The sequence below is a fragment of the Seriola aureovittata genome, chromosome 8 (assembly GCF_021018895.1).
Source record: "Seriola aureovittata isolate HTS-2021-v1 ecotype China chromosome 8, ASM2101889v1, whole genome shotgun sequence".
Lineage (NCBI taxonomy): Eukaryota > Metazoa > Chordata > Actinopteri > Carangiformes > Carangidae > Seriola > Seriola aureovittata.
Genome location: NC_079371.1, coordinates 24877873 through 24949961, shown reverse-complemented (window position 1 = coordinate 24949961; position 72089 = coordinate 24877873). Strand labels below are relative to the sequence as shown.

Sequence of the window (72089 nt, the reverse complement as noted above, 5' to 3'; positions counted from 1 at the left end):
GAGACAGACGGTGAATCGACAAATGATCTCTCCTCATCAAAATAAACAATGAAGAAAAACTGAGCTTCTCCCGCCTTAAGTTCAGTCCTGAATGTTTGATTGTTATTAAAATGAAAAGTGCTCTGAGAAACTTTTTATTTGGCCTCGGGAAAGTTTGGGAACCACTGCCCCCAAACACAACATGCAAATGGTTTTTGACTCCCTTGTAGGGTGCGGTATCCAGACAGGTGGTCGTATACTGCCGCACAAGTTTGAAATGAGTTGGAAAGAAAACAACCAAGTGAGCGGGGGGGGGGAGTTGTAAATGTGGCCAAAGTGAGCGTTTCTGTTTTGTGATGGTTTCATTGTGTGATCGTTTTATTTTTCCTCGTGGCTGTGCGATTATTCTCGTCATGTTCCCGCCTTTATAAAGTCTGACTCTGGGGGAATCCAGTTGCTTTTGATTTTTGCCTGAGCTACCTGACGAGACAAATCATTCATCGCAGAAATCAGCCGTTTAATCAAATTGCTTCTAACTGGACTGAAGCTGTGGGATGTAAATGCTGATCTGGAGGAGAGGCAATTTTATCTTTTCTCTGACTGTACAGCAGAGTCCCTCAAATACTGAAAGTCAACATGACGCTGCATTGACACTATATGACCCTGTTTTATCACATACTGTCAAAATGCCATTGACTCAGTCTGTAACATGTTTGTCTTGTTGCCTATACAATATGCAGCTAGAAGAACAAAAGAACGGAGAACATATCGTGCTGTTAGTGTGTTATCATGACACACATAAGCTGCTCTTTAGTGCTCAAGGGCACAAACTGCAGGACCGTGTTCATTTTCAACCAGTTACAGAACACAACACTTTTTGCTTTAAGAGCACAGAAAGAAAGCGAAACAAATCAATGACTTTGTCTCCCAAGGATGTTATGAGCAAAGCTGAGCTACAGAAGAATTAATTAGCGAATGGCAGCACAGTTTTCAATATCAGGGCTTGGCAGGAGGTGCTGTGCGAGGCTGTGACAAGAAACATTTGTCCTCAGTGGAAGGTGAGACTGACCTGCCCCTTGAGTCTCAGACAGTGCCGGTGACACAGGAACACTCTGAATGCAACACTTTTGTGGCTTTTAGTACTTTTAGCTTTTTTAAAAAAATTCTTTTATCTAAAGTGCAGGACAAACCGGCGTAAAATGATCCAATAAAAACCTTCAGTGACAGGACGTGTGGGGCGAGGGGTCATGTTTACAGCAAGGAAGAACTTTCTCAGCCGTAACAATGGCAAGTTTTAAACAGCAAGATGACATATGCACTATTCTTCCAGTGACTCTAGTGGTAATGAATTCCCAGAGCAAATGAAATGACTAATTTAATTGGCCTGGCACATTTTTCTCAAACAAACCAAATGATTTATTTGCATATTTTGGACTAAATTTGTTTTTTTTCCTGCTAGACCTTGGGCACCCGGGGGCTTGCAAATGCAGAGTGAAAATGGACTAGAGTATAAATCAACTTCAATTTGAAAAAAAAAAAAAACTATGACTGTAAGTCTTCTGACATCAAATTGATATAAAACAAGACTAACACTCTGCTGTGAGCTTAATGCTAATTTGGCATGCTAACAAACTCACAGTGGGAATGGTGAAATGTGTTGGATGTTCATTTGGCATCAACCTATCAGGAGTGGGGTTGTTTTCAAACTTCAATAAGCTCAAACCTTAGAGTTACCCCCCATATACACAGCTGAGAATTAAAACTAAACTACATTTTGAACTTGGAGTCATCTCTGGGGAACTCATTCATAACGCAAACTTAAAATGTAGGAACATATTTGAGGCTATTCCTTGAGAATTTTCAGACATAAGTGGTTTCTGCAGAATACTGGTTACATGTCATCACTATCCTCTGATAACTATGTATCTCAAATTTGTGAATGTTGGACCTTTTTAGAAAAATTGAAGGAGTAACTATTTCTTTATGGGTTGAGTACAGTCCGCTACTTCTAAAGCTACATAAACTGCTTGAAAACCACTTGTAATATGTGAAAATGAATTTTCACAAAGCTGAGAACAGTTTGCTGTTCTTCTTTACTCATGAAAAGTTGATTTCTTGGAGATAAGTGTTTCTCAGAGGCCAGAGACTGAGAATTGAGATATATTCATGAACAAGAATTTAATAAAGACAAATCAGTGATTTCCATTTCTAATTCTTTTAATATGCGATGGAAAGCTTGTATTGAAGGTAAACACTTTTAATCCATTACAGTGTTTGAGAGCGTGGGGCAAATTTAATATATGGGAGCATTAGGTTAATGATTCAGTAGTTTGTAGCTACATGATTAATTACAGGTGCACACAAACTCATCAGACAACAAACAAGATGCAGCTCAGACCCACAAACACACACCCAAACAGGCGCATTTATTAACAATGAGCTGCACACGTGTGTGACAAACACTGCATACATATAAACCTCTGTTTGTGTTGCTCAACTCATTATGATGCATAGTAATGACCTATTCCTCACGCTCACACATACAAATTAATCATTTTAAACAGGTTAAAAACAAAATGAAGTCTGATTCCATTTACATTTCATTGTCTATGTGCATTCAAGTATTCATGATGTAAAACACTTCAATAAATCAGGATTTCCACATTTTCCTGAGCCACAGAGGTTAGGATGTGAGGCCAGAGTTTGTGTGTCATTGATTTTGACTTTGCTTTGTCGTCTTGTATGAAAACACAATCAATGAAAATGATATCTGTCCGTACTATCACACCTGAAAATGCATACCACATGACCATTTACGTACATGGTGTAAACAGGAAACAGATCTACTCTGCAGTTTGCTGTTCCTCGTTTTGTAGTATTTTCTGCAACTAAGACAGTTTCCAAAGATCTCCGTTTTTGCCCGTCCAGACTACAATACAACTGGAACCCCTGGAGTTTTCAAACCAAAACAACCTCAGCGGTGTTTCCAAGTTTCCGCCGCAGGTGCTGGAAAACTCTGTAAAATGTAGCAAAAGTGATGCATTTTAAAATGGAAAACGTAGTAGTGTGGACGTAGCCTTACACCGCGCGGTGAATAGAGCTACATGCTGACGTCAACATGTTTGCAATGATCACAGTGACAATGCTAACATGCTGATGCTAAGCAGTGGGCTGTAAAACCAAAACAATAAGGCTGAAAAGTCCTTCATAGCTGCAGAGTTGGGTGATAATTTTGTGTCGGTTTCTCAGTACTGCTCACACATTAGCAACAACTATTAAACATATACTGTATATTGTTTGTGTGTTGTGCATTGTAATTGTGAAGGAAGGAATAACGTGCATTCCCAGTGTTGCTTTTATTATGTTTTCGGATTGTGCCTCTCATCGTATGTCCCATTATCTTAAATGCAATAATATACATAATTAATGGCCACTGTGACTTCACAAAGCTCAAATTTTAGCCATAACTCATGAATTCATACACTTATTATGACACAATCTATCTCAGATGTTTACAAAGATAAAATGAAGTGATGCCATTTTATTTCCAAATGGTCAAAGGTCAACTTCACTGTGACATCATAATGTTCAGCAAAAACACTCCTTGCCATTCTTCCACCAACATATTTCCTCCACCAACCAGCCAAGTTGCAGGAAATAACTGCCAGGTGGTAATTCTACTTGAAACATGATTTTAAGATTGTAAGTGCTTTGGTATATTTTTCAAATTGCTGTAAGAAAGTTTGTGTCTATCGTCTTTCATACAAATATCCTCCTTTTCAGGGTTTTTACACAAGCATTTTGTGATCTGCCTCCCTTATGAGCACGACATCATCCTTTGTCAGTGTCATCTTAAATCGTCACAATTCACAACCGTTCTCTGCACTAAGCGCTAAGGTTGAGGTTTGGTTGGCTTTAGTTAATGAAAGCCACTTCCTCAGGGTCTGGGTTAAATCGAAAACTTTGTTAAATGTAATGGTTGTCAAGGCGAAAAGAAAACAATGTTGACTGTTGACATGAAATGAGAAGTGAAGAGGTGTCTCCTGTGTCAAAATCTGACTTCTTGTTGACCTTAAAAATTGCAGGTTCTAACAAACAACTCTCTCTAAATTCCTCCTCTATTTTCTTCTGCCTGTCTCTCATGCACAGAGTTTTCTGTCTTGGGGCAAAACACAGGCATGGAGCTCTACTGCGGGTAATACGTAGACAGTCTTGGGAGGTGGATGGTGAGCTTCTTTTTAAACGGCCCCTGATTTGTGAAACCACTGGGTAAAATGGTGCAACCAACCATTTATTATTTACCCCCTGAAACTCAAGTTGGACACACAAACAAAGCATCTCTGTGACTGGATAGTTACTCAGCTGGCCATTCATCCTCTGCAGCATTTACTACCGCTGTCTCTCTCATCTTTGTCTGCCTTTCCAGATGGCATCAACACAGTAATAAATAAAGCTTGTGTGACTGGATTGTAACCATAAGTAGCAGCATAAGAGGAAGTAACCTTCACTGCACAAATCCATCCAGCAAAGATGACAGGATAGCAACATATTTGTATCAATGAACGTGTCTAGAAAACAAGCAAGTGTTTATTAAGGAAGCAAATGGGGAAAAAAAGCATGCCTGGTAGTTTGCATTTGGTAAGGGCAGGAGAAATCCAATTTCAGTGCACACTGGAGTTGCATTTTAATGTCAGGTATTAAAGTTATTCAACTATGTCAACGGTCGACAAGCATTTTCTTTTGAGAGTCCGGTGTACGATGAGATTTTCGTTCAAACCAAACATCATGTCTCATTTCACTGATTAACTCGACTCTGGATAGCGAACGGTGGCAGAGCGCTAAGTTAAATCATATCTACACCTGCATGTTTCACCAAATGATCAAATGGGATTCAGGACCACGAGTCCTTTAGAAACCACTGATGCGATCAGCAGGTTCATGTCAGACAGTGTCTCAGGAAAACAGGAGTGAACAATCTGTGCAACATATATGGATGGGGGTACACATTTATACAGAAGGATCCCTGTGTGTTTAAGACCCTGAAAGACAAATACATAGTTACAGACTGAAGCAGAGTGAGTGATGTACAAGCAGCGGTGATTACAGAGTGTGTTGGGGCCCCCCCACGGGGCAATCAACGTTCACCACCGTTGTGTAATAAATAGTCAGACACCAACGAAAAATGTACAAAGTCTAAACATTTATTTACTCCAAATATTTACTATAGTAGAAGCTTCAACATATAAATATAAAAAACATGACAAACCTTGTAATTTTCAAAATATAGATATATACATATAAAGAACAATAAAAATCTTTAGAATAACACCAACATTGACATATTGTTAAAAAACCACATTATGAGGCCAATGCTCATCAACATATAAAGGTTTCCTGCTTTGCAATGTTCTCACTAGATATAGACTGTTAAGACGCTTTAGCTACTTTTTTCATGAACGCAGTTAACGACATATCCAGCAACTTCTTGAACAAACCTGGACTGATGTGTTCAGTGGGCGGGACAGAGCAGCAGCACGTTCGGTCGACCATTCAGCAGCCGACCAATCACTGATCCCCATTGTTTTTGTTCCAAATTATGTATCTTTGCTATCTGAGTTTAATTTTGTATTGTCAAAATAGACAGAGTTAACTATAGTGAATTCATTCCAGTGTTCTATTCATGATTTGTCAGTTGCACAGTCTGTGCAATAGCCTGTTGTTTTTAATTAGAGCATATCAAGGAGCTGTTCAGATAAAAAAAATAGCTAATTATGTTATGTAGGTAGTTACAGTCAATTTAGTTTAATTTAATAGTTAGATTTAAATCTTGTATGTATGTGCAGGCTTTACTGAAAATAGTTGGCAGCACTGCTGAGATGTCAGTTGTGGCAATAACACAAGCTGTAAAGATTTGCCCTCTAAAGTGAGGGTGTTTTATAGGGACAAAAAAAAATAAGGAAGTCAAAATGAATGTTTGCACTGTCAGTTACATTCAATCATTGCAGTGACACAACTCAAGTTTTTCAATGCCTCAGCAATACCTGGTGTCATGCACTTGATATCTGAAGTGAGGTGCTGGATTAGAAGCGGGAGAGAAAAAGTTCGATTTAGGGGGCGAGGGATTCACGTTAAAAGCGAGATACAAGTGTCACGTAAGCACCACTGAAGCGTTCGGCCCTTTCAATCCACACCAACTCTCAGGCTGTTTGTGTGTCAGCAGCAGCAGCAACTCCTGAGGAGCTGAGAGGAGAGCGGCCGTCACCAGGCTGACTGAGAACAGGAATTTGCCAGACTTAAAATAGTTTTCGAGTTTGCTGCATGAGGAATATACAGGAGGGGATACAGCATTACATTTATCTGCCCACCCACTGTAGTGTGCAGGGGGGAATATGTCTGCAGTGAAACCAGCAGGCTCATGGCCACACTGCTCTGTCATTATTGATAGTATTAACTTAACTATAACTTCACAACATATAAAGGGCAGGAGATTTGTGTTTACATCATCTGTTGTGTAAAGATTACACATCACTAAGTGTGCCACAGGAAAAATAGACTTGTGGTGCCTTGGTGCATCACCTGGTAGAGCGTGTACCACATAAGCGTAGTCCTAACCACAGCAGCCATGGGTTCAAGTCCAACCCGCGGACCTTCGCATGCTCTCTCTCTCTGACTTTCCTGTCTCTGTCTTTGTCACTGTGCTATCATAATAAAGGCAAAAAGGCCAAAAAAAACAACAAACCAATCACGGCCCTCAGCCATGCCCCAAGCCTGGACCCACCATCCAACCCTGCAGTATTTGGTTTTTCTGAGTCTTCACCTAAAATCTGCTATATTTTTATTACATCACTCAGAAAACAGTCAGCTAATCAGAGGAGGGGAGGCTCAGTGCTTTGTGTACTAAAAAGCCATAGATTATTGATCATGTACTGATTGTAATAAGAGTGATCATCTTTTGAGTAATTAACTCTCTCTCTCTGTCATCCGTACCCATAATTTTCTTTTAACATTTCTACTTGTTGCTTTGTTAAGCAGAAATATGGCACAGTGCATGGCTGTGTGCACGCCCTTGTCTCACAGCACATTACCAGTGTAGCACTCTCAGTTAATTAGAATTTTCTTTTGACACGCCACAGATTCATATATGTGCTCTGCTGCATCTTTGAGCAGCAATCTCTTATTTTCTTTTAATTCACCTCACACACTCCACTCCAGTCTGTGTACATTGAGAGACGAGAGATAAAAAGTGTTGTGTGCGCACAAATACATTATCACAGTACACACTCTCTCTTGCTCCCTATAGTCCACCCTCTCTCTGATAAAGTATTGTTTTATCTGGGTTTATACCAAACCATGCATTAAGGCCTGGCCTCCAAGCCTGACACGAACGTGTTCTTGGAAACTATACACACACACACACACACACACACACACACACACACACACACACACTCCCAACCCATCTGGCAGGAGGGACTCATGGAGTAGCTTTTGGGACTGATATGTAGAGCTTTTCTCTCCTCCACTCTTTACATTCTGCACCATAACACACGCCAGGTAATCATCATCATACAGATAATAGGTATGAATCCGCTCAGGGATGTTAAAGTACCCTATTCTCATGAAGCATACATCATTGTCATCCTATTAACTATGATTCATGTGAGCAATTAACATGGTATAAGCCCACTGAAGTGATCTAATAACACTAGATAAACTCGATGACTCTGGCATTTTAAACTTGCATTGGGCTTTTTCTGACCACTACAGGGCAAAAAGATTACTAAACAGACCATGTTAATATATTTTCCTAAATATTCATTCAGCTGCAGATTTTCCCTGTTAAACTGCGTTACGCTGTTAATACAAACTCAGCACTCCCTGTAACCATTTCAAATTAGGTGCCCTCTTATCGTTTCTGTGGACAAAAAAAACCTAATTTCTTAACCCGGCTTTTATTGTGAAACACCTCAGGCACGCTACATGCAACAACAGTATTAAAGGTTGACAAAGCAAAGTGGATTAGATTGAATGTATCAGATTTAGATGAGTGATCCAGAACAACAAAGTGTTGAAAAAGGTATGATTTCTTGTTGAATTTATTGAATTAAAGTGGTAGAAATCACGAACCAGGAGTTTATCCCCCCCTTGTTTTTTCCCGGCCCGTATTTGGGGACCGGCCTTTATTAGTTTGTGTCGACCACGCCCCTGTCCATTATTGAGACCCATCTCTTACTTGAGTTAATATGGCAGCCCTGCTTCTCTGCTGTCTATTAAAATGCTCATGACTAAAATGTGAGCAGATTCTCCTCTACTTTTACATCCAGGACACACTGAGCAACTCCTATTGCAGCTGTGTTTCTAGAAACCTCACAATTCCATATATTGATTTTGTCTATACCAACACCTGAGAAAAAAAAAAGTTTGACTCTTCAGTATTGAAAAGAATATCATTCATAAATGTGTACCATCTTCTAAGCTTGTACATTTAGGGTTGTGTGTGTAAACTCTATCCTTCAGGGATAGACAGGCTTTGTTTTAGTCTGAACATTTATGTTTCTGTCTTCAAACTCAGTGTTGTCTGACACTGAGTTGCAAGTTTACTTTCACAAGCTGGTAGACAGAAAAAAAACACATGCATCTCTGTGTGTGCGCACCCTCGCAGACTTTTGACAAGTTTACTACGTGGTCAGAGTTTGTACACAGAGCTTCATAAGACGGAGAAGATGGGACATTCAGCTTCTGACCACTCAACTTTAGTGGAGCCATCAATCATGTAACAGTCAGCAGCTAGGCAGCTGCTAGATAGGATTTCACACTAATGGTTTCACAGAACTAAGTAAAAAAAAAAAAAAAACACATATATACAGTGGGGTCCAAAAGTTTAATTCCTCAATACTGTGATGCTTTTCCCATCTTCCTTTGTCAGCTGACATCTTAAAATTATGCCATTTAAAACAATTTTCATTCATGACAGTATACTGTAATTTATTAATCTGTATAAATCCAACAATGGATGAAAGTAAAGGTGGACAGAATTAAGACCACATTGGCAGCTTAGTAATATAGGCATGATGCTAGTGTTTGTAATGCACCTTTATGAATGATATAATATTCCATACTTTAGCTGCTAGACGTTTTACTGTGTCTGCTGGCAGGTAGCATATTAACTTAGTGACGTCTGCCTACAGAATTTGGTGAAACTCAAACATGTTAGCCATGCTGACATCCAGTCTCATTTCATATGTGTCCATAATGGAATCATATACAGAAAACTGGACTTATTTACAGAATAACTAGTAAAGTCAGGTCTAACACACAATCACCAAACCAGACAGGTCAGCCCGGGTCATCTAGAACTTCCAAAGCCAAAATCAAATTAAGATTAAATCAAATTAAAAACTCAGTCATTTACAGAGCCGCCAGCAAGAGACCACACTACAGGAATAATACCACAGGATACATGGATTTATGAAGCTTGGTGTTGACGCTCAGTGCGTGTGGCGCTCCGAACACTCCATCATATTGCAAAATAATTTGATTACAAAGTCAAAAATATCAGTAATTAAATGGTGAGGGTGGAGTTCGGATGTTCCCAAAGATCTTTAATAACACTGTAATAAAAAAATTGATGGCAGCCATTTAAAATTGCTTAATAAAACAGTAAAGACTTATATCAAACTAACTTCATCTAAAATATGACTTTTGAAAGAGTGTTGAACTCTGAGCCCCGGGGCTAGTGGAGGTAAAGTCCTTGGTGTGGATCAATAATTCAGGCCTGTGCAGATACTGTATATTATTGACATTTTGTGCTGTGGGGTAGTAGAAGTCTTTCTCATCGGTCTTTTAACTGTGCAGCAAGAAGATTCTCCTGTTGTAGCAGAAAATGATTTGATAGCTGCGCCTTAATGTGCCCTACTTTTCAGTAATTGAATTGCGTGTCAGAATCCTGTTTTGTGATGTGCAAACTGTAACCCAGACAGGACGTATTGGGTGTCTGTGTGTTGTGTTGATGGTCCTTGAGAGCCTGGCAGCAACACCGAAGTCAGATTAGTGGCGATTAGCATCAAACACCTGGACATTCTCATCAGCAACAGTTTAAATGAAGTATGTGTTCTACATGTCCATTTATCTTCATGACACAATTACCGGTCTTCTCTGGAGGTGAACCCACATAAACCCAGTAAGGAAATTAGCCATGCATCTAATGGTTAGAAGAGACAGATACTGCCCCTGATAAGCTAATGTGATGGGGATTCCAGCATTTTTCAGTAAGACATCTATTAACAGTCTGATGAGGTGATCCATATCAAATGCCTCAACTTGACCCCCAGGCATCTACTCCAGAGCACCCGCTGGCATATTTCCTCCAACACCTTTAAAAAGGAGAGTTTGTAACTTATGAAAGAGTAAATAGCACATTCTGTCTGTTACAGATGAAAAGTTGAATTCATAAGCAATCAAACACACCCTCGCTCAGTTCAGTGTGCTCAGGCGTTCTGTAACTGCAGTCTCATTTGTCTGGTTTGACCAGTAGTTTAGCGTTGGCTACTGTTAACTACCTAGATATTCCTGTGTAAGCATTTGAATGGTTTTAGCTACGAAGCAAAACAAGACGTAACCACACTGAACCTCTACAGGAGACATGTTTACTGCTTCCTTATGGTCCCATATGACTTGTTTTTTGTCAGGTCACCTAATGATGATGTCAAGTGATTCATTCTTGGGAAATGAAGGAGAATTCAATTCGCCATTATCCTTTAATTGACACTTATGGAAAACTAATAACTGAGCCTTCCTTAAAGTTATTATTGAAGGCTATGCTTCTGCTGCAATGAGAAATATCTTAATTGAATGGATTGATGAGTCAGTTGTGCTCATATTAAATCTTCAGTATGATGATTTTTTAGTTATGGGTCTGCTAGTAGACACTATAAAATAATAGCAGGAAACATAGATTAAAGATTTCATATTATATAAAGGTAGATGTCCATGTGTTGTTTGATTATAAAGCAGGTCTAGGTTCTATATTAATACTGTGAAAGTATCAAAGCGGGCAGTCCACAGAGAAAAGCGCACAGCCTGTATTCAGAAACTGAGCCTTAAAACCAGCTATTAGGACTTCTGTAACTTTCTGATGTCACAACTATACAGTCACAGCCCTCAGCTATGCCCCAAGCCCCGCCCACCTGGATCCATGGTCCAAGCTGGTTTTGTTGTCGTTTTCAACTTTAACAACACAAGACCAAGTGGTCATTCTGGCATTCCAAGGCTCAGAGCCTCCTCTCTTCTGATTGGCTCACCGACCTGTCAGAGCTCCAGAGAGAAGCCTGAGAGAGGAGATGTGAAACTACATTGAGAGGTTTTTTGGTTCTTAAAACCACAAATATATCTTCTTATCAGCATCTTCTGGATCAACACTTCAAATAAAACACAGGACAAGTGTAAAATATGGAACTTTAAACATATGTAAACTAATAAAAGCTAGAATATAGTTTTCATCACCATGCAAGCATCAACTGTACAGAAAAAGTCAAATGAAAAATAGAAAAAATAGATATACATACACCATACACAAATATATGTAGATGTGCATAAGGGTATTTACAAGTATATTTTTGAAAGCTACATAAACATGAACAAAGCACTTACAGTAAATAAATAAGAGAAGTGGGATATGTGGGGTGGGTAAAGTGTATTGTATGTGTAGAGAGCAGTGTTAGCAGTTTGGTATATTTACAATGAAATAGCAAGAACTGCTTCAACCAATTTTTTAATAATGCTGATTTAAATTCCACAATTGTTCGACCTTGGTACTGGCCATTTGTCTTCATTTCAGTGTGAGATTTGTTTGTAATTCGGGTCACTGACCAGCTTAGTTGAGTCCACAGATTATATTATTTCACGCTGTGCATCATCACATACTGCATTTACTACATCATCAGTGTGGTCAAGGATATTCATATTTGCATCCCTGATCTATCTCATTATTTCTTGGGACATTAGAAACTGCATTTAGATTTACAGCTGTGGTCGTGCACACAAGAGCTCTGTTACGGCCAGTAGAGGGTGCATGTCATAAGTTGAAACCACTACCATACATGTACACCACTTGTGTTTCAGGAAGAGACTGAGATGACTGCAGCTGCTTCCCAACAGATGGTCTTTCCACTGAAGCTGCAATATATGGAGGTCTTTAGTGGATGCTGCTTATTGTAAAAGGATGTGGACATAATGTATGGCTGTGGACACAGCTGGACTGCTGTGTAAAGAAAGGAATGAGCGGGTGTGAAACTACGCACACACACACACACACACACACACACACACACACACACACACACACACACACACACTATGCAGACATCAGTATAGTGTATGCTGCCAAGTGTTGCATTGACTGTTTACTTAATAGAATATAGACACTGGAAATGGCTATGAGCCCAGCTGGACATGATGTATAACAGCAGGAGGCTGCAGCAGGAAGAGAGACAAGGAGAGAGAGAAAAAGAGAGAGAGAGCGAGAGAGAGAGAACCGCTACATACACATAATGCACTGCTCCATATTAAGGGCTGTTGCAGGCTACTACAAAGTGAAATATAGTTATGTAAAGTACAAGTGGCCAGATGGATCTGTGCTGTATTAAAATGTGGGGAATCACAAACTGCTGCAGAGAGGAGGGTGTACTCTAGGTATCCAGAGAGAGAGAGAGAGAGAGAGAGACAGAGAGGGAATGAGAAAGTAAATAGAAAGTAACAAAGGGGGAGAAGAAGAGTTGGGTGAAAGATAAATAGATATAGAAGAAAGAGAGAATGATAAAGAGGAAGAACTAGAGTGAGAGAGAGAAAAGAGAGAGAGAGATGTTGGACTGCAATGCTGCAAAATGTATTAGTGGTAGTTTTTATAGCTGTGCCTGCTGCTCAGGAGACATTAGTAAACCTCTACTGCCACTGTGTGCTCAAATAAGGTAATACACACTACCCAACAATTTCTTCTATAATCAGTGGTGCAAAGTAACTATATTTACTCAAGTGGGCTACTATACTTGAGTGTAATGGTGATGTAGACCTACTTCACCTAAGTATTTCCCCTTTTTGCTACTTTATACTTCAACAGACAATAAAAAAAAGTACTCCACTACATTTATTCGACAGCTGTTGTCACAAGTTACTTTACATCAAAAGAAACATTTGACAGGCATATAAAATACAACACACTGCTTAAGAGGAAAACATTGGGTCAAACCATCGGTTCCACCTTTTCTGGTTTGAGCCCGTCGTTTCTGGTTCGGGTTATTTGTCACATTTTGGAAGTCAAGTTGTTTGTAGTTCTACCAGAGAGACCTCTAAACTCATGTCAATTCCAGTGGCGATTTTACAATGTCATATAGGTCTCTGTCTGCCCTTTTGCTTCCTCACAACCACATATCTACCACCTGTACCCTCACACCTCACCACGACAAATGTAATGTAAATGCATTCACTTAACGTAGACTTCATCTCATCTGCAGCTGCAATCACTTTCTCTAGTAAAATTCTGCACCACTGCAAATACTACCACCGACACAACAGACCATGGCAGATGCAACTGCAAACACCAGATACAGTGCATGTTCCGTAATAAGAAGCATTCAAATGAATCACTGACTTATCATTAGAAGTGTCTACACCTGGTTTTCTTGGCTCTGGGGCGGGCAGGTCAGCATCTCTGCTATGACAAGCCCCCAGGCCCACTTTGCCTCAGTGAGCAGGCACACTGTCATCCCCACTTTCTGCTCAGCGTATGGATCCTCTGGTCTTGTCTTGTCCCTACAGCAGCCGAGACACTCTTAGTGTCATTCCAATAAATGTTTTAGGCCCAAGAGACAAAAGTAGCCAGTATTTCTAATATCTTATCGCCACTCAATCTATCTTGTGACACTTTTGGAGGGGGCTGAACCTTCAGGTCAGAAACCACTGGACTAGACTACCTAACTGTATATAAAGTAATTAAAAGTGCTCCAGCTTGGCTTGATCAGTAAAATGCTGCAAAGCGCTGCACACTGATGCATGAGTACTAACAATGTGATAATGTCATTTATAATAGTAATAGTAATAGTAAGCCATTTTTCTGCAGATTAAGCACTTTTATTTTAATAGTGGGCCTACATCTTGCTACATGGCGTCTTACTTGTAATGAGCATATTTATACTGTGGAATTGGTACTTTAACTTTAGCAAGGAATTTTAATAACAAAATAAATCCGGCCCATTCTTGGGCCACATGCATTTGTTTTCTTCTGGCCCAGTATGCGCCCAGTTCCATGGCCCAAATCTGGCCCATATACAGTGTAATAATCAGACACTACTTCCACATCTGGACCAATTCTGGCACACACACAGAAAATGTTGTGGTTGTCAAGACAATACCAGAGGACTCCAGCCAGAATATTGGCCAGACTTGGGCTGAGGACCCATGCATATTTTGTGCCAGAAGTTTCATTTTGTTATCCACCACTCCTTACAATACAGATCTCAAATTATGAGACTGCAGCTTAACAAAATAATGTTAAAGGCCCTGAGCAGCTGTGGCTCAGCAGGTAGAGTGGGTCGGTCAATCCTTGATGCACGATACTGAACCCCAAATTGCTCCTGATGGGTGTTCCATCAGTGTATGGGTGTGACGTATGAATGTGCGAGTGATTGGGTAAATGTGGCAAATATTGTAAAGCGCTTTGAGCGGTCGATCAGACTATAAAAGGACTATGTAACTGTAGTTCATTTTCCATTCCATTCACACCCCTATGGTCCAACTGCACAGGTCTTAGAGCCTTTCTGATGACATCAACAGGCTGTGATTGATTGAGATCTCTTTCAATGTACTATCAGTTTTGTTGCACCAGTTAGGTACAACCTTTATCATTCTTATTGGTCCATAAAGTTTTATGATCTCACATAGCCCCACCCACTTTACCAGAGCAGAAGTCCAATTGGTCGGTGAGGAAAACACCTGTTTGAGTTAATGCTTGAGTCAGATCAAACATATGACTTTGAGTGTGCATTGTATTCAAGTGATATAATAATCTTTAACTCAGTTATTCGTATTGTTTAATGTCCAATAGGCATTTTTTTAGTAAAATATCTTTTGACATGTCACAGATGAAAATCAAAGGCATAAATAAAAAAAATTTAAATGGCTGAATTCCATTTTGATGCTTCACTTTCAGGGTCCTGGTCCCGAGGTGTCTAGGGAGAAGTTCTACCAGACACAGAACATTAACAGTGGCTTCAGAAACTCCATCACTTTATGCATACTTTACTGTGTTATAGATGTGCAGGTGTCAAGTCAAGTCACATAAATTTTATTTATAGAGCGCCAAATCATAGCAGAAGTTATCCCAGGGCACTTTTCATACAGAGCAGGTCCAGACCGTACCCTCTATAATATTATTTACAGAGACCCACCATTCCCCCATGAGCAAGCACTTTGCAGCAGTGGCGAGGAAAAACTTCCCTTTAAGAGGCAGAAACCTTGAGCATCACCGGGTGGGTGGCTGTCTGCCTCAACTACCTGGGTTCAGGGAGAGAGAGATAGAGAGAGAGAGAGAGAGAGAGAGAGAGAGAGAGCAGGAGGAAAAAGAACATAGCTTCTTCTCTCCTCCTGTCGCTTTCTGCAGGTATTTCAACTTGCATCATGCTGAGTTAGTAACATGCATCCATGGAATATGAATGTGTACAGATGAAGAGGGGGAGGAGGAGAGAGAAGCTTGGTACATAATGGGAAGTCCCCCGGCAGTCTAGGCCTATAGCAGCATAGCTAGTGGAAGGTTCAAGCAAGCCAGAGATCTAAATATAAGCTTTTTTCTCAGAGAGGAAAGTTTTGAGACTACTCATAAACGTGCTCTCGGCCAATGTAAACTGAGAGCAGAAAATCAGGAGGAAAAACAGGAAGTGAGGTATTTTTAAAATCGCTGCACAGCAACACAGACAAATATTTAATATCACTGCATTCAGCAGAGTCTCCTCTATCAGAACATATAGACCTTTATATGATAACACTCATGATATTTAACTGGTAAGCCTGAATTTGAGAGACATATTTCAACTGAATCCATGGCTCACTCAATAAAAACTAAGCAATTAAAATCACCATGGCAACCTCTGAGGGGCAGGGGGAGGCACAAACAGCTGATTCAAATTAGCTGATTAGATATCTGTGCTGTTTATCAACCACTTAACTGACATTTCTGTTTAAGTCCAGCCACAGACTGCTCCAACACTAAAGACAGACAATGATTTACACACATCGCAGCTCTTTTCACAGGAAATATGTCTCGGTACAGTTTTAGTCAGAAAACATTCAGCAGTTAATTTCAGTTGATGCTTCTGACAGAAAGAGACAGAAAGACACACACACACAAAATCATGTTTAGATCACTTCAGAGGACATTATGTTGACTCGCAATCATTGGTGTGATACACCCAACCGCAAACATGCACATACAAATGACTATTTCTCTAAAGTTTATTCTCCATTACGAAAGGTTTTCACAATGTGAACTTTACTAGAAGCCAGCAATCCCACCACAATTTCTTCAGAAATGACATAGTCTAGTTAGGCAATATTATAGTAATCTTCCATGTATAATCTTCCATGTAACGTTACATCACACTATGCTCCTTCACGTTTACCCCACCCTCCGGCAGTAACCGTCCTGCCAGCCATCTTGCCCTCCATAGTCGAAATGGATACCTAGCCAGTTTGTATGTGTGACACGCCGTGTAAGTGTACATTTAATATTTCATGGCTCTCAACTGATATACACTCTGGTTAGACGCTGAGAAGATGCTGAATGTGCTACATGTAAGCTTTTCCTGAAAGAGCTTCAACATAAGCAAAATGGGGGAGGCAGCCCTCACAAGTCAAGCTAGCAGACTGAAGCACATCCAAAATGAGAAGACTGTCCTATCCAGACATTCAACTTGGCGAAAACCACTGTAAAGCCAGCAAGGGAACCAAGTTCTGCCAGCGACCAGGGTAAGGCAGGTGCTACAGGTACGAAGCAAAGCACTTTAAAGGGGCTATTTGTACATTTTTTTCTGCCACTGAACGTGGTTTCTTGCCGGGAGCAGGAGGTGGTGATCGTTGGACTGAGAATGTCAATGTCTGCAACAGCGCACTCCTCATGTGGCCACATGTGCAGACATATGTTGAAGCTGCTTGAGGAGATTCCCGAAGCCGGAATGCAAATCAAGAAGTGAAGAAAAGCACATCTCATCCAGTTTCCCCCTGTGCAGCTGCAGTGCATGAAGTATCTCTGCCTCAGGATGTGTGTGTCAGTATATTTCTCTTTGCCAACTAGGTGTGTGTGTGTGTGTGTGTGTGTGTGGAAGGGTGTGTGTGTGTGTCTTTATATGAAATTCCCTGCCACTATCATTGCACCAGCATCTTGGACCAAAACAAATGCTTTGTGGGCCACATTCTCCCTCCCTTGCTCTCAGTAAGGTGTTATGAAGCCCAGAGAAAGGGGACACAAAACACACAACAAGAAGCACAACTGAATAAAGTTACTGTAGGTTTTGGCATTTTCAGCCAAAAAATGAGGTTTCCCCAGTGGAGGAAATTCTGGAAGGTCACTTTCCCGTGAATGCTACGTCCTCACTGTGCTATCTCACCTGTGGGCACTTCCATTGTCTTTGGTCAGAGGGGGTGTGACTGCTCTTACTGCACTGGCGGCACTATTACCAAGATCAGCAGCCATTGACTGACACTCAATAATCTACTGGACTTGAGGTTACAGAGCTGTCTGGTGTTTGTAGCTTTGGTCTGTTCTGATCTTTCTGTTGCACTTTGTTTGAACCACAGATATTTAAAACTCAACCTGCTGTAGCTGCTCTCTAGTTGAAATTAGCCTGTTATATCTTTTCAAATACAGTTTCTATTGAATTGGCCTGTAGAGTGTGTTTTGTTGCCCTCTCCTAGTTGATTTTTGGTACAGGCAGTATCTTTGTGTTCCATGTGTCATGTTTCCAAACTTTATAGACTGTATAAACAGTTAAATCACAGACACATGGTCTGTACGTTGTAATAAAGGGTTCAGGTGAGGTGATAACTTTACTTGAGGAGAGCTATACAGGTGTCTCTAGTTTAGAAAATGTAAAATTCTCAAGTATGCAGGAAGGTCGGTCTCTGAAGGCTGAAGAGAACAAAAATACACACAGATACTGACTGTGAACCACACTGTAACACTCAGAGAACAGTCACTGCAGTAAAGGCCCTTCGGTAGTTTGAGTCTTTAAGCCTTAGGGAGCTTTTGTGTTCACTGATGTGTTGTATGTAGGATGTGTAAGCAGTAACACAAGAAACTGATTGGGGGTCAGACCAGGAAACATTGTGTCATCTCCACTTTGTCTTTACACCTTCAAGAGAAAAACAGAAGATGTTGGTGTTTCTTCTCTGCTTGGACTCATTAAACAAAAACATAATGTCCATGTTTCCCACAGTGCTTTCACCAGAACCTCATGAAAATGCCATTGAGAGCTTTGTTAGAACCTCGCTGACCTTGAGCACATGATGAGAACGTTCAGTTGTGACATCATCACTGTAGAACTCTGACATCATAAGGTTCTTCCTGGTTGGAACCTGCATCTGCAGAAACTCTTCATTCACTCCCTGAAACTTGAGCTCACTAGTCTCTCTGTGTTTGATCCCAACCGACCGTCTGTGTTTTACTAAACGACGACTCTTTGTATTGATTTGTGTTGATTGTATTGATTGTATTGATTGTATTGACTGTATTGACTGCATTAACTTGAAGACTGTATCAGAAACCGTTCAAAAAACAGTTTCAAGTTCATTTCCAGCTGCTGAATACAACTTCTGTCTGTCCCACTCAGTCTGAAGATGAACAGACAAAGAAACCAGGTAAGATTTCTCTTAGTCAGTCGACTCCTCCCTGCTATTTATTCATATTTTGTCTAAAGCTTAAAACATTTTCAAACAGTTTGTTGAGTGAATGCATCATGACAATGCAACCTCAGATCCAGTGAGCCACAATGAGAAATACAGAACCTCTATTCCATTTGCATTTTTATCCAAATACATTAGTTACATGTTGCTCTGTGTCAGACTGAAGTAGATTCAACTGTAGCAGCGAGTGTACAGGTTGTGTTGAGGTGGAACTGGAGTGTTACACATGAACTACATGTATGTTTCTATGTTGTTCCACAGCAGTTTGGTGCTGCCCTGTACGGCCCAGTGCAGTACAGGCCGACTGCAGTCCCGCTGCACACGGAGCAGCATAACGCAGTGGTGCAGGGCCTCAGAGACGCCCTGCTCTCTGCCATCAACCAGATCAAGTCTCTGCAAGAGAACAACAAGTCTCTGGAGGAGAAAATCAACCTGCAGGAAAACCAGTGGAGGCAGGTGGAGAGCCGGCTCCAAGAGGAACTGCGTCAAAAACACGAGCTCCTCAAAAGGAGCCTCAAGAAGAGGCAGGCTCGCACACAGGCCTACATGGACGTCCTGGCCCTGCTCGCTCAAAAAGAGAGAGAGCTGGAGATGAGAGAGGAGGAGTGGAAGGCCAGGTGTGGCGCACAGGAGGAGAGTCTGCAGGAGCTGGCTGAGGAGGAGGAGGAGGAGACCAAGGTTAAAAATGAGGAGAAAAGCAAGAGTGAGGAGGAAGAGGAGAAATACCTTCAAAACCAAAACAAAGACATGAGATGGTGGCGGAGGAGAGAAAGACGACTGACATTCATAAACAGATGAACGAAAAAAAGAGAACAAGCAAAAGAGGAACAGGGGTTAGCTACGGCACAGCATGCCTCTTCCTGAACCCCCCATTCATCCTTCTTACCTTACCCACTCCCACCTTCCCCTGCCCACCCTTCACCCCCCCCTTCTTTTTTGTGTATGTATTACTTGTTGTTATTGTCGAATACATGAAGTCTGTGTTACATCTGCCTGTGTTTGTCTTTCTGAACATCGATACAGGATTCATGGCTCTTATCAAGTGGCACAGTGTTACAGTATTTGTTCTGGAGATCACTGTTCTATCTTTCTCTCTTTCAGTGTGTCACTTGTTTCAGACTTCAAGTAGTCAATAGGTATCAACATATCTTTGTCACTCTTGCATCATGTCCTCCAACCTGAACGACCATTAAAAAAAAAAAAAAAAAATACTGTCCACTCCTGTTCATATATGATAAAAAAATCACATGGAAATCTCACACATGGGACCTTTAAGTTTTCCTTGTGCCACCCAGTTACATGCATTTACCACCCATTGTTATATTTCTGGTAACTTTGGCCGACTCACCTTGGAATTTTAGAATTTTTAATATATATTTAAAAAAAAAAAAAAACGACCCATAAAAATGGGGCAGCAGCCAATTGGTTCATTTTCCCTCATTCACATCTCCTCCTGTGCTGGCCCCACCCCTCCCCCTCTGTCCTCTCTGTGTCCCATGTCAGACGCAGCTCAGAGCGACACATGATGATGGATACTGAGTAATGTTAATTCCATTAAAGTGGATGATAATAATAAGATAACGGTATCATGAAGTGAGACCATCATCAGCTGATGTTACTTCTGACGCTCACTCAGGCAATCAATGCCAAATAGTGTAGCATAAGCTACTTGGCATTGTTTGAGCATATATCATATCATATCATATCATATCATATCATATCATATCATATCATACTATTAACACAGCCACATGATTGCCAGGGAGTCAGTCAACAGCAAGTGAGTATACTGGTACATTTGCACTGGTGCACTTGTCCATGGCACAAAAAAAACACAGCTGTAGGACAGTATGCATATTTAAAGGGACTGCAAAGGAGGTGTGGTGATGGTGTTCAATCAATTGAGAGGGGGGGGTGGTCTGGGCCAAATTTGCCAGGGCCGACTTTTTGTCCCAGTCCAGCCCTGTTCCAGATCCACCTGTCTCCTCAGTGTGATCCAGTTAGTACCAGTCACCTGATCCCCACACCCACCTACACACCTGCTCCTCATTCCCCAGTCAATATACCGAAATAATGAGAAGGGAAAACAGAATTTTTGCATTTTTAAAATATTTTTAGCTCAGGTGTTTCACATATTTCTTGATCACTTCCAGGGACCGTTGTATGTGAACATCCTAGGAGATCAGCAGTTTCAGGAACACTCAAGCTGAGATCACATTCTGCTGTTTGATGTGAACATTAACTGACGCTCCTCACCTGTATCTGCAGGATTTAATGCACTGCACTATGAGCATTGTTGCTGACCATGTCCATCCCTTTATGACCACAGTGTACCCACAGTCTAATGGCTACTTCCAGCAGGATAATGCGTCATGTCGCAAAGCTCAAATCATCTCAAACTGGTTTTCTTGAACATGATAATGAGTTCACTGTACTCAAATGGCCTCCACAGTCACCAGATCTCAAACCAGTAGAGCACCTCTGGGACGTGGTGGAACGGGAGATTCACATCATGGATGTGCAGCTGACAAATCTGCAGCAACTGTGTGATGCTGTCATGTCAATATGGACCAAAACCTCTGAGCATTCATTTTTGTTATTCATGACTTAAATGAATAATAATGTACCTCTGTATGAATAAATCCTACAACACCAGGGGCCATCAAGAAATTTCATTAATTATACACTCATGGATTTTTTATATTGATATTGATTATATTTGTATTTCCCAAATAAAACTAAATAAGAGCTTAACCTCAGCAAGTAATGAATCTCTCTCTCGCGTTGGTGGATTGTGTCTTGTCAGTGTTGCTAAAGTTTGTGTCCATCATCAAAAAGTACTGTATAGTAATTAACACTTCACACGTCATCAGTTACATGTAATTTCTTCCACACATTGATTCTACATTTCCCCACACACACGTCCCCAAGCTTTTAGTCTTTGGAAAAATAAAATGAAAAATAAAACAGCAGGCAAACAATGGCTCTATCAATGAGTGTTAAACTGCGTATATACACTATAATACGCAAAACATCTATCAAAATAGGGTTTAAAAAATGAACAGAAAGAACACAGGCTTTTCCTGTCAGATCATTGTGTTAAATGTGTAGTACATTTCACTACCAGCTGAAAGTTGAAAGTATTAATAAATAACACATTTGTGGAGGTTTATTGGTTTATTGGTTGTAAGCCTCAACAGACATGTTTCAATGAGGGCAGGGGGACAGATGTTAAGGGTCAACAGCTCAAATGTTTTCCATCACTGGTGGTGAAAAACATCAATTTAAATCAGTATTGGGGTTTTTAACACTGAATAATGTTAACTTAATAACTGAATAATGACTGAATAATCATGATTATAGGATTTTCTAGCATGATGGATGATTTTTTATGTCAGTCTAGATCATGGGTTTGTTTATAGCAGCTATAAAAAAACAAAACAAAACAAAAAATGCATCGCCTGATCTTTGATCCCACACTTTGATCCCAGTCTGGGTTATTGTTTTATTTGATTATAAGTTGATATTCACTTCGGAGAGAAAGCAGCGATCAAATTTCAGTCACAAGAGCTGCAGTCTATATTTAAGCAAGGAGGAATTTAAAAGACCTGCTGGACAGACGGACATTGATGGGAATAACTTAAGTAAGTGTAACTCTGATTTATTTACAGAACTGACTTTATTGCAGGCTCACACTCAATCTTGTGCTATACTTATAGCTTCATCATTCCATCACGGATTTCTCTAAAGTCTTGCTTTTAATTCACTATCAATTTATGTTCATAACCTGTATCACTTTTAGACATCGTCTCATACAGAATCCAAACATAATCTTGGTCATATCAACTGAGATTTAATCAAATAATAATAAAAAATAGACTAAAAGCATGCAAATATGGCAATAGCAATGATTATTAAAAAAATAATATACAAACACCATAAAAACTAAAATTAATACTTTTGCCAAAAAAGTGGTGTCAACAAGAAGTCACGTAGTTCTGACTGCGTGCTGAAAACTCTGATTAAGTTGACCGTTGATTTGATTTTATTGCAGCTTCTGATGATAATGCTAGCTGATGATTCCTCTCTCTCTCTCCAGTCTATCATTGCTTCTAAACAGTGAGGCAGCAGGTTATTCCCGACATGGAAAGGTATGGCCAACACTTCACGTTACACTTCATGGTGCAGTTTTGATTTTTCATACTTAAAAAAAAATGTATTATTATTTTTCAATCTTCAATAATCAGAATAAGAGCGGCTGAATGAGAGGCTGTTAAGTTCGCTGTATATCATTAAGTGACAGACATTGGACTCTGGCCTGGACTGGCAATTTGATATTGCACCTTTGGAAATTTTATGACAGAGTTTTTATTTTTACCTGACATTGGTTAATGGTTGGTAAGTTAAAGTCTCACAGCACGACAACTGTCGACTGCTGTTGAGTCCATGTTAATGGTTAACACTGCAGATTCATCTGAATCTGCTTTGACAGTGTTCTCAATCAGCTCAGACTTTGAAATTCAGTATTTACATTCTATACAAGTTTTTGAAAATCTTTAAAAGAGCAACTTACAAAAAAACAATAAAATAAGCTCCAGTTGTTTCAGAGATGAAGGTTTGAAATAAAATTATTATGTTGGCTGGATCATGATCAGTGTGAAGATTTATCTACTTAGCGATTAGTTCTCATGTGGCTATATGCCAATAAGAGTTATCCTTTTCTTGTCCATCAGAATCTGGTTTATTGCCCAGTAGGTTTTCAACATACGAAGAATTTGCTTGTTCAGTGACAGTGGGGGTCTCTAGCCCTGTTAATGAGGCGGACTCAAAGAGTTTGTGTCCAGGGCAGGAGGGGTCAGCGGTGTACAGGTCTTGGAGGGATGGCAGATTACAGCCAATCACAAGAGTGAATAACACTGCAGTGTGCTTTTGTCCTTTGCAGTGGCAAAGGTTTACCAGGTGGCGATGGAGGAGGTGAGGATGGACTTGATGGTGGTGCAGAAGTGCACCATCATCATCCTTTGCAGGTTGAGCTTCAGAAGAGACCAGACTCATCTGAACCTGCACCCAGCTGTGTGTCCATGAAGAGTAATCGATCATTCCAACGCTTAATTAATTTTAAAGAAGAACATCCCTCATCTGAACAGAGGTAAGCTGCTCCTCATAATTAAATGCTAGACTATGCTTTATCCAATGCTTTTGGTTTGTTGATGGTTTGTCTGCAGAGGGAATGGGTGAGAATGCAACTTTGACTTTGAGGGGTGTATTTTATTCACCTTTGCTAGCTTTTATTAAATGTATTATCACAAACATGATCATGTTGCAGACAAGTTAAATAACCTCGGACTAGCTCAGATGGTGATTTTGGTAACAGCTCTTTGCATCCCTTTAGTCTACATGGGCCACCCAAGCAGTTCTGTTGTTTCCACTGTTTCTTCATTGACTAAACTAATGAAGGTCACATCATTGCTCATCATGAAGATGAACTCATTTTGCACCTCATGACTTGTGTAAGAGGCGTTTTTCAGAATAGACTTTACAATTTGGGCCAACTGTAGTCTTTCTTTTTACATTATATTACATCACATTCATTGGCAGATGCTTTTGTCCAAAGTGACTTGCAATAATTGTATTCAATCCATGTAGGGGAATAAGCTGGACACCATTTAAATTGGGAGTATATCCCCTTTGAAGAAATTGCTAAAAGCCAATTCAGTGATATAGTACAAGACATAAGTAAATACTTGCACTGGTTGTCTTGCTAATGTTGAAGTAAGGATGTTCATAGCAGGAGGAGGGAGGTAAATTGTCGCTCATGTTGGTGGACTTTGCTTCCTTGGCCTTTCTGAACCAGGTAAGAGTCTGCTGTGCCTATTCTGGCAAGACCTGAACACACAGGGTTGTCAGGAGGAGTCAGAGCAGCTGAAGATAAAACGGTTCATAATGTGAGCATGTATTTCTTCTATCCTTCACAGAGATGACCAAGACATAATGGAGGTTCCTAGCAGTCTGTCTGGCCAGGAGCATCAAACAGACCTTGAATCCATACTTATGGTTTGTGCCTAACAATAGCATAAGTGAATTACATATGAAATGAGACTAAAGTGTATGCACAATGGATTTGATGATAGAGTTTGGTATTAGTTTAATCCTTATGCTTTATGTTCCAGATGATTGAAGAGAACATTATCATATTTGTGAAGAATGAGATGAAGAGGCTCCTGACGGTTCTGAATCCAAATGACGAAAAATGCTTAGGGAGGCAAGGGGACAATGAAGAGGTGGTTGATGGTGAGGATGAAGATCAGAGGAAGACCAGCAGAGAAGCCTTTCTGAAGATAACTCTGAACTTCTTAAGGAAATTTAAGCAGGAGGAGCTGGCTGATTCTTTGCAGAGCAGTAAGATAATGCTAATATACTGTATTTGTAAGACTCTGTTTTCCCTTTCCATTATTTCAAACTCTTCAACTCCTTTAATACTGTAGCTATAAATCAGTGTCAAATGTATGTGGAAAAATTGAAAGCAACAGATTAACTGTAACACCCACTCATTGATCTTGTTATTTGGTTCTTTGTTCAGAAACCGATCATTCCATGTGCCATGAACTCAAATCTAATTTGAAAAAAAAATTCCAACACGTGCTTGAGGGGATTGGTAAAGCAGGAAACCCAACCCCTCTGAATCAGATCTACACAGAGCTCTACATCACAGAGGGAGGGACTGCACAGGTCAATGGTGAACATGAGGTCAGACAGATTGAAGCAGCAGCCAGGAAACCACACAGACCAGAAACAACCATCAGACGAGAAGACATCTTTAAAGCTTCCCCTGGAAGAGATGGACCAATCAGAACAGTGATGACAAAGGGAGTGGCTGGCATTGGGAAAACAGTCTTAACGCAGAAGTTCACTCTGGACTGGGCTGAAGACAAAGCTAACCGGGACATACAGTTCACATTTCCATTCACCTTCAGAGAGCTGAATGTGCTGAAAGAGAAGAAGTTCAGCTTGGTGGAACTTGTTCATCACTTCTTTACTGAGACCAAAGAAGCAGGAATCTGCAGGTTTGAACAGTTCCAGATTGTGTTCATCTTTGACGGTCTGGACGAGTGTCGACTTCCCCTGGACTTCCACAACACTGAGATCCTGACTGATGTCACAGAGTCCACCTCAGTGGACGTGCTGCTGACAAACCTCATCAGGGGGAAACTGCTTCCCTCCGCTCGCCTCTGGATAACCACACGACCTGCAGCAGCCAATCAGATCCCTCCGGAGTGTGTTGACATGGTGACAGAGGTCAGAGGGTTCACTGACCCACAGAAGGAGGAGTATTTCAGGAAGAGGTTCACAGATGAGGAGCATGCCAGCAGGATCATCCCCCACATCAAGACATCACGAAGCCTCCACATCATGTGCCGCATCCCAATCTTCTGCTGGATCACTGCTACAGTTCTGGATGATGTGTTGAAAACCAGAGAAGAAGGACAGCTGCCTAAGACCCTGACTGAGCTGTACATCCATTTCCTGGTGGTTCAGACCAAAGTGAAGAACATCAAGTATGATGGAGGAACTGAGACAGATCCACACTGGAGTCCAGTGAACAGGGAGATGATTGAGTCTCTGGGAAAACTGGCTTTTGAGCAGCTGCAGAAAGGAAAACCTGATCTTCTATGAATCAGACCTGACAGAGTGTGGCATTGATATCAGAGCAGCCTCAGTGTACTCGGGAGTGTTCACACAGATCTTTAAAGAGGAGAGAGGCCTGTACCAGGAGAAGGTGTTCTGCTTCGTCCATCTGAGCGTTCAGGAGTTTCTGGCTGCTCTTCATGTCCATCTGACCTTCATCAACTCTGGAGTCAATCTGCTGTCGGCACCACAAACAACTTTGACATCGTCAACATTATTCACAGACCTATCTTCGGCGAAACAGTTTTACCAGATTGCTGTGGACAAGGCCTTACAAAGTCCAAATGGACACCTGGAGTTGTTCACCCGCTTCCTCTTGGGTCTTTCACTGCAGACAAACCAGACACTCCTATGTGGTCTGCTCACAAAGACAAGTAGTTCCACAGAAAAAATTCAAGAGAGCATCCAGTACATCAAGAAGAAGATTGAAGAGAATCCATCTCCAGAGAAAAGCATCAACTTGTTCCACTGTCTGAATGAGCTGAAAGACCATTCTCTAGAGAAGGAGATCCAGTGGTACCTGAGTTCAGATGCTCTCTGCTCAGATAAACTCTCTCCTGCTCAATGGTCAACTCTGGTCTTCATCTTACTGTCATCAGAAAAAGATCTGGATGTTTTTGACCTGAAGAAATACTCTGCTTCAGAAGAGGCTCTTCTGAGGCTGCTGCCAGTGATCAAGGTCTCTAACAAAGCTCTGTAAGTACAGGGAACCAGATAGGATCATTATACTTCCAAAATCTTTCCAAATGGAACAAAAAAACTCAAATAAAATTCAATAATAAACACATTTTTTTACTCATTGGTGCATCTCCAGGTTGAGTGGCTGTAACCTCTCAGAGAGAAGCTGTGAAGCTCTGTCCTCAGTTCTCAGCTCAGAGTCCTCTAGTCTGAGAGAGCTGGACATGAGTAACAACAACCTAAACGATTCAGGAGTGAAGCTGATCTCTGCTGGACTGGAGAGTCCACATTGCAAACTGGAAACTCTCAGGTCAGGATTCTACAGTCTTGAAAACTACTTTATATCCTGTAATATTGGAGAATATTGTCAGACCAGTTGCACTACTTTGTTTTGTGTCAGTATCTAGCCTTTATAGTTAGCTTTCAAAAAGATATTATTTAAATTTCTTTTTTAGTGCGTCTGCCGTTGAATGTTATATAACCAGGAGCAAACTTCTGTCTGGCAGGCTGTCAGGCTGTCTGGTCACAGAGGAAGGCTGTGCTTCTCTGGCTTCAGCTCTGAGCTCCAACCCCTCCCACCTGAGAGAGCTGGACCTGAGATACAATCATCCAGGAGACTCAGGAGTGAAACAGCTAACTGCCAGAGTGGAGGATCCAGACTGTAGACTGGTCTCTCTCAGGTATAGAGAGGCTTTCTGTCAAGCATTTTTTTTTTTTTTTTGTGAAAGCCAAAGGGTTGGAAACAATTTCCTGTGTTTAAGTGTTTTTGACTACAGTTATTCTAAACAATGAAAGGTATGTATTGTATGCCATGTTGACTTATTGCTTAGCATCATCAGTTGACCTAAGAATGTCATACGCTTTGATATTAGACATTAGAATTTTACACAGTAGTATGTGTTGACGTTCTATTGTAAAATTAAACATTTTAACAGTTCTGTGAGGCTGTACTTACTAAAAGTAAACAAAATGAAAGGCAAAACGTACATAAGGAATTAAAACAACAGTGTCTGAAATTACTAATGCAGTTTAGAAACATCACTAGTATCATAAGAGTGTTGCATTTTCAAAAATGTGGATAAGCAGTGTATGCATTACTCAAGAAATGTGCTGGTCTGACATTGAGTATATCCTCCTCCAGAGTTGACCACAGTGGAGTCTCCAGGCTGAAACCAGGTCTGAAGAAGTGTAAGTATATTTTTAAGTTTGATTCATGCATGGAGTTCTTCATATGTAATGTCCTCCTCTTTCATGCTGATTTGTAGGACGTTCATGCTGTTTCCAGTAGGTGTGTTGCCTTGACTGCATATTTGTATTTCTGTACTAAAACAGTCATATACTGAACAGGATGAACCTTGGGCAAACAGGCAAGTGTTGCAGAAATTGTGAGGACTATAAAACATATATAAATGTTCAGGAGTACTAGAGTGGCAGAGGGAATGTCTACCACATAACAGACTGAACAACCTGGCAATGAATGTAAGGTGAGATGGTACTTGGTGATAAGTTGACTGAAGGCAGGTGTGGAGAGAAGCCAGGAGCCAGGGGAGGTAAGACGCACCCATACCCCATAGGCCCAATTCCAATCTGGCCCCTACATGCTCCCCCTACCCACTCTCACTCCGTTTGCACATTCGTGTGAAGGGTCCGTCACAATGAGCATCGTTCCAAACTAATGACCCTTAAATCGGAGTGGGTTATAAAGCCTACCACACTCCTAGACCAGTGCAGCATCATTTTGAGTCCGGGATAGATGAAATGCCATATCCCTACTAATGTGAGTCCAATGTGTTTATTTCCAAAGGACAAGTCATAAATTACCTCAAACAGACATTTGACTATTTTCGCACACACGTGACGAGTGTTGTATTTTGGAATGAAGATGAAGATGAACATGGTGATGTGTACCCGAAAAATAACGGGATGTGTTTATTTTATTTGACTTGATATTTGAAGATTTAAAAAAAAAGGATATAATTAGATTATGACGGCAAATGAAAACATGTTCAGCAAAAATGAAATGCGACCAAAGAAGCATGGGAGTGACTGGCTAACTCACTGCCAGATTTGTGACAGCTACAGACCTGTTGTTAGTATAACATTAGAAAAAGAAGTCATTACGCACCCTGCTGGCAGCTGCCAGAAAGGCCTTGACCAAGAGGGAAGCTCCGTCCTATGATAGGTGTCAATCACTAATCAAAGAAATCTAGATTACAGAACGTACCTAAGAGACAAGTAGACTTGTGGGAGGAGAGGTCGAAGGTATCATCTTGGGTGTGATGGGTCTTGTTAATGTACTGTATTCATTTTTGGATATTTGTGTTCTTTTCCTAATCTACAACATGAAAGTGATTGATACATATGTATTATTTAGATATTATTTCTATAGAAATAGACCTGAGATAAAGAATTGTAGGGGTGGGGAATGAGGGGTGGTGGGAGTGAACCAGTGGGTGGGCAGGAGAGTGGAAAGTGGTGGTCAAGTCTGGTGTGCTCCAGAGGCATCAAGGGTGAGAAAGTAGAATGAAAAGGTAATGTTGTGAAGAAGATCGACTGTAATTTGTGGAATACATCGAAAACTTTTGTATCCAATAAACAATAAGTTGTAACAAAGACAGAAAGAAAGAAAGAAAGAAAGGAAGAAAGAAAGAAAGAAAGAAAGAGCCCTGCTTTATAGAGAATTGCATTAGATCAAAACTATATTGCATTTCTATTTTCGGTTTCAGATGCCTGTGAAGTTGCAGTGGACCCAAACACAGCCCACAGAAACCTCTTCTTATCTGATGACAACAGAAAGGTGACATCGATTAGAGAGGTTCAGCCATATCCAGATCACCCAGACAGATTTAACCACTGGAGACAGCTGCTGTGTGAAACGGGTATGACTGGTCGCTGTTACTGGGAGGTCGAGTGGAAAGGAGAACTTCACATAGCGGTGACATACAAAGGAATCAGAAGGAGAGGAGACTGTGCCGAGAGCAGGCTGGGAGGGAACGATCATTCCTGGAGTCTAAAATGTTCTGATGATGGTTACTCTGTTTGTCACAGTGACAGAGAAACAGCCATACGCCTTCCCTCCTACTCCTCTGACTCTGACAGAGTAGCAGTGTATGTGGACTGTCCTGCTGGCACTCTCTCCTTCTACAGAGTGTGTTTTAACACGCCGATCCACCTCCACACCTTCAACACCACATTCACTGAACCTGTTTACCCCGCATTTGGGTTTAGTTCCGAGTTACAGTTTAGGTCCTTTGGTATATCCATGTGTATTTGTCAGTTGTGAACGGGAGAGTCAGCTTCTGAATTAGAGAGAGACACACTGCTTACTGGTTCAGTCTGTACATACACACGCACAGAAATCAAATACTTCAAAATGATGTATTCAACCATCAGAAATACTTTTTTACAAAATCATTCCTCCGTCTCTGCATAAACATCTCCCAGATGTCTAAAGCTGTTAAACGAGGACCAAGATATAATTAATCTTAAAAACTAAAAAGGTTCCAGGAGCTAAACATCGACTACATGACAACTACAAGATGAACCTTCGATTCTGTCCTTGAGAAATGGTTGATCTTTTAATACTGTACTATAGAGTGAGTCTAACAAGATTTCAGATAATTCTTATTTTATTTTGTGAAATGAATCCTACCTTTGTGAAAGCGTTTTATGTTTGAATCTTTGTTTGAGAAGAGTTGATTGATTCAACATTATTGTGATCACAAAGGTTGCAGTTTAAGAACAAATGACATAGGTGCTAGTAATGTGACACTGTAAGGATTGAAACGATTTTAATACCTTTAGCTGAATTTCTATTAAACACTGTATATATTAAGGGTCTCTGTATCCTGCATTTCTTTATAACAATGTTGTAAAAAGCTGCCTCCAGAAATCATTGTGGATTTCATTTCATCTTTAAAAACCCTCATGTTGTGCCCCAGTCTGGACTCTCGACGAAGGCTGTGTAACCACAAAGCAGAGAGTTCCACTTTTACAGTTTTATATAGTTCACATTTTTATTATGTTTTTCTTTATAGATCCCAATACATATTATTATGGATCGCAAGTTTGTTGATAACCAATATTGTTAAGTAGCAAATTAAGTCTGAACTATAATGCTGGCCAGGGTGAAGTTACTGCAGAACACTTTCACATCCAGCCTATAGAGATTAGATTATGGACATTGTGAAATAATTCAGAATGTGACTGGATATTAATGTATTAAAAACACTGGTATACTGTACATGCATTAGAAAAACATTTTTGTCTCTAAATAAAGTCAAAGTACAACTGAACATGTTCTTAAAAGTGTCTGTCCAATAACTTTCTGGTCTTTATCTGACTCTTGGTAAACTGCTCCCACACATCGCTCTGGGCGTTTCCCTGTTGAAGTTTAGTTTCACTTTTGACTAATGTTGTGACGCAGATTATTTTCTCCCCCAGGAGGTAATGTGAACAGCCTTTAATGTTTTACTCGTTACACCTTTCTTTGCTTGTGATATCTGGCGCTCGGGTTGTAGTAGTGTTACTATAATGATAGTGTGACTGAGTCAGCGCTGTAAACTGTAAAGTCCAGAACAATATTAAACTGTTCGCCATGTTGTTTGGATATTTACAGTACAAGCGGTGGAGTAAGAGTAGAAGCAGAGTTAGTTGATGGTCAGGCGCAGTAGTTATTGCTGTGTATCTCCACTTACTGATGACTGGAGGCAGCTTTTCCCGCATCAGTGAGCCTGCGGTGAGCCGCTGCTCTCCCGCTGTCTGAGCCACTAAATGCGGTCTGAGCTCGGCTGGAGAAAAAAGCTCTGGCTTTCTCTGTGGGTGAATGGCTGTCATTAGATTCACACTACAGGACTGGTGTGCACAGTGTGGCGGGCTGAGGGGCTGACAGGGTATTTAAGGCTCTATATGATGTTCAGAAAGACAATTAACACCGCATCTAATGAGTCAGAGGCTCATGGTTCTCCTCCAACGGGAACTAGTGTTGCAATAATTAGGGTTCAGATTCTTCAACAGTGGTGGAGAGGAACTGAGTACATTTACTCAGCACAGTTCTGAAGTAGGTCTGCTTTAGTATTTCCATGTTCTGTTACTTGTCTCATGTACCTGAGAGATGTAGGGTAACTTTTCAGTTTGTAGGTTGTAGATTAAAAACACATCCATCAACACATACATGATTAAAGATGAAACTACAACATGTTATTACAGTTATTAGGAATAATAAACAATACAATTCTATTTTCAGCCTAAACAAAAGATTTCCTTCTTTTCTCTGTGAAATCTGATTATAACCTGAATATTTCGGGGTCTTTGATTGTTGCTCTGACAAAACAAGACGTTTGAAGACGTCATCTCAGACTCTTGAGAAACTTGAATAGATAATTTGTTATTGAACAAATGATTAATCGATAAATGGAGAAAATAACTGTCAGTCGCAGCTCTACAATCTTTTTTATATTTTTTAATTTTCATTGTCAGTAAATTGACTGAATGTTATAATATTGGGGCTTTGAGGTGAAATAAATTCAGTCCCAGTTGTGTGGGAAATAATCAGCTGTAGCTGGGCTGCTCTACACTTCACTGCAGCTTCATTGTGCCGTCTCGTGGACTGATAGTAGAATTACAGCAGCTGATGGCAGCTTCCTCTGCCTCACACCTCTGTGTGACTGCATTCAACTGACACTGATGTGCAACAGAAGAAGAAGAGCCCATCAGTGGAGGAGCAGCTGACCTTTTCACAGGAGAAATTATGTAAAGGGGGATTTCAATCGATGTGTAGATGAATGATTTGTGTTTCTTTCCATATGAAGGTAGAGAGTGTGTGTGAGCTGATGTGGATGTGAACTCAGCAGAATGGATCAGTGTGAGGCCAGAGAGGAGGGAGCCCCTCCCTCTAAAACCACTCTGTGTGGGGAACATGAGAGCCAGACCAGAGCTCAGAGGTGAGATGAGGATCTCTAACTGTCCATGACTCTGTGTCAGAGCTCAGCACTCAGATCACTGCACCATCATTATTCACACTCAAAGCTCTGTGTGTTGTGTTGTGTTGAAGCCCAGAGCAGCAGCACACACCAGACTCCGCTGGACCTGGACCTGGACCTGGACCTGGACCCAGCTCTGCATCTGTGAAGAACAACTGGTCAATTAATCCTCATGAGTTCAAACAAGCTTAAGACTTTAAAACTGACAGAAAGGCATTTCACACCAAACATTAGATTTTGTGTTGTATACAAAGACTGAACACATTTTCAGTTTTTTATCCAACATGCACATTTATCTGTTCTTTTTCTGTTGCAGGATCCAGCAGCAGCGACCAGACTCCCCTGAACCCAGCTCTCTGTCTTTAAAGAGCGACTGGTCGAAGGATATTTTTACTGATTTTAAACGACACCATTTACCTGTCAATAAGTCAGTTGTTATTAGCGTTTAAATGCAAAAATTTTTAGTATTTTATACGTATATATATTTTTTATACCATTTCATGCAGAAAAAACATTTACTGAACAAAAGCTTTGATTTGTTTTTCTTTCAGGATCCATCAGAGACCAGACTCTATTGGACCTGAACCCAGCTGTGTGTCCTTCAACAGTGCGTGGTCAAAGGATATTTTTACAGATTTTAAACAACAGCATTTATCTGATACAGGGTAAGTTCTCAGTATTAAAGAGAACCCCATTATTCTTTTCTGAGCTTTCCCTTTCCTAGTGTGTTATACAGCTTTTAGCTTTTAATCATCTACAAAGTCACAAGGCTCAAAGTACACGCCAGAGGGAGTACCTCTGTCAGGGCAAAACACACTTTTCTCATTTGCATGAAACGCCTCGTTGGGGTCCCGGCCTTTCTTCCTAGACCTGTTGTCATCAGTAGATCCCTCTGTGCCGCCGACCTGCAAACAGAACACTCTGTAAGCTTTGCACAGCAGCACAGCACACAACTACTCAAACGCACAGTATGCAACTTCTGCCTCCAGGGTCTCTCAATCAGAATAATAAAAAACAGATGAAGTTGGATGATGTCATGAAATAGCGTGGGATCATGGGAGTTGTTGTCTTAACCATCATTACAGTGAGCTTCTCCTCGTTTTGATTCCTTCAGTGTCAGTGGTTGAGGAAATCAAACAGACCCGGTGATTAGAACCGTTACAAACACTGAATAAAGCAGAAAACACACTCCTCTTTTAATGAAGTTGACGTAGTAACTTGGTGTGACCAAGAAAAAATATGTGTGAACATTAACACAATATTTGCATTTATTTCATATCCCTCAGTGACAAACATTGCATTGCTGCGCAGAGCACATCATTTTTCTAGGTTTTTTAAACAACAGCTCCGATGCCTGGCCAAATAGGAATGCCCGTGGTGCTCGTCCATTTATCGATATTCGTATACCTGCAGCCAGGTGCTTCCCTTTTCAGTCAGCTTCTCAGGTCAGTTCTGACCTGAAAAACAGATGATTGTTGCATGTTGCATTACATGTGCTGGAAACACATGTAATTTAAATTAAGCTTAGTGCTCAAAGCTATTATCAAAGTCACAGAACAGTTAATAAGCATAGTAAGAAGAGGAGTTGTTTTACATTGTCTGTGCAATATCCACCGTGTCCCTGTCGAATGTAATGCCATGCGTCTCCCTCTTTCTGTTTGTCTGCATGTTAGCAGAAAGAAGAGGTACAGGGGAGTGAGTAGAGAGTAGTTAATCAAGTGCGGCTGACACCATTCTGATGGATTAGAAACATACAAATAAAATGCCAAATATACTTGGGCACCTGTTAAAATACCTGGGCGGCCAGCCCAAGTAAAGTCTATGTGTGGTCGGAACCCTACAAACACTGAGCTGAAAGCTACAAACAGCTCAGTGGGTTGAGCAGGACTAGTAAACCTTTACTACTGCAGGGAGTCGTCTGATTCCCTGTTCACATCCAAACATGACTTCATGGACTTTTACCTTTCGTCTGTCTCTGTGTGGAAAGACATAATGTGAGCTTATTCTTCATGATTCCTCCGCAGAGTGCACCAGGAGAGCTCAGAGGTTCCCAGTGGTCAGTCTGCCCAGCAGCATCAAACACACCTGGACTCCATATTTATGGTCTGTACATGTACAAAAACTAATTTCACATCTGTTCTGTTGAAACTAACCTCCCTGCTCTCCCTGTTAGACCAGTGGACTGTCAGTCTGTCCAACATGGATCAGATGTTTGATTGTGTCATTCATATAGTTTTTTTTGTTCCAGCTGATGGAGGAGAACATTAGCACTTTTGTGAAGAACGAGTTGAAAAAAATCAAGAGGGTTCTGAGTCCAAATTACCCAGAATGCTTAGAGAGTCAGGGGGAGGATGAGGAGGTGTTGGGCGATGAGGATGAAGAGCAGAGGAGGAGCAGCAGAGAGGCATTTCTGAAGATCACAGTGAACTTCCTGAGGAGACTGAAGCAGGAGGAGCTGGCTGACTTTCTGCAGAGCAGTAAGGATTTCTCTAAAGATTCAACATGATGGATGGGACATTTACTAACGTCTCAACACGTGGGGAAATCTGTTCACATATAATTCTTTAGGGTGATCAAACCATTGTATTTTCTTTACAAATCGGTCATAGATTTTATTTCTTAATTATTTCGTTATGTCTTTCTACAACAAAATCTAAACAGTGTCCAGTTTCTGATGCCCTGATGATGGATTAGTCTCCAGTAGAAATGTATGAGAACTGGGCTTGGCTGACTGTCAAAGACCTCCCTCTCTAACTGCCTCCACTCCTCCAAAGACATTTCTTCAATTTGTCTCTGCAAAAAAAAACAAACATTTTTATCAACAACATTATATCATAGGCCAGTGGACCCTCAATGGCCTCCCTCAATGCACTGAAGTCTCTGTCACTTTAAAAATAAACACAGCTCAGACTCTGTCCTTCCCACCACTGTAAATTTCAGTTACAAGTGTTACATGCAACACCCTGATTGCTGTCCTGATGCAAAGCTAAATTAGCTTAGCTGCTAGTGTTATACTATCTTCTCATCGAGATAGATATAACCAAATAAATGCAGCCTCTACAAACAATGTTAAGAATAATTATAAACTATGTAGTATAAATCCTAAGCTGTAAACATTGTTACTGGACATTCTGTTGTTACTGCAGGGGGTGGTAAGAATAAGTTAACAGTGTAAACTTGTTTAGAGGCTCACTTGACCCTCTTGCGGTTTATACATACCTACTTTAAGAAAATATGCATTTGTGTTCTTTCAGAATCTCCTGTTATGTGCCAACCTAGACTCAAATCTAATTTGAGGAAGAAGTTCCAGTGTGTGTTTGAGGGGATTGGTAAAGCAGGAAACCCAACCCCTCTGAATCAGATCTACACAGAGCTCTACATCACAGAGGGAGGGTCTGGACAGGTCAATGGTGAACATGAGGTCAGACAGATTGAAACAGCGTCCAGGAAACCAGATAGACCAGAAACAACCATCAGACGAGAAGACATATTTAAAGCCTCCCCTGGAAGAGATGGACCAATCAGAACAGTGATGACAAAGGGAGTGGCTGGCATTGGGAAAACAGTCTTAACGCAGAAGTTCACTCTGGACTGGGCTGAAGACAAAGCTAACCGGGAGATACAGTTCACATTTCCATTCACTTTCAGAGAGCTGAATGTGCTGAAAGAGAAAAGGTTCAGCTTGGTGGAACTTGTTCATCACTTCTTTACTGAGACCAAAGAAGCAGGAATCTGCAGGTTTGAACAGTTCCAGGTCGTGTTCATCTTTGACGGTCTGGACGAGTGTCGACTTCCCCTGGACTTCCACAACACTGAGATCCTGACTGATGTCACAGAGTCCACCTCAGTGGACATGCTGCTGACAAACCTCATCAGGGGGAAACTGCTTCCCTCCGCTCGCCTCTGGATAACCACACGACCTGCAGTAGCCAACCAGATCCCTCCCGAGTGTGTTGACATGGTGACAGAGGTCAGAGGGTTCACTGACCCACAGAAGGAGGAGTACTTCAGGAAGAGGTTCAAAGACGAGGAGCAGGCCAACAGGATCATCTCCCACATCAAGACATCACAAAGCCTCCACATCATGTGCCACATCCCAATCTTCTGCTGGATCACTGCTACAGTTATGGATGATGTGTTGAAAACCAGAGAAGAAGGACAGCTGCCCAAGACCCTGACTGAGCTGTACATCCACTTCCTGGTGGTTCAGACCAAAGTGAAGAACATCAAGTATGATGGAGGAACTGAGACAGATCCACACTGGAGTCCAGAGACCAGGGAGATGATTGAGTCTCTGGGAAAACTGGCTTTTGAGCAGCTGCAGAAAGGAAACCTGATTTTCTATGAATCAGACCTGACAGAGTGTGGCATTGATATCAGAGCAGCCTCAGTGTACTCAGGAGTGTTCACACAGATCTTTAAAGAGGAGAGAGGCCTGTACCAGGAGAAGGTGTTCTGCTTCGTCCACCTGAGCGTTCAGGAGTTTCTGGCTGCTCTTCATGTCCATCTGACATTCATCAACTCTGGAGTCAATCTGCTATCGGAAGAACAAACAACCTCTCAGACGTCTGAAACAAAACAAGACAAATCCGCAGAGACAAACTTCTACCAAAGCGCTGTGGAAGAGGCCTTACAGAGTCCAAATGGACACCTGGACTTGTTCCTCCGTTTCCTCCTGGGTCTTTCACTTCAGACCAACCAGACACTCCTACAAGGCCTGTTGACACAGACAGGAAGTGGTTCACTGACCAATCAGGAAACAGTCTTCTACATCAAGAAGAAGATCAAAGAGACTTCCTCTGCAGAGAAAACCATCAACCTGTTCCACTGTCTGAATGAACTGAATGACCATTCTCTAGTGGAGCAGATCCAACAGTACCTGAGTTCAGGAAGTCTCTCCTCAGAAAAACTGTCTCCTGCTCAGTTGTCAGCTCTGGTCTTCATCTTACTGTCATCAGAAAAAGATCTTGATGTGTTTGACCTGAAGAAATACTCTGCTTCAGAGGAGGCTCTTCTGAGGCTGCTGCCAGTGATCAGAACATCCAAGACAGCTCTGTATGTATAGCTATAGATAGCTGGATTTGTTGATAATTAAATGAAGACATAACTATCTTTTCAACAGAAGACAAATAAATAACTCATGGTTTCTTTTTCTTTTTCTTGTTTTATTTTCTCTCCAGGTTGAGTGGCTGTAACCTCTCAGAGAGAAGCTGTGAAGCTCTGTCCTCAGTTCTTAGCTCAGAGTCCTCTAGTCTGAGAGAGCTGGACATGAGTAACAACAACCTAAACGATTCAGGAGTGAAGCTGCTTTCTGCTGGACTGGAGAGTCATCACTGTTCACTGAAAACTCTCAGGTCAGCAGTCATCAACCTGTTCAACTGATGACCATTTAAAATCCGATTTACATTAGTGTAACAGCTGTTGTTGCTAACCTGTGTAGGGTTGTATCTGCTCATGTTTTGTCAGAGGACATTTACCAAAAAATCATGAAAAAACTAATTTTTCCAAACTACGAGTTGTAGTACAACAGAGAGAAGACCACTGATGTGTGACATGATTTTTGTGACACTGCAATATAAATATATTGTTATAACAATTAACTTTTCACATTATAAGGTGATACTGACCCCTTTTAATTTGTGTGGCATAGCAGCAATACACTTCCATACAACTGAACTGAAACAAGAAATATATATTTGTATACATAATTGACCAGCTGGGTAGACATTCATGTACAGCAACACAGTGAACATTCACCATCCGCTGAGGGAAAAAGGAGAAAGACACATCCTGACAATATTTGCCATTCAGTTAGTAGGCGGGGTTTCCTAATCAGGTCTACAGGGGCTGGATCCCTCCCAACTAGCTAGCAACAGTGACACCCTCTTTTTTTTTTTTTGGTGGAATTTTCACACATCCATGTTAACATGTTAATGTTTTAGCTCCAAGCACCACTTTGTCTAGGTCCAATTTCATAGAGCTACCACCATGACTATAGACTGTTGTTTTGTTTTGTTCTGCAGGCTGTCAGGCTGTCTGGTCACAGAGGAAGGCTGTGCTTCTCTGGCTTCAGCTCTGAGCTCTAACCCCTCCCACCTGAGAGAGCTGGACCTGAGATACAATCATCCAGGAGACTCAGGAGTGAAGCTGTTGTCTGCTGGACTTGAGGATCCATACTCAAGACTGGACACTCTCAGGTATGGAGAGGCCTCCCGCAGCCGCAGACATTGTCTGTTAGGGGTTGACTGAATAATATGAATGAGAGAAAATTCTGCCTCTGTCTTTTTAGTTAATGATTGTTATGGCCTCCATAACCAAACCAGAGGCTCAACTGGAAAATGGAGCATATAAAGGACGGCAACACAAATGAGATGCCAAGAAAGAAATAATCATAGAAATTTTAAACAAAGCAAACCCTACGAAAAATACTTAAGAAAAACGAAAGAGGGTTGAAGATCCCAGCGCAAAAGAACAACAGGGGCCACGCAACGGGCTGTGAGTCTCCCCCCTAGACTGCCTAAGGAAAACTAACTCAACCAAAACAAAAAAACAATAACTGGACTACTGGTGATCTCCAACCCAGAAAATAAAATAAGAAACTAAAACAACAACCCAAAAACCAACACTCAGGCTGGGAAACAAAGAACTACTTGGGGAGAAGAGTCAAGAAGTTTGCAGACACAGTGTAGCAAGTGAGGTCAGCTCTCCTCTCTTCTTCTCAGGTCCCCCCTTTTCTGTCTGGATGTTAATCAGAATCAGGTGCTTCACTCCTACAGGAGAAGACAGAAGGAGTGCCAGGCAAACAACAAAAAACTATATACAAACTATATAAAAAACATATACAGAGCCGTGTTTAAAAAAGATGAGTGTAAGTCTTTTGTTTCACAACATAAACATTTGTTGAACATGAAAAGGAAATGTGTAGGTGGTCTCCAAGGAGTACATTAAATGAAAAAACATGTACAAATCTCTGCATGTTAAAGTAGCTGTGAATATATTTTTCTGCCCTCTGACCCTGGATTAGATTAGTTCAATCTCTTTGCAGACTTAGATTCATAAGATATTTAGCCTAGTTCAGTACAAAAACATTTATTATCCATACATCCATCCATCCACCCATTCCTCCATCCATCCATTTTCTTCAGCTTATCCAAGGTTGCGTTGCCGTGGCAGCAGGTCAATCAAAGTAGTCCAGACGTTCCTCACTCCTGCAATATTCCAGCTCCTCCTGGGGGACAGATGTGATAAATAATCTCTCCACTGCGTTCTGGGTCTACCCCAAGGCCTCCTACCAGTTGGACATGCCTGGAAGACTTCCAATAGAAAGCTCCCAGGACGCATCCTGACCAGATGACTGAACTAGCTCCTTACAACGCAAAGGAGCAGCTGCTCTACTCCAAGCTCCCTCCAGATGTTAGCACTCCGTACCCTATCTCTAAGGCTGACGCCAGCCACCCTGCAGAGGAGACTCATTTCAGCCACATGCATGCATAATCACTACCCAGAGCTCCTGACCACCTTCCAGTTCAGCTCCCTCTTCATTACAACGGTCCGGTACAATGCCCATTTTACTGCTGATGCCACACTGATCCACCTGTCAATCTCCCACTCCATCCTACCCTCACTCTTGAGCAAGACCCCAAGATACTTAAACTCCTTTTCTTGGGGCCAAACCTCCATCCCAACCTGAAGAGAACTATCCACTGTTTTCTGGTGGAGAACCATGGCCTCAGACTTGGAGGTGCTGACCCTCATCCAAACTGTTCCACACTTGGCTGCAAACCACCCCAGTCAATGCTGAAGGTGGTGGTCAGGAAGTGGAAGCAGGGCTTAGTCCAGGCTGTATTCACCATGTGGGACAACTGCCAACCACTGCAAGTGGAAGGGGCACTTTAAGGAACTCCTAAACCCAACTAAAATGTCTTCCCAGGAGGAGACAGAGTCTGGAGATCAAGAGAAAGCCTTGCACATATCCATGGCAGAGTTCACTAAGGTAATCAAGAAGCTCCACAGCAGCAAGGCGGCTAGAGTAGATGACATTCGCCCTGAGATACAGAAGGCTCTGGACATTGTATCTGGCTTGGTTGACACCACTCTTCAATGTCGCTGCTCAGCCTCCTGGGGGAAAGCCTATTTCAGGGTGCTGGAAAAGAGGTTCTGGACGATTGCCTAATTGTCTGTCTTGTCTAGATTGTCTAGTATAATAATTAGTTAAAACTGTGCTTGAACCTGACATCTGCAGCACAGGACTTTTGAGATTCTGAGATTTGAGATTTAAGTGTGTTTGTCAAAATGAACTTATGGTTGTACCCTTTCTTTCAGGGTGGAGCCTGCTGGAATCCGATGGTTGAGACCAGGTCTGAGGAAGTGTAAGTGTGTCTTTAATATGATTCATGAAAACAAAGCAGCACATTCAACCATTTTTAACTATCACATCACTCATTCAGATCACTGACATCATGGGTCATCATCAACCTGTCAATAAATGAAGCAATGATAGATTAATAACTTCAGCTGCGTTGTTCTCTCCATCAGATTCCTGTGAACTCACACTTGACACAAACACAGTGAACACAAACCTCAAACTGTCTGACAACAACAGGTCAGTGACATGGGTGGAGGAGGAGCAGTCATACCCTGATCATCCAGACAGATTTGACCGGTGGCCTCAGCTGCTGTGTAGAACTGGTCTGACTGGCCGCTGTTACTGGGAGGTTGAGTGGAAAGGATTGGTTCATATATCATTGAGCTACAGAGGAATTAGCAGGAAAGGAAACAGTAAAGACTGTGTGTTTGGAATGAGTGATAAGTCATGGAGTCTGAGATGCTCTGATGGTGGTTACTTTTACTGGCACAATAACACACAAAGATCCATCTCCTCTTATTCCCCTTCCTCCTCTTCCTGCCCCTCCATCTCTAACAGAGTAGCAGTGTATTTGGACTTTCCTGCTGGCACTCTGTCCTTCTACAGAGTCTCCTCTGACACACTGATCCACCTCCACACCCTCAACACCACATTCACTGAACCTCTGTATCCTGGGTTTAGGTTCTGGTGGTCTGGTTCCTCAGTCTCTCTGTGTTCAGTGTAGCATAGAGAGTCTTCTTCTGTTAGAGAAACTTTGTCATTGTTGAACTCTTTCACCCACACACATTTTCAGATTAATGTATTAAGTCAGTTTATTTTTTAAACTCCTCTTCATTGTAAATCTAGTCCTCTTCCAGTCCTTCAAAGACAGAAGCTACAATTATTACAGGATAAAAAGGATTTGACTGAATGTTTTGTTTTGACTCTCTTGTTGACTACTTTTTTTTAAGATGATGAATCTCATTATCTTGTCATTTCATAATAAAAGCATCATGAAGAATATCAGTGTTTGGTCTTCCTCTGAATCTTAGGACAAGGAAATACTTAGGAAGTACTGCCAAAGTTTGTTTGAAAGGTCTGAGAAAAGACTAGACAGTCAATGAAAATGGTCTTTAGGATCTCAGTGTTTCACAAAAGATAAACCTGTCAAACAGTCAGGTTTATGTCCAGAGCAAAGACTGAAACGTTATAACAAAATTAGGTTTACAATGTCTTTGTCAAGAGGCTCATTGTAGTTGATGACTCTCTAGACGTTTTGAGGTTATTAGTTCAATCCTGGGACAGAGACTCACAGTGGATCCGGAAAGTATTCCCACCCCTTCACTTCCCCCACATTTTGTTATGTTACAGCCTTATTCCAAAATGGATTAAATTCCTTTTTTTTCTCATCAATCTACACACAATACCCCATAATGACAAAACGGAAAAGGTTTTTTAGAAATTCTTGCAAATTTATTAAGAATAAAAAACTGAAATATCGCATGTACATAAGTGTTCACTCCTTTTGCTATGACACTCAAAAGTGAGCTCAGGTGCATCCTGTTTCCACTGATCATCCTTGAGATGTTTCTACAACTTGATTGGAGTACACCTGTAGTAAATTCAATTGATTGGACATGATTTGGAAAGGCACACACCTGTCTATATAAGGTCCCACTGTTGACAGTGCATTTCAGAGCAGAAACCAAGCTATGAAGTCAAAGGAATTGTCTGTAGGCCTCTAAGACAGGATTGTATTGAGGCACAGATCTGGGGAAGGGTACGAAAAAAATTCTGCAGCATTGAAGGTCCCTGAGAGCACAGTGGTCTCCATCACCTGTAAATGGAAGAAGTTTGGAACCACTAGAGCTGGCCGCCCAGCCAAACTGAGCAAATGGGGGAGAAGGGCCTTGGTCACCTCCAGCGTTCCTCTGTGGAGATGGGAGAACCTTCCAGAAGGACAACCATCTCTGCCGCACTCCACCAATCAAGCCTTTATGATAGAGTGGCCAGACGGAAGCCTCTACTCAGTAAAAGGCACATGACAGCCTGCTTGGAATTTGCCAGAAGGTTCTCTGGTCTGATGAAACCAAGATTGAACTCTTTGGCCTGAATGTCATGCGTCACGTATGGAGGAAACCAGGCACCTCTCATAACCTGGCTAATACCAACCCTACGGTGAAGCATGGTGGTGGCAGCATCATGCTGTGGGGATGTTTTTCAGCAGCATGAACTGGGAGACTAGTCAGGATCGAGGGAAAGATGAACGGCGCGAAGTACAGAGATCTCCTTGATGAGAACCTGCTCCAGAGCGCTCAGGACCTCAGACTGGGGCAAAGGTTTACCTTCCAACAGGACAACGACCCTAAGCACCCAGCCAAGACAACGAAGGAGTGGCTTTGGGAAAAGTCTGAATGTCCTTGAGTGGCCCGGCCAGAACCCAGACTTGAACCCGATTGAACATCTCTGGAAAGACCTGAAAATAGCTGTGTAGCGACGCTCCACATCTAACCTGACAGAGCTTGAGAGGATCTGTAGAGAAGAATGGGAGAAATACCCCAAATACAGGTGTGCCAAGCTTGTAGCTTCATACCCAAGAAGACTTGAGTCTGTAGTCGCTGCCAAGGGTGCCTCAACAAAGTACTGAGTAAAGGGTGTGAATACTTATGTACATGCTATATTTCAGTTTTTTATTTTTAATAAATTTGCAAAAATTTCTAAATTTGGAATAAAGCTGTAACTTAACAAAATGTGGGGAAAGTGAAGGGGTGTGAATACTTTCCGGATGCGCTGTAATTTTGAGAGCCAATGTCCAGGCGAAAGACTGAAATTCTCCAAGAAAATAACTTGTTTTTGTTTCTCTCAAGCTGATGGAAGACTTGTCCAAAGTTTTGAGGTCATGGGTTTTATTCCTCAGTGGATTCAATGAAGTTTAAAGTCTACTGACATTACAACAGACTGTGTGATGAGCTTTCTCAGTCTTGTTCGCCTGATGTCTTTAACTTTTTCTGATTTCTCATTGGTTCCCAAACAGGGAATATTATATCACGTTTACTGTTAGCAAAGAGCAAAACATTCAGGTAGCAACTTCAGTTGTAGCTGCCGCTGAGCGTCGCTTTTGACAGTTATAATGAACAACCATTGTCTGAGGCATGTCAGCTGATTATATTAGCTGTTGCATATATTCAGTAAGTAACTTGATTGCACCTCAAAATGAAATATGTCTGTTGTCTGGTTAAAGTGCTCTGGTATCAACTCAATCAAGGAACCTCCACTCTGTAACACCACTGTACAGTGGCTTGAGTGTTTTTATAGTGAATTCTTTTCTCTCTAGCAGATCAGTTCAATTTCAGAAGTCACGTTCTTCTAGTTAAACTTTCATTCATATCATATTAATATTTGAACCTTATTAACTTAATAGTTTTGAACCAAGACCTTCAATGATCTAATCAAGTACCTTGTGACAAATAGGGTGTGTCAAATTTAGTAGTCTACAGCTGGAATTTAAATGTCCTGGTACATATTACATACAACATTTAGGAACTAAATCAGACTCAGTAATCTATCATTAGACATTGAAACTATTCAAACATTACTTCCAGGATTTGTTGAAGTTAAGGATATTTGATATCAAATTCAGGCAACGGTGTTGACTTCTTCTCTAGCTAGAAACCTCATTTTACAGGGGGGAAAAAAAAAAGAATCATGTTAAACCACTTTGAGACACTTGGTGGCACTGTTGCACTATGATTGAAACAGTCGAACACACTGCAGCAAGTGTGAACAAGATGTAATACCCCTCCACTCTTCTTTCAGGTTGTCCATCATGTCCTGGATCCTAAACCTCGTCCCCATCTTCTACTTCTTTCCCTACATCCCTCCATGTTTTAATCTGTGGTTTCAGACATTTTTGGAGACATCATTACCCTCTTCTCTTTTACTCTCTGTTTCTAACAAAAGCACATCACCCTGGCCTTTCCCACTTTGATACTCACAGTCAGGATTAGATAGAGGAAGACATACATATGGTACCAAACTTGGCATATTACTAGTAAACAGTGTTTTGTCATGGGAATAGAGGGAAGGCTGGATGATTAGACGAAGGGATAGATGGACTTTGCCTCACCTTTCCCCACATTGCACTCAGTGTTTGGTGATGATGGACATGAGGGGATTGTTGTGCAAGGGGAAAGGAGGAAAAGACAGAGGAAGGAATGGATGGGATGGAGTTATGGATGGATGGCAGGGAGGGGGAGAATGAAGAGCTTGAATGTCAAAGCTTAGACAGAAAAGCGTCAATCAGGGAAAGATGGAATAGGTGGATGATGGTGGGTAGAGCAGGAGGGGGTGTTGCACTTTGCAGAAAAGTCACAGTTACATATATATTAGTCATAGTAAAGCTATGTTGTCTGCCACCTTCTCACTCTTTTCCTAATGTCTTTAGCTTTCATCTTCTACTTTTTTGTCCCCCTCCATTTTCTCTGGCACAGTCTTTCCTTTAAAATAATCTTTCTTCTTCTCTCTCCTCCTTTATTCCCCCCGCCCTCCATCTCTCTCTCTCTCTCTGTTGTGATGGACTGCTGTGGTTTACAGGGGCTTTCACTACAGATAAGGTTCTGGCTCAGGCTGCACGTACAGTTTGCTTTCCAGGAGAGACCAATTTGCGAAGCATTTCAAGTCAAAGGTCACTAATTTCAATGAAACCTCTTTAAGGAAAATAACATAGAATATATATAATATATGTGGAGAAGATTTATGAGAGTGTTGTGTTTTCTTTATCATTAACAGCTTGGTTTGTTTCAAGTTTATAACCCTACCTGTGTATACATTCCACTCTTTGCAGTGTGCAGAAGGCTTAAAATACCTAAAACAGAATAAATCAGACAAAGTAAAATACATCTATCTATCCATATATCTATCTATAATCTACATCATTATATGTATTTCCCAGTTGTGTATTCATTTACTGAGCCATAATTATATGAAAAATATTTGTTAAATGACATTTCTTTAGGCTTTTATCTTTAAATGTCCTATGTAACACACAGGTTAACGGTCTATTTTTCTTCAGTAAAAAAGGTCTACACTACAAGGTGGCTGTTCAAATACACATACAACAAACATACCACGCCAAACAACTAAACAACTGCTGCTGCAGCATCTCCTGAGCAGAGTGTCAACAACATTTGGTGGCTGTGTGTGTTTGAACTATGCAGTGTGTAGCAGGCAACATCCACAGCAAGTGACTGTGTTGTGTCCCGGTTCCATCATGGCTCAATCCACAGTCAGTCATCCACAGTCCACTCAGTCAATCCACGGCCTCTCTACTCAGCATGTGTGCCCACCGGGTCTGTCATGCTCTGCTATCTGGCAGGTCTTTTTTTGACAGACCGGCATGTGTCTCTGAAGCATGAAATTAATTTGACAATGTACATAATTGACGCATGTACTTTGTAACATTTAACCTTTTGTCTAGCTGATCAGCAGGTGGGCTTTATTGTGAAGTAGCTATAGGAAGTTTAAGATGTACAGTATAATATATCTCTGAGCTTTGATTTGATTCTTCTTCATAATAAAGGTCTACACTACAAGCTAGCTATTGAAATGGGTGAATGGGTCCAACAGCATGTTTAACACTAACAAAGGTCAGCTAGCTTAGCCGATTTTGCTACTGACTCTTTAGCACAGCTAAACCCCCATCTGCAAGTAATGTAGCAATGTTCTGTTGCTGTTAGATGCTAATATTACGCAACTTCTTTCAGTTGTTGACTTGATCCAGTTTCTCTGTGGTGTGCCATGACGTGTGTCTCCAGGTTTGAGGTATTCTCCCCAGTAATTTTATAGCTACAGAACTCTCCTGATAATACTACACAAACCAGTTTTTCTCTCAGGTATGGTGTATTTGCCTTTTTTCTGACCAAACTCCACAGCTGCCATCAGGTTCTTTTTCTGTCACAGTGTGTTGTCTGAGCTCCTACATTTGTCAAGTACATTGCCAAACACACTGTTGGCAGTGCGTTCATGGGTACACTCCTAGTCTATAAAGGACCTGGGAAGATGATTTCGGCTTGCAGGAAGAGGAATGTGCAGCCCAGCTATTCAAAGACAGACATTTTATCTAGTGAACATCTTGTGTTCTCCATGGGGTAAAAAAGGTTGTTGATGAATATATTTTTATCACATTGAAATTAACACTACTCTGAAGTGCCTGTCTATAGAGTCTGAGATATCATAAGTTTGCTTTGGGCATAAGGGGCCAAGTGGTTTGATGTTGTTCCTCTAGTGGCCACAGTCTTTGTCAGACAGTACAGTATCTGTTTTAAGGCATGTCAGATGCATGATGGATGCCTGATGGACTGGCTGAGACATGTCATCAACTCGCACCATCCATCTGTGCACTCTTATTTTGAAGATTCATCAAAGCAAGCTCTCGCAGGACCACTGGCTTTTTCATTAATTTTAACCTTTTATATTTATTCCAAACCTGCACCTACAGTTTTCCATCAGCCACTGTGTCCTGCATCATTTCATCCTGCGCTCCAGTTGGCTAGTTTGCAGACATATCGTGCAGCAGCCGTCACATCGGTCCTAAAGTTTGTGCTAAAGTTTCTGGCACTGAGAGAATTTTGACACAGGCTTCCTATGGTTGGCAAAGTCCCACACTGCACTCTTGGACCATTGTTTTGGATTATTGACCAAAGATTTCATCACTTTCTCTTATAAAGCCAACTTTCCTTTGGGACAGCCCAAAGTCACATTGTGTCTATGGACCTTCAGGGACTCAAGAGTCACTGAAGTCATCAGGATTAATGTTCTGTTCTGCTGCTAGGAGCTTACAATCCACTTGAGATCCCTGTGGAGGCGGTGACAGAAGTTGGACTGGGTTGGCTGGGGCTGTAGATCTTTGTTAGGTACTTAATGAGACGAGTGCTTATTCTAAACTTTTTATCCCTTGTAGATTATACTGTTGTTGTGGTGACAGGTCTTTGCTGAAGGCACATAGGAGCAAATACTGTGAATTACTACGGGAAAAAAAAACAAGAATATATTAAAAGCAATAGAAGGCAATCCTGAAGACACCCTCCTGTTTGCTGTTGAAAACATATCTCCCTTGACAATACACTTCCCATGGGAAACCACTTCGCAGATACGTAGCTGCTGCTCTAGATTTTTAGTATGTCTTCAGTAGTTAAAGTCTAACTTTCTTGTTGCTTATTAAATATTTTTTGTTGTTTCTACCTAAATTGTCACTGCTGTCAGATAAGATGAGTTTATCTTCATCAGTGACTTCTATTTTTAAATTGTTGCTGCTGTCAAAATATGAATTAATCTTCATTTAACACAACATGAGCCAAGATGTGAAACGTGATGACTTTTGCTTAGAAGATGTATGATAACGCTTTGTCAAAACCTTGTATATGGCTCGAAAGCCTATGGTCAAATCCAGATTTTATTTTTATTTCAGCTGTATTTACTGTAATATGATCGCTCAGAGAGAAGGTTGGAAGAGACAGAATATCTTTGTTGTTTAGTTTCTCACACAGCTCACAGCCTCCGTCTGGGATCCACAATAGTTTAGCCTTTATTTACTTCCAACTCTAGAACATAAAAGACTGTTATTAGAGGCAGGTTTTTATTCTTTAACTCCCTCTGTTTGATATCTATAATTGGTCATAGCGGTATTTTAGTGCGAAGCCTCTTTTTCAGACGTTCCTGTTTTGCTATGTTAAAGTTACTGCATTATGTGTTAATACTAACTCAACACTTCCTGTAACTGTTTCAGTCAGTGTGCCGAAACCCTTTATTTCTAAACAGAACTTGTATTGCTGTGCTCCAGCAAGCATATTTTCATCGTTGCTGGTGTTTCTGTTGTTTACATGCTATTATGATCTGCTAGCTTCTTTAGCTTAGCAGTTAGTGATGACTTCTCTCCCTCCCTCTCTCCTGCTTTCTCTGCTCAGTGTGCCTTATGTTTAGTTATTCCTCTGCCTCCTTTATTAATAATGATAAATGTATTGAAAGTAGTTCATTTGCTGTAATGGAGGCGAGGCTCAGTGTATTTGAAGTGCTCCTCCTCTTCCCTGCAGTTCCCAAGCAGCTGGGAAACCAGAGCAGCTCTGTAGGCTGCCTGTAACAAGAGGTGTAGCTCTAAGCCCCCGGTTGGCATCCATATACAGTCCAGTATATATATATATATATATAGAAATACAGAATATAGAAATACATTTACTGGTAAAGATAATAGGATTTCTTTGAAACCTGTGGGATCACCTCTGTGCAACACCATATCTGAATAATTGAGCTATGTAAAAATGTTTTAAGACACATATCCTAACTACAGCATCATTGGACTGTTAGCTTGGATTTTGTCTTACTTTTTGAAAGGGCTGTAAAATCAAAGGATAAGTCAGCCATGAGTTTGCTTGACAACAGACAAAACAACAGTCAATCTATCCCACAAAAAGACCAAACTAACAATGTTTTGGTCTGTTTCTTGATACTCTTTGTGACACTCAGGCCCTAATTGTAAAATGTACTGCAGAATAGATATGATGTAATTTGGCATCTCTGCTGCCTCACTATGTGACAAGCCAAAATATGCAACAGGATATACGTATATAATAGATTCCAATGAAGATGTACATCTTTAAATAAAGGTCATAAATATTTAATTTGTATTGAAATATGAAATATAGTAATTTCTCTTGAACAGGTGGGCACTATAGTTCTTAAATGTTTTTTAACACAAACAGGAGGAATGGTTTTGGTCTTTCTTTTTAAATCAGTCAGTTGTTTAAATACCACAAATCAATATTTAAGGATTGTTATAAAAATGTGTAGTCGTGTGATTTTGCAATTTTCCATTTGCTGCAACACAAACTGCTTTCACAGTACCAGGTTTTACCCAGCAGCCATCCTGCCTCAAAGAGCCTCATTCATTACCACCTTAATCCAGCTCTCTTTTCATCATGGCGACCAATTAAATGCTCTCACACTGAATCCTTAATATTATAACTTTCACTTTCTGCTTCTGTTGCTCCCCCCAAACCCTCCATACCCCTCCCTAACACATACAACAATGCCTTTCTTAAGGGCGTGCTTATTGTGCATTTAAATTAAGCCTCATTCAAACAAATAAGCACTTGGACATGACTCATTACACAGAGCCAAATTGGTTGTTCCACAGGGCTGTGTTTTACCCCGGTCAAACAGAGAAATTGTTCTGGGCTCAGATTGGATTTCACAATGTAATTTGATCTCTAAACAAGAAAATCCAAATTTGAATTAGTTATTTTGTAAGCTTTCACTGCTGGCACTTGCCACGAGGAGAAAAGGGGAAAAAAAACTGCTAATGAATGATTTGCACTTTGTTATTGGAATTTATTTGACTCTGTAATTGGGGCATCCATTTGCAATTTCAAGAAATTTGTTTCAATCGATTTGCTTTTTCAGGAACAAATCAACACCAATACTGTATTACGTTTAAATGGGATACAAAAGCTCCAACTGACTCAGTTTTCATTCTTTTCTTTTCTTTTCTTTTCTTTTTTTAAGGTAGATGTCACATAAATTCTCCCCAGAGATGGTTTTGTAATTTTAGGTAGTTCTTATCACTATGTTCAAGTGTTCACTTTTATATAGGTTTTGTTTTAATTACTTATTTGATGCTTTAAATTGGGAGTATAACAGCATTATCAACTATGATTGACTCATTATTGGGTTGGGTGGGTGTATGGGTGGGACCTTGATGCCATAGCTGTACAAGCAGATCACTAACGTGCAATCTCTGGCTCCAAATGATGTCATCAGCACAAGATGGCGGCGCTTGTAACCAAGCTGTTTCGACATAATATTTGTACAGTGGGAGGAAGTGGAGACACATCGTTTATATACAGTCATTGGTGTGTCACTACAAGCAACACCTTCCATATCAAACGGCCATTTGACTTGTTGTTGAAATATTTTTCAGTGCAGCTTAGCAACATCTCTAAAAAAAAGACAATCAAAAAGGTTTCGGTGTTGTCAGACCTCAGCAAAGTTATTACTGAGAGGAATGACGGCCAAAAACAAATTGCCTGAACACTTATTGAAATATGAGTCAAGTTAAGTGCACATATTTCCTCACCATGTTGATCTAAGATGAACTTGTCACTTCTGCCAAGTCTAGTTGTAATAATGCCTCAGCGCCATCCATCCTCTCTCTTCTGTCTTATTTCACCACCGTCTGCTCATCACAGTGTAGCTACTCTGACTCTGTGATATAGTTCTGTTCCTCCTAACACTTTTATCAAATCACATATACTAATACTACTTACTTACCAATGCATTACAGCTTTTGGATGTTGTAGGCTTCAGAGGGTAGTGGTACATAAAACCACTGGATACTGACTACAAACTACTACAGTTCAGGGTTGTGTGATTAATAATGCATCATATTATCTGAAAACCAACTCACTAGAAAAAAAAGGATTATTTCATTTTCATTTTTCAAGAAAAAAGTTTACAGTGCAATATCTCTTTAAGTGGTAAATTGTAAAGAAAGATGGTCTCATGTTTAAAAAAAATAATGTCCAGTGATAAGGTCTCATTCTACATTTATTTTCATGTGAAGTACTCAGTGCATATCATTTTTTTTATTGTAAAGCACTTTGAATCTCTTGTATTAAAGGTGCTATACAAATAAAGTTTATTATTATGATGAACAGTTCAAAATTTTTAAAAAATGAACTTGAACTAGTTCATTTTCATCTGTATGAACTGAATTTTGAACTACTTCTTAAGTGTGAACTGGCACAACACTGCCCATGACTGCTTCCTATAACTTTTTCTAATGATAAATAAACATACAGAAAAACAGGACTATATTGGGCTGCTCACACTGGTGGTACAGACTGCATTACAATCACAGCAGGAATCCTTGAAAACACAAACTGTCTACCCCCAACTGCTACTGCTGCAGAAGATGGTACACTGCCGCGGGCTCTCTATTTAGTCATCTGCATAATTCAGTGGCGAAAATGCAGGTCAAAATTAATGAATCTCATCATCTAATGTGCCTGGGAAGTTAACTCTGTCTCACCAGCCCTCCATTTCCGCCGGACCCTCCCTCCTCCTCTTCTTTTCCCTTTCTTCCTTGACTCCTGTCATCCGTCCGTGCTTTTTCTCCACCCACCTTTTTTGTTACTGTCTTTACTTCTCCTCCATTTCTACTTTTTTTGTCATTCAATATGTGACCCTGTTAGCAGGAAGGATTAGCTGGACATTTGACAGTTGCATTGTTCTAACACACACACACACACACACACACACACACACACACACACACACACACACACACATATACACACTCGCACACAAACGCTGGTACTAGCCTTCATAGCAGATGGTCAGGCTAATTGGCTGCTCTCTCAGCTTGGTTGCCCCTGTGCCTGTGTGCTGCTTTGTTGGTGTGTGTGTGTGTGTTTCTGCGTGTGTGTGTTTCCAAACTGCTATGTTGCTTTCTTTAGCATGTCTATGACGTGTATTTCTGTGTGTGTTTCTGGGTGTATAGATAGCAAGTTGGGTTTCATCCCGCTTGACGTCTGTTGAGACACAGAGAGCACAAGTGTGTGTGTGTGTGTGTTTCTGCATGTGTGTGTTTCCAAATTGCTCTGTTGCTTTCTTTAGCATATCTATGAAGTGTATTTCTGTGTGTGTTTCTGGGTGTATAGATAGCAAGTTGGGTTTCATCCCACTTGACGTCTGTTGAGACACAGAGAGCACAAGTGTGTGTGTGTCTGTGTACAATTTGTATGCATGTATGCATGTGTTTGTATTTACATATATGTATGCATGGCTGTTTCTGTGAATAAGCACATTTTTGCTGTTTTGCACCACCTCATACTAAAGCAGTTCAAATACATTTTGAATTACCTGTGTGTGTGTGTGTGTGTGTGTGTGTGTGTGTGTGTGTGTGTGTGTGTGTGTGTGTGTGTGTGTGTGTGTGTGTGTGTACACACACATACGGGGGAAGATAGCCCCCCGCTGTACTGCACATGTCTGTCACAGAGAGGGTCAAACTGGAGGATAATGGCTGTATGAATAATGTATCCACTCCTCTGAATGCTGCCATGATATTATTAGCCTCAGTGAACATTAATGGCATAATTAGACTTTTGTTATTTCAGCTGACTTTATGACAGGAGGGTAAAAAATTTAAGATGACTGGCTTTGTTTTGTTTTTTTGGACAGCTAGGATTTTCATACATAATGTGACTTAATCATAAACTACTGAAACAATTAATTCAGTGTGAAATGAGCTAAAATGAACTTGTAAGAATGTAAGAAGCTAAATGATAACTGATCCTAACATGTGGAGAAGGGCCAGACTGTGAAGAAAATAAGTGAGAATCTGTCCTCATGAACTAGGTTTGACACAAGTGAGCATTTTGATGAATATCATGTACAATGACCATTAAACATTTTAATTGTGTTGTCGATTGCATTCTGACAGTGATGCAACATGTCAACAGCAGTGTTGGAACAAATAAGGATCTCCTGTTCTACATACTGTATGTGAGATGTTAAATGTGCCTTATAATTACTAATGACATTTCCAGATATTTTCCATCAGTCTGTCCAGTGCATGCTGGGATAGGCTTCAGTCCCAAAACCCAATTCAGTCAAGGATACTTATGCCAAATTAATAGCAATTGGTTGTATTTGAATCTGAGGAGTAACAAAAATCCACATCCTGACAGCTCTTAGTCTCAGTTTTATTTTTTTAACTTAAGCTAGAACCAGTGAAAAGCCACACATCCTCCTTAACTCAGCCCAGCTTGTGAAAATGTAATTTAGCCTGATTAACCTCACCAAGTCTTCCAAAGTTCATGTTCAACCATCGCAATGTGTTCCACACACACACACACACACACGCACACACACACACACACACACATATATATATATACACATATATAAAATATAAAAACATGTAAGAAACCGATTCTTATTCAAAGCAGAGTATTTTTTATTAACATGGATAACATGTAGACTCAGGTAAAATGAAAAAGCAAAAAGCAAAGTATGTAAAAGCAACAGCTTATTTATTAGGGAGTTGTGTTAATGAGTCAAAGACTTAAAAAAAAGGAAATCTAAGTTAATACTTTCCTAACGTTATTTTCCTCTAAACCGTACCAAGTAAGAAACTGTTACACATTGGCCAATATTTTCAACATTTCCAAATTTCCATTAGTAGCTGGGACCCTCTTTCACTTATGGGCTGGAAAAGTTTGTGTGTGTGTGTGTGTGTGTGTGCGTGTGTGTGTGTGTGTTCACTCATGTGGAAAGGGAGTGTGAGAGAATAATGAGAATTCCCACATCTTGTCATACAGAGAAATGAGGCCAGAGTGGTAATAGCAAGTTACAAGCTACAAGCTACAGCTGCAGCAAATGTCTCATCTCACTGCGCTGCAGAACAGAGAGGTTCAGGAGATCCTTTGTTCCTACTGCCATCAGGCTATACAACACCTCAGCCACAGGAAGTGGACTGATCTAATAATTATTGTTCATTTGTTATTAACTGTTTTCATTATTATTATTATTATTATTATTATTATTATTATTATTATTATTATTATTATTATCAACAATGAGCTAATGGACACATGAATTTCCCCTAGGGGATAAAAATTGAGTATGTATCTGTCTGTCTATCTATCTATCTATCTATCTATCTATCTATCTATCTATCTATCTATCTATCTATCTATCTATCTATCTATCTATCTATCTATCTATCTACTAGTAAATGGACAAATCTCTGTCTGTCTATTTTAAACTGCACTTGCTGTTACCATGGTAACCAGGTTTGTGATGTCACAAAGACCTTTTCTCTATGCTAACCTGGACACATTTGATGATGTCACATAAAATGTCATCAGTGACATCACAGAATGTTGCTTTGAAGTAATTCCTTCAAAGCTCTCACCAAGCTCCAACACTGTTACCAGTGAGACCCAGTTGAAAGTTGAAGATTACGAATTGCAGTCGCTATATTTGGTAACATTTAACCTTTAGAAATGGGAGCAACTTATGGATGTGCTCGGCGAGGGAAGAGACTTTACAACATACAAAGATATGAGGTCATGTCTAATAATTCAAAATTATTCTATGTAGAGAAGTACCTGGGGCATGGGAGTTATGGGAAAGTGGCCCAGTGCACAAGATTAGACACCAATGAGAAGATTGCTGTGAAGATTTTGAGGAGCGACATGAGCTGGGCTGGTAAAAGAGAGGCAGCTGTACTAAAGAAAATCAGGAAGCTTGACCATGACAAGAACAACTTGGTCAAGTTTCATGAGTCTTTTGAGTACAAAGGACATATTTGTCTGACATTTGAAATGCTGCACTTAAGTATTTATGATTTCATGAGTTGCAGGGACTTCAAGCCAATGCATCTGACTGAGATTCGAGTAATCACACAACAAATGCTGGTGGCTCTGAACGCCCTCAAAAGCATAGGCCTATCACATGCAGACATCAAGCCAGACAACATAATGCTGGTTAATCAAAAGCACTTTCCCTTCAGGGTGAAACTGATTGATTTTGGTTTGGCTGATAATGTCTCTAAACTACCCACTGGCACCATGATTCAGGCCACTGGCTACAGGGCCCCTGAAGTTATCCTGGGCCTTCCACTGGATCAAGGTGTAGATATTTGGTCTCTTGCCTGTGTTTTGGGCTTCATGTACCTTGGCCGGAACCTGTATCCAACAAGGTGTTCATATCAAGTAATGAGAGTCATTGTAGAGCTGCAGGGTATGCCTGATGATGACTTGCTGGACACTGGAATTTATACAAGCTGGTTTTTCAGCAAAAACGACGACTCCTCTGGCCGTTCATGGAGGCTGAATACAGATGCTGAATACATGCTTGCAACAGGCTACAAGACCAGGCGGTATAGGGGCCCTTATGATGAGTTTGCCAGTTTCGATGAAATGGCAAAGACTGGCCAAGAGATGAAGGATACCACTGAGTATGAGGACACACTGGCCTATTTAAGCCTCCTCAAACGAATGCTGCATGTAGATCCTCGAAAAAGAATCACCACCATCAAAGCTATGGGGCACCGTTTTATCAACATGAAACATTTTCCTAATGATGCTAACCCCAACCCATATATGTCAGCAGCCTTTTTGACGATAAAAAAAAGCCAACTGAAGGAACCCTCAGTTAAATTCAAGCACTTTGTAACATCCAGTGAAGTTGTAAGTTTTAAAGAAGAATCCCTTTCCAGCTTCGATGACTCAAGTTCATCTGATGAAGACACCGCTTCTTGCTCCAATGACAATAACAACAGACCATTAGAGAAAGCTGGCTTAGATGTCGCCACTGCTGCTGAGACCAATAAGAAACCACCTGGCTCGAATGAAATAAATTCCCCCACCCCTGTTCCTCATGTTCCTGATGGCGACAACGCTAACACCAATAAAGGAAGTGTTGTTGAAGTCAAAACAATGAGAAGGTTTTTGAAGAGGATTCGTCAATTCTTCTCATGGCTGATGAAGAGAAATTTCAATGAAGACAGAAACACCAAACAAAATGAAAACGTATCAAGGCAGCAAAGCTTCTAATCTACGGGTTCAGATACTTCTAACAGCATCTCTAGGGAGATATCAAAAATTCTATCTATCTATCAACATCAATTAAAACTGACACCTTTTCACTATAGTTTCAATGTCTAGACTGAATCTGAGTATGACTGACATGAAAAAATATAAATATTATATTTTCCTTTAATGTCGGCTAAAATGATGTTATATTATTTAACAGATAAAAGGCAGTATTTCTCTGGTGCACGCGCTCTCTCTTTCTCTCTCTCTGTGTCTTCCTCTAAATGAGGGTAAATAAGGTTAATAAGGTTTATAATGAAGAGAAATTCAACATTTTAATATTGATAGCCGTTATCCAAGGCAAACTCAATGTAAAAAAGATGGAGCTGGCAGAATCAGCAAGGCAGTGTGTGCCGAGCATAAGAATTATAATTTCTACTTTACATCTGACACTGTCGTAAAGCAACATCATCACACCCTCCTTGCTGAAAGTAAGTGCCAGACACGTCATGAGTAATTCTCAAGACCTAGTGTTTTTAGTCCCAGGGTAATGGTCAGTGCAATTCCACGCCCAGAACCACCTTAACCTTTCTCTTTGAAATCTCTGTCACTCATCTATTTTTCACATAAACATTTTCATTGGCCTTCGTTGCCCTTTCTTCACTCACACTGGCACTAGCCCTGTGGAGACAAAATAATGACAAAATGTGTCTGTCTAAAAGAGAGCAGCTGTGAGCGAGTTAAAGACACCCCTGCTTGTTCATGTACCCGCAGTGTGAGCAATTTACTCTTCCCAAATGTACAAAAGGCATCCTTGTGTGAACGAGTATTCCCAAAAAGGCTGCGGTGAACAGTCTGGTGCTCTCAACAGAGGCTGTGTGGTCGCCTTTCAATTTTTAAAAGTTTCATTTTGTTTTTATATCAAGTGGGTTGGTTGAGTCGGGTTCTTGTGAAACTTTACCGGTTCAGCTGCGTATCTGTTCATCAGTGTCAAGGCGGATTTAAAAGAACAGAAGTAGCGAAATCAAAAAAAAAAAAAAACTCTCAGTTGAGAGAGAGTTTCCTGAAACTAAACACAGCTTGTTGTTGTATGACTGTTATACAATGGAAATTACTGTTGTGTGAAAAATGAATGCAGGATCACCTAAAAATAAGGAAAACGTCTTCAAAGACTGCATCACATAATCTCTGCAGATTTGTCAGCTGCACATTCATGCTGCCAATCTCCTTCTACTACATAACAAAGGTCTTCTACCGGTTTCAAACTGAAGTTCACTGAACTCACTGTCATGTTCATGAAACCAGACGACTTTTGCTTTGTGACGTGGAGCATTGTCATACTGGAAGTAGCCATTGGAATCAATCAATCAGTCAATCAAACTCGTTAGTGCAGTTCTTCTTAACAGTTGTCGCCACCCCTTAGGTTTTCCTTCTCTTTCTTTGTTTCAATAAAGAAAGGGAGAAATAAAATCTTGTAAAAAGTTGTTTTGCTTAATTTGGTTTTACGCGCAAGTGTTGTGTATTCTACTCCCACCATGGCCCATTCATTTAAATAAACAAATACCATCTATGAATATCATCTTATTTAATTCTTTAATTTTTTTGCTTTACTCTCTCTCTGTTTCTCTCTCCCTCTCAACAAAAATATCAAGATCAAAATATATGTAAGTCATCTAAACCCATAGCAATAATAAAAAGCTGTCAGTTGTTCTCTGGATGCCATCATGTTATCTTATGTTATGTCTTGTTATGTTATCACAAATTTTAATTTAATAGTAATACAAAAGGCAGTCAATGCCCTGCCTGTAAACAAACAGGGCACTGTTACAATTTTGCTATGGGCTGACATTGACAATTAGGAATATTAAATCAATGTGGGAAATAGCTCAGCATGATCCAACAATTTCCTATCTCTTTAATTTTCCCCGTACAATCAAAGTCATGGATGACCCACTAAAATCAATTGAAACAATACCTCGGGGTGCTTGCACCCCTACAGTACCCAAACATCAACACTATAGTGTAAAAATGGACAAATAACAATGAATAAAACAACAGATTTGGCTTATGTAGTGGATCTCACTCTGCGTTGTGTTATTTAAAGGATGAGACAGCGTTCCCTGGGATAGCCTCGAGCATTTTATTGGTGTGAGTGGTCAATAGCAGCTGCAATTCTGCAATTACGAAGAAACAACATTTTTCAGGGTTGCTTCTGTGTATAATGCTTCCCGAGCCTGTGAAACATCATGTTCAAAGTCACAATGTGCTCTACCAACATAGCAGCTACACAGCGGCCCCTGCGACTTTAAAGGATTTATGCATTAAAACAACAAAAACTACTCAGAATAATCACAGTGACGTTACATTGCTCTTACATTAATTTCACTTAAGTTAACATCAAATACTAGTGCAAAAGTCCGGTGAAAGAGGAAGTACATCTCACACGAGTGCAGCAAATACAACTTTTTCAAAATAAAACCCAAAAACACCTACACCAAAAAAAAAAGTCCTGTTTATGGAAGAGTGAGCAACCTTACATAAAACCCTATAAACTCCCATACCTCTTATTTTATGAACAACATAATGTTCATAAAAAATGTTTTTTTGTGAACAACAACTCTAAGAAAAATTTTCGCAGAAATAGTATATATAATATCCATGTCAAAATAAAAGTCTCAGCAAAATCTATATGCGATTTTACAGGTAAATATAACATCCTGTTCACCATATAGTGCAACAACATACACTTATTACACTTAACAGAGCCACAAATATAACAAAAATGCTTGGTGAAACTTGCTATTGAAGACTTTTAGGTCCCATCATTCTAGGTCCCAGTTTTTGTCGTCTTTACGGTGTTGGTGAATGTTTCACCCCTTTGTACAGTCTTATCTCTTTCCCACTGTTGCCACACAATCTTCACAGGGTGTTCAGGTAAATCAACCTCAATCTCATCACATGTTGTAAGCATCATTTTTCTTGAAGAAGTTAACGCTAACTTGAAGCACAAGTATGAGATACTTCTCCATAGTCGGGTACAGATGACCTGCAGTAAATTCAGATTAGTGTGCTGCCACTTTGGAGAAGCAGGCAGGAGTACTGGCACAGGAGCAGTGTGTTTTCAAACACTCGTCAAACAGCCTTTCATGACACAATAAGTTGATCTGTGATGTCGTACAGTACGTGGCGTGAGTGTGTTCATACGGGGGAATAGAGAAGTTCAATGGTTGAGAAAATGTAGTGTCAGAGTAAAAAGCTGTTTGCAAAAATCACCACACACTCTAACGAGTTATATTTCTGTCTCAAGTGCCCCCAACAGAGGTCATGATCTGCAGACGTGACACACTTCAGGGTGCAATAAAAGCTGAGACCAATTCTGGTCAAATCCTTTATTGCTCTCCAATTGCTCAGACCGATGAGATTGGAGGGGACACTGCAGGGATACGACTGCTTAGCTTTCCATCCACTGTCCTTGTCTGACCCACTGCCATGGATAAGACATTACCCCTTCTGCCACAGCAGGAATTATACAGAAGGAAGATAAGGGGAGGGGCCGGCATAAAGTGATTAACTAAGCCATACATGTCAATCTCAAGGCCCATGTATAATTGTATCCAGCCTGCGAGATAATATCTTATGTCTATCAGAACTGCCCTGCTAGTATATAGCACTCACAACACTGATACTACAAATCCCAGATCGCATTGCAAAACCTGGCTCATTGGCACGTCAAGCCCCCAAAACGAATGGCCACAGAAAGGTGGACTCTGAAAACAGGGACTTTCAAGACAGGAGTATCTGTTCACATGGTTCAAAGTTCTCAGGCACTATAATGGAATTCCAGCGTGGGGCCATTCTACAGGGTTTCTCCTGCATAGAGGCAGCCGCCTCCATCAAATATCGTCCCGCCTCCTCCTGACAAAATTCTAGTTCTTGTTTTCTCAGTAGCTGCTTGGTGGATTTGACATTTGTTAGCTGCAATTGTGGCTGTACGCCACTATGTCAATGTAGTGGCGCTGTATCGTAATCTGTGCATCAGGCAGAGCCATCCGAAACTGCCAAAGAAAAACAATACGAACACGCTGGATTTTCTGCCTGCGAAAGGAGGCAGGGACCTGAGCTCTTCAAACAGGTGATAGGTCGTCATAGACTGGGACTATGTACCGAGGGAGCTCTCACACATCGTCGCCATTGTTGTTTACATTCAACCACGAGCAGAGCCCGCAGTCACGTGACGTCATTCACAAGACTGTTGCGAGAGTACAGACCCAGTACCCTGATGCATTCATTGCAATATTGGAGGATTTTAATAATGTCACTCTCACCTCTCACCTGACTGGCTTCACTCAGTATGTTGACTGTCCCGCAAGGGAAAATAAGACACTGGATCTGTTGTATGCAAATGTTAAGGAGGCCTACACTGCTTCAGCTCTACCACCACGCAGATCAGATCATAATCTGTTTTTTCTTCAGCCTTCTTACAAGCCCTGTGTACTGAGGCAGGCTGTAACCACCCGCTCATTTAGGAACTGGACCCCAGAGGCCAGTGAGTCTCTAAAAGACTGTTTTGAGTGCACAGATTGGAATGTACTGTTGGAGTCAAAGGAAAAGGATAAAGGCAAGGACCCTGACCTTGATAGAATGATTGAATGGACACTGTAATACCAGCAAGGACTGTACACTGCTTTCCAAACAACAAACCCTGGATCACCAGTAACATCGAAACCCTCCTCAACCAGAAAATGGAGGCCTTCAGAGATGGAGACAGGGAGAAGCTCCGGTGTGTGCAACATGAGCTGAAGAGGAGATTAACGGAGGACTACAAAAAGAAAGTAGAGAGGAAGCTGCAGCACAACAACACCAGAGAGGTGTGGAAGGGGATGAGGACCATCACTGGTGATAAGGACAAGAACAGCCAGGCAACATCAGGTGATGTGGACAAGGCCAATGAGTTCAGCAGGTTTGACACAGCCTCACCTGTTCTCTCTCCCACTGCTTCAGCTGCAGCTTCTCCTACAGCATCTCCTCCACAACCCAACACTGCAGCTGCAACTCCCTCCACACTGGGGTCAAGTCTCCTGTCATTTACAGGGGAGGAGGCAAGGGCCGAGCTCAAGAGGCTACGTCCTGGCAAGGCAAGAGGCAAAAGGCAACAGGCCCGGATGGTGTGTGTCCGAGGCTGTTAAAGGACTGTGCAGCCCAGCTGGCTGAGCCTCTCCGGAGGATCTTTAACTTAAGTCTACAAACAGGGAAGAGTCCCGGTTCTGTGGAAAACATCATGTCTTGTTCCAGTACCTAAAGTAGGATGACCGGCTGAGATAAAGTACTACAGACTGGTGGCCTTCACATCACACATCATGAAGATCCTGGAGTGGCTGCTACTCCACCTTCTGAGGCCACAGGTAGAGCATTCACTAGACCCCCTACAGTTCGCCTACAAAGAACATATTGGAATGGATGATGCCGACTTTTACATGCTCCACCGTGCCCATTCTTACTTGGATGAGCCAGGTGGTTACATGAGGATTATGTGCTTTGATTTCTCAAGTGCATTTAACACAATCCAACCCCCAAATTCTTAAAGACAAGCTGGAAGGGATGGGGGTGGATCCCTGTTTCACGTCCTGGATTGTGGATTACCTGACAAAACGACCACAGTACGTCAGGCTGGGTAACTGTGTCTCAGGAACAGTCATGAGCAGCACTGGGGCTCCAGAGGGGAGTGTTCTGGCTCCGTTCCTGTTCACCCTGTATACGGCCGACCTTAAATACAACTCTGAGTCCTGCCACATCCAGAAATACTCGGATGACACAGCTATTGTGGCGCGTATCAGGAACGGGCAGGAAGAGGAGTACTGGGATATGAAGATGGCCTTCAGTGAATAGAGCAACAAGAACTGCCTCCTTCTGATCACCTCCAAGACCAAGGAGATGGTCATGGTAATGTTAGGGCAGGGGACAAGTTGCCTGTTTCTGTGACTGTTGTGCAATAAATAATAATCAATTAGAAGGTAAAAGTTAAATGTCTGAATAGTGTGTTGTGTGCAGAGAGCCATTAGTATTGGAAATAAAGACATTTTTGTCATATTGCCTAGGCAGAAAAGCTCATTGACACACTTCGTTCTCCAAATGGCTAAAATAGAGAAGCCTACTCTGACTCTTTGTTATAAGGGTGTTATTCATTCTCTATTTCAGAATTTTATTGAAGTCAAAGTGAAAAATTTGTGACTGGGAGAGAGAGGCTTATTTCAAAATTTTCCCAAGTGCTCCTTATCCATAGAGCTCATTTTAGCCTCATACTTGTTGAACTTTTACTGATTAAACTTGGGTTTTTTCAGTTGGAAATTCTACAAAATGGCCTAGGGCTTAAGTGGTTTAAGGGTATTGACCTGGAAATTTTAGCATAACACATTCAGCATAACACATTTTCAATAAAAGCTACTTCAATATTGGCTCACTGCTGTTTTGGGGCCAAAGGCGAAATTATGCTGGAAACAAACTAGTCGGTACATGCCATTTGACCTCATCTTGAGGGCATTTATGGACGTTCCAAATGGTGACATCTAAACACGGTGAGAAAAGCCTGCTGTCATACAGATCATACAGTGGTAATGGCCCACACTTTCCAACAATCATTCCTCAAAGGTGTTGCAGTTGGCTCTGCACTCAAAAAGTGACTGAAGCGATTATCTAGAATGTGTTTGAATCCTCACCTCTGTAAACCCAAACAATTGCTGTGTGAAATATGGGCTCATTGGTCAGTTTTGTAACTAAATTTTTAAAGACAAACTAAGTTCCAGCTTTTGCTAATTCAGCTTAATAACAAATTCAACTGTCCTGTAAAAAAAGAAAACAGCCCGCAGGTCGTCTGTGCCACAGGTTATTATGACCAATAGTTATGTTTTATCGTTAGGTTACATCTAGTGGCCGTAGTTATTAGGACAGGAGCAAAGAGAAATGTCTGGATGGGTCAACAAAACACAGGAATATGACACAGGAGAGCAGTGTTCAATTCACATTTCAAAGTAGCAGTTTCTTCATGTTGTTTCTATTACTCTATTCCTCTATTTCTGTTCAACAAAGTTAACCACGTTGTTATTATTGTAACCATAACAACAAAGATCGTCTAATGTTGAAGAAATATTTATTTGAATCAATACCACAATGTTTTCATAAACCTAACCAAGTAGGTTTCCTTCTTAAACATTATCAAACCATAACTGTTTATTGTAACCTTGGTGACAAAGATCCGGAATGCTGCTGATGTCAAAATTCAGTCTAAAACGGCCGAACCAAAATAAAATGGTCTGGCTTGATGGAGAATTTTCGCTTTGCATCACCAGGCGTGCTTAGGCATGAAAAGCTCCTGTTGCCAAGCAAACTTGACAACATGTAACTTTTTTGACAAAAAATAAAAGTGTGATCCGCGGGCTCTCTGCCGGTGTTGTTTTCTGCCATATTATGTTTATTACCAGCGTGCAATGAATCTTGGGATAGGTTAGGCCCAGGAAAAGAAGGACACGTTTGAAGGAGCCTTCGAAATTCATATGTAGCCTCGGAAGGACGTGGCCCCTGAATTGGGACAGAGCTTGCGTGTTTATTATTGTAACCATGACAACCAAGGTCTGGTTCGCCTGCCGCTATTTCAGGAGATGCTCCTATGGGACGCATCAGAGAGTTATATTGTTGTTCAGATCGTAGAACAAGTTGTAACAAAGCTACAAAGTCTGTTTCCTGTTACATGTTTTAATGAGAAAGAAATTGATCCATCAAAAAAAAAAGACCGGTCACCAGGTCTCTACTGCTGCAATGTCCTTTAAATAAAACAGTCAAGTGGCTCCATGCTGGTTAACCCCGCTGTTTGTTTGTGGTTGTAGCTGTGCAGATCTAATTAATCCAACTTTTAGCAAACTAGACACTGGGGGAATATTGGTATAACCACAAGCCTTGCACAGAGTCAATACTGACAATATCAATAGTTAAAGTATGGCTTCACTGTCATTATAAGCAAATTGTAATTGTGCATGTAATTGTTCCTAAATATATATTAAGCACTTTGTTCCATCTCTTCATATCTCTTTCCATCAGTCTTCACCAAGATCCAAGTTTAGCCCCTCCCATCCCCTCTCTTAGGTTTGCTCTAAAGTTTGGATGACTCATCCTGCAGTTTCGGGGATGTATAGTCTTGATTGACATGTCATAACTAGGTGGATTCGCTCTTACAGAGGTTTTTCTTTACAATAGATTAGTCATTAGACAACCCCCAGCCCCCACCCACACCCATACACACACACACACACACACACACACACACACACACACACACACACACACACACACACAGTACCTGCTCTATGGTTCAGTAAACATGCCAATGCAATCTGACTAAACATTTCATTTGCTTACAATTGAGTAAACAATTAACTGCTGCTGGGCACTTGGCTGGCTCTGTAAGTAATACTCTCTCTCACACACTTTGACTTAGCAAATGTTGTCATCAAGACAGACTTTAAGCCTATAAAATCTTAATGTAACACTTAATCAGGTTCCCTTAGAGACTTTCTTACAACTCCTCACAGGACGGAGCCTGATGGGGTCCATGGTTGTGTTCAATGACACTCCAGTGATGTGGATCCTGACCAGTATGAGAGTTTGGACTAGAGAAATGAAGGTGAAGAATGGCCTCTCTAACCATTAGGCTACTGTGTCGACCTTGGTTATGGCTGGATTAACCTGTTACAGCATCCTGGGGCAAAACATGCGCCAGTGGGTCCTTACTGACCTCCTACTTACCACCCTCTGTGTAATGTGTATGTACCCTGTGACCTCTTAATTTCCATATCTATTACTCCTGTGCTGGAATAATGCTGGCATTGTGTTATAGTTTATAGTAATGTGATTCAATACAATTTTAGCTACATTTACACTGACACAAAGCCCAACGAGACCTGACCACAATAATTAACTAACGAGGCTGGTCTCGCCTTGGTTGATAGTGAACTTAATGGTGCAAATTCACTTTCTAATTTGCAATTAATTAAACTAGCAAAACCAATTGACACACAGTAAACCTCTGGCTTTTGGGGCCATTTGGGCCATGGGTATAATTTCCCACTTTGCCTGGTTGGTGATCCAGCTTTGAACACATACTATTTGCCCTTCCAATAGAAATTTATCACTGCTCCGTAACTATGAGATATCATTGAAAGTTGTAACATCTTTAAATGAAGTCTTAGGAGTTATATCTGTTCTTGCGCCATATCAACTCAAGGAAAGAGGTTAACATTTTCAACACCCTGAATATCTCACAAACAACTCTGTGAGGATAATGTCATTATCCTGTGAGGATAATGACAACCAACTCGTTCTCTCCACCATAAACAGAGGTATTATCCATTCGTTCTTCTGGTCTTGTGAATGCAATATCTCGGGAACTTCCAGAGGGAATCCCTCCAAATTTGGCTCAAATGTCCACTTGGACTGAAACAGGAAGTGATTTTGGTGGTCAAAGGTCATGGTGAATGTGATGGAAAGCCTGGAGTGAATTTCATTACATCTAGCACAAACTTCCACTTTGACTCAAGGATGACCTGATTAGAAAGGTCAAGGTCACTGTGACCTCACAAAACACGTTTTTGGCCATAACTCTCTAATTTATTCACTAATTATAAAACAATTTAACACAAATATCTAATAGGCTAAAATAATGAAGTGATTACATCTTATAACCAAAAGGTCAAAGGTCAACTTCACTGTGACATCATAATGATCTGCAAACACATGTCTGGCCATTATTCAATGTTGTAAATCAGGAAAGGGAAGTTGTGACCATATTTCCTGCAACTGGACTGGTGGGTGGAGCGATACAACCATGAGGTGGTAATTGTAGTTTTTTTTATTTGTTTTCATTTTTTGCCATTTCATGCCTACATGTGACTCAGCATCACTAAATTTGTCTCATAAATGGATTAGATTGGATGACATAACATAACAGGACAGCTGATACATGACACATGATCACTTATCCAGGAAGTGAGAATTCTTGCAGTTGAAGCTCATATAACGATCAAAACTCCCCTCCCACATTTTCAGCTCATATTGTCTGGGAAGCAGAGCTCAGGGTGTACATTACATTTTTTAATATTGACTTAACAGTTTTTAAATGACCTTTCCTGTGGTTAATCATGTACACTCAGACTGCTTAGTTTGTGTTCCAGCACTGTGCTGCACTGCCTGTGAAACATCTGTTTATTCCCTGCATAATACACACCTCATGCATCATGTTTAGCCAGGCTTCCAGCCTTATATAACTTAAACAATGGCTGTCTCTCCACTGGAGCATAGCACTCAATATAAGTTAAGTCTTTACATGCATAAGAAAGAGCTCAGTAACAGCCACGTTATTCCACAATTAATTGAACAAACAACACTGACTAATCATAGATCGTCGTCGTCAGAACATGAAACTTTTTGTTAATGAGAAAAATACCTTATTAAAGCTGCCACTTAGAGGGCTCCTTCTCTTAAGACAACTGGGTGTGAAACAAGTATAAAGTGTGCAAACAGATTAAATGTTAATAACTTGAAATTTGAACAAAATATACATAAAACTAAGTGTCACAGTAAGAAGCCAAATTAAGACAAAGTACAACATAGGTGCTTTTCTAATGGACTGTGAACAGCCACTGAATTTAATTTGGCATCAACTGCATTGCACTGTATAAAGCAAATGCACAAGCCACCAGCCGTGCCCTCTATCCTTCCTACAAACAACTGCTGCTCCATCTAACAGGACCCTTATATGTCAAGGTCCTTGAGAGGCTGCTATTATTGTGAGTGTGTTGCCAAAGGTCAGCGAAATGAAGGCAACCTGAACGGTATATAACACACACAGCAGGAGCCTTTATTCTCTGCTCTGTAAGAACCAGCTCAGCCTGCACCTCTGTCTTCCCTGTCTGTGGCACCAAATGTAACCACAATGGGGAAGCTACCTCTTTGTGAAACTTACCAGGTCTGCGGGCCCGGCCCTGGGCCTTTGTCGGTTAGGATCCTAGCCCTCGGTTGAACCTCTACCATTAAGTTACGATGGCCCTCGTCTGTAGAGGCTGCTGAGCTGAAAGGTGAACTGTGTTGACCTGAGTGGCTCATTGAAGACCTCCTCCGGCAGCAGACAGAGCCCCCCCCCCCACCGCGCATCTGTATCAGACTCTGTCTTCAGTGGTGAAGAGGGCTGGCACCTGCTCCACTCAGCTCTATTAACTTCTTCACCACTAGTGCCCCCCCCCCCCAATGCAAACATCTGCTTAGGTGGTCACCTCTGCTCCATGTTGACTCTTACACATCTCCCACAGTTCCATCCAAAGCTTTTAATTTACAGTGGAAACCCTGACACTGAGCGGGTTTTAATTATTGGAGATGCAATCATTAGATTTGTAAAGCTCCCTGGTGCTTTCTCATATCGACTTTCAGGAGCCAAGACGACTGATTTTTATAGAACTAAGTCTGGCTCTCCTCGACATTCAGCCCTCTATCCACATGTTGTTTATCAGTCTGCACAGTTGGATGGAAATTTTTAAAACTCCTACTGGGTTTGGTTTTATTAGTTATTTCGATTCTGGTGTGGGATTGTTTTTTTTTTGTTTTGTTTTTTTTTTTTTTAAAATGATGGTTTCCATCCCAACAGGAAAGAAACAGGAAGACTCCTTTTTAATCTTATTTTATCAATTTTACTGTTTTTAGCCTTAACTGTCAGTTTCCCCCACAAGACCCTGCCCAGCATCCTGGCTCTGGACTTCATAGTCCTGACAGTGCGGGTCCTGCTGCTGCTGCTGGTGCTGGTTTAATTTCCCACACTAATTCCTTCATTGCTGTTAGGATCATTGAACAGCAGCGTGTAAAATCAAGATTTACCCACAGTCCACACAGACAGCCTGATCCCACTTGGTTGAAACAGCTCTTTCCTGTTTACTTAACGCCAGAGCCTTTTGCTAATCACATGTTTATGTCAAGATTTTATTATGACCCATGTTTTGTTTTTGTTTTTGTTTTTTTTTATCTCCACAGAGTCTTTGATTAATCCTGATAAATGTGCCCCCGAGAGTTCTTAATCTTTGAGGCACACAAATCATTTTTGTTGTTCTCCAATCTCACTCGGTTATTTTTACACTTTTGTGAAAAGAGATTAGAAAAAAAAAAAAATACAATGTTTAATCTACAGACCTGCTCAATTCATTATGTATCAATGACAGATTTGACTGATGGTGATTTTCAAATCCATTGTTGTTCCTCCTCTTTTTTTAAGTAATTTTTTTGGGGCATTTTTATGCCTTTATTTGACAGGAAAAGTGGAGAGATACAGGAAATGCAGGAGAAAGAGTGATACCACGTGGCCATAAAGACTCTCTCTCTAACTACTCTGCCATCAGGTCACCCGCTTCTCTTTTACCACTGATTTGATCAAACTTTTAAGCTCTTAATCTAACTCAGCATGTCAAGCATCTCGGCTGTTAAACACTCACCCTTGTGCTCTCCAGTGGTTTCTGTGTGAATTGGGTTGATTTTGCCATCTCTGATGACAGAGCAGTGCTCTTCCAGGTACCGCTCACGTCTCCTGACCCTAAACTCCTCACCAATTCACTGCAGGTCCTCTGTGCGTCTGCCGGCCCCCATGTTGGTCCATCAAATCATCCAGACTAAAATATCTTAATGACTAATGGATGCATTTGGCCGTTGATGGTTACCAAACAAAGGGCCTCATGTAAGAACCAGTGGCACGTGTGAGTGATTTAAGAGAATCAGTGGCAATCATCAATTTCCTCTTTGGTACAAACAAAATTTGCTAATGGCCTAGACCTAGACATGAACAGATGTACTGCCCTTCACACTCACACACTGATTAATTTAACTTCTCTGCCCACTGTAGCAGGAAAGGGAAATGAGCCTGTCGTAAAATCTAACAATAAAACTGTGCCCTTGATCAGCCATTATAAATAAATTTGGGAACTGTGTGATTTGAACAACGCTCTGTGGAGGTTACACTTCACAAAGTGCAGCCAGAGAAAAATAAATAGACTTAAAGGAGCTATGTGTATGTTTTGCTAATGTTGCACAGCTAACGTTAGCATTAACAGGTGTTTACTCACCAATGTAGAAGAAACGTTGTGAGTTCACCATTAAACGTCACATCTTATCTTGTAAACGAAACGATGGCTGAAGCTGTCGTCAAGCAACAATCACCCGACAAGAAAACCACGTTCGGCGGCAGAGAAAACGTTCAAATAGCCCCTTTAAAGTGTAAAAAGACATAGGGCGTCACTTGCATGTGTCTCAAAGTCAGTGTGGGTTGATACATTTGATTCGGTCTTGGCGCGTAGAAGAAGTGAACCACAGAATGAGGTGAGTGAGTAAATTTTATCATTTGAGAATCACTTAAAATCACATTATTACTATGTGTCTTCATCAGGTAGAATAAAATCATTTTTCTTTGGTTTCTTTATGCTAAAAAGTTTTTAATCCTATGCGTCTATCAAGACTTTATGTGGTGCTTTGTCAAAATTAAAGCCTGTAGAATGGGGGAAAAAAAAAATCCTCCAACCTAACATCTGTCTTCCTCATCACTGGTTTCTTGGAAGTATGGGTAATGGTGCCTTTAAGAGTCTTTTACGGAAACCAAATGCTGCTACAGGTGGTTTCCCTGATTTCTTCCTTCTTTCTGAATGAAAGTATAACCAGTGAAATCAGTTGCAAGCCACTACGTTCACAGTTTCACTAACTACAGTGCACAGAGCTGAGAGCCGTGGCACCGACTCAACGCACAACAGATGGCACAAAGAAGCCATCATGTAACTAATCTAAAACACACAGTCTTACCTTTGTTGCTAAAAGGCTTGTTTTAATGGGCGGCGGAAGAAAAAACCGAAACTTATTCCTCGCTTTAAAGCAAAGACAACTTGGGGATGACTCACTTTGCCGTTAGTGCCATAAACAATTTGTTTATACAAGCGCCGCCTGCGTTCTCAACAGCAACTATCATCTGCCAGCTGGATTTTAAAAAGTCATTTCCTGCTTTGTATTATAGGGAACTGAGACGAAAGCCACTAAAATAGGCCAACAAGACAAGTAATGAGTCCCGAACAAGGGGCATGAATTAATGACAGAAAAAAAAAATGGAAGTTCCATTACCCTGGGCTACTTCAAGTACTGTGCTTCCTCCTTGTCTCTCTCCAGGGGGAGACGCAGCGAGAGCTAATTACCATTGCTTTTCTTTCTCTCTCTTCCAGTGCGTCTCAATCACGCTCTCTCTACCGCTCTCTTGTCTCCATATTGCTCTCGCTGTCTCTCACAGTGTCTGTCTCCGTCCCCTGAGTAAAAGCTATTAACCATTTATCTATCTCTCTTTCTTGATTGCCTTGTACTGTCCTCTCCATCTCTTACCGCACTTACTCCCCAGAGTGCTGCGGCGCCAGAGGATCGAGACGACAAACACACACCGACCCACCCCACCCACACACACGCACACACACACACAGCCACGCACACACACACAGTCCGGCTCAGTACAGTCACCACCACCATCACCATTTGTTTTCCATGCGTGTAAATTAGCAAACACTCTGCTGCGAGTGCGGTGGCAGCTCTGAAAATGCTTTTAATGTCGTGCTAAGTTGTCGTGATGGCGGCGTGCTTCTTTACTCCTACCTCCTGGTAATGGGTTTTTCTGACTGCACAGTGCAGATTAAAGCACTGGGTGACAAACAGTACGGGGCTTGTGCGGGACTATAACGTTACGCTGCATTGATTCCTGTTGGAAAATTCTCATTTTACCCGCCCACATCGCTCACGGAGGTCTGAGACAGAGCAGCACCTTTGGAGCTTATAGGGATT

General features: G+C 41.0%; 3 protein-coding genes across 4 annotated transcripts; all 3 read left to right on the top strand.

Moving 5' to 3' along the window:
* Positions 1-18692: 18692 nt before the first annotated feature.
* Positions 18693-24009, top strand: LOC130173996 (trichohyalin-like). Its single transcript, XM_056383578.1, has 3 exons — positions 18693-18879; positions 19186-19627; positions 23867-24009. Exons 1-3 carry the CDS (start codon positions 18859-18861, stop codon positions 24007-24009), a joined length of 606 nt encoding a protein of 201 aa, XP_056239553.1. The 5' UTR covers positions 18693-18858.
* Positions 24010-25094: 1085 nt separating this feature from the next.
* Positions 25095-31577, top strand: LOC130173519 (protein NLRC3-like). Its single transcript, XM_056382876.1, is given in 7 exon segments — positions 25095-25323; positions 25505-26580; positions 26582-27306; positions 27425-27676; positions 27720-27968; positions 28430-28476; positions 30015-31577. Coding segments are annotated over 7 exon segments (3135 nt in total). The 3' UTR covers positions 30572-31577.
* Positions 31578-31662: 85 nt separating this feature from the next.
* LOC130173518 (NLR family CARD domain-containing protein 3-like) lies at positions 31663-42636 on the top strand. Of its 2 annotated transcripts, XM_056382874.1 has the most exons (12): positions 31665-31734; positions 33099-33230; positions 33341-33427; positions 33586-33696; positions 33821-33934; positions 35294-35372; positions 35518-35746; positions 36524-38324; positions 38450-38623; positions 39293-39466; positions 41592-41638; positions 41805-42636. In XM_056382874.1, exons 2-12 carry the CDS (start codon positions 33142-33144, stop codon positions 42356-42358), a joined length of 3459 nt encoding a protein of 1152 aa, XP_056238849.1. In that variant the 5' UTR covers positions 31665-31734; positions 33099-33141; the 3' UTR covers positions 42359-42636. The 2 variants fall into 2 exon arrangements, with proteins under 2 accessions (XP_056238850.1, XP_056238849.1); XM_056382875.1 differs by lacking the exons at positions 41592-41638; positions 41805-42636 and adding an exon at positions 39559-41565 and having other exon boundaries at positions 31663-31734.
* The last annotated feature ends 29453 nt before the right edge of the window (positions 42637-72089 follow it).

Bases quoted from the DNA above. Each gene is read 5' to 3' on its own strand.
- LOC130173518 (XM_056382874.1), top strand. From the start codon at position 33,142: ATGGATCAGTGTGAGGCCAGAGAGGAGGGAGCCCCTCCCTCTAAAACC. The intron at 33,428-33,585 runs GTCAATTAATCC...TTTCTGTTGCAG, and splicing joins GCATCTGTGAAGAACAACTG to GATCCAGCAGCAGCGACCAG. The intron at 33,935-35,293 runs GTAAGTTCTCAG...ATTCCTCCGCAG, and splicing joins CAGCATTTATCTGATACAGG to AGTGCACCAGGAGAGCTCAG.
- LOC130173996 (XM_056383578.1), top strand. From the start codon at position 18,859: ATGAACAGACAAAGAAACCAG. The intron at 18,880-19,185 runs GTAAGATTTCTC...GTTGTTCCACAG, and splicing joins TGAACAGACAAAGAAACCAG to CAGTTTGGTGCTGCCCTGTA. The intron at 19,628-23,866 runs GTGAGGAGGAAG...TGTCCTTTGCAG, and splicing joins AAATGAGGAGAAAAGCAAGA to TGGCAAAGGTTTACCAGGTG.